The 72089-nt window shown below is 36.0% G+C and overlaps 1 pseudogene; it reads right to left on the bottom strand.

Moving 5' to 3' along the window:
• Positions 1–22287: 22287 nt before the first annotated feature.
• On the bottom strand, positions 22288–62226 carry LOC101553102 (non-POU domain-containing octamer-binding protein-like; annotated as a pseudogene).
• Positions 62227–72089: the final 9863 nt, after the last annotated feature.

Here is a 72089-nt window from a genome sequence, read left to right as displayed (position 1 = left end):
ATTATGCCATAAGAGGAAAGAGGGAGGGTGAAAACAGAGACTTTGGAGACTTTGGGACTTGGGGACTAGAAAGGAGGACTAGATGACGATAAAACTGGAAGTAGAGGACTATGAAAAGACGAGGGGGAAGACATAACAAAGTAGACGACTTAGAGGTCTATAAGGAGGCTGAGATGATAGAACTATGATGACTACAACCCAAATGACAACTCCGATTGTGCCATAAGGGGACAGATTGGACTACTCGGGGAAGAAGAAGAAATAAAACAACTACTGACCAGCGTGGGGCCCAGTTGCCCTGTTTTTCCATTCCCTGATCCTCTGTCTGTCCATCATTATAGGTCAGCCTGGGGCAGCAGTTTTCAGCTACCAAATGCTTGCACCCCACACATATACCCATGCCTTTTCTTTGAAAATCACATACATATATATCTACATAAAAATATGTAGACATATATATATATGCATGTGTTAGTACTAATTTTGTTTGTAATAAACTCAACATGAATTCTTGTAGTTGGAGAGATATTGACAGAAACATAAGCTTAGTCATTTTAACAATGTAATCTTGGATAAAATGCTCAGTACTGCTGTACTCAAATCTAGAGGTTTTTCTTAATAAGTAGGTTGAAATGACAAGGCTATTTAATTTATGAACTATTTTTATATTTTGGAATGATAAAAATTATTTAATATACAATGTATGACCAAAGAACTACAAGACACTGTGCATGTGTGGACATGCATACACACATGGACATATAAGTTTCAGTAATAAGAAGAAACTTTTATTTTCCCTTTATCAATCTTAAATAGTTAAAGTTGATAGGTGTGTCTACAAGAGCAGAAAAAATTTAATTAGTAACTTAAGCAGAAAATCATTCCAATTGGCAGATATGAAGATTAATTTTATATGTCATCTGGCTGGGGTAAAGAATTTCAGCTAGAGGGGTTGAATAAATAGTATAATGACTCTGGCTTTTGATTTGTATCTGCAGGACATGCTCTCAATCCCAGGCATCACATAAAGTCTCCTAAACCCTACCACAAATAATCCTTGTGAATAGAGGCAGGAGTTAATCTTGAGAGAAGCAGTTTTTGACCCAAAAAGCAAAAACCAGAGCAAAGCCAAAAATACAGAAAAAAAATAACAAAAGAAAACATTAGCTAGCCAGCAAAAAGTTATCTCATCATATGTCTTTAACAGTATTTCTAGAATAGATTAATATTAGTTCCAGTAGAACTAGTTCTAATTAAAGAGAATCAGTGAAGGTAAACATCATTCAATCTGCTGAGAAACAGATAAAATAAAAAAAAAGGTAAAGAAAGAAAGAATTTGCTTTCTTTACCTGAGCTGCAATATTTATCATCTTGAATTTCCTATCATTCTCCTTGGTTCTCATATCCTTGGACTCAGTCTCAGTCACCAATGGCTTTCCTAAAACTGTCTTACAGATCACAATGTGTTGGCTTTACCTTGCAAAATTGTGTGAGCAAATTATCATAATAAAATACGTTAAAATATGCTATCTGTTTAACAAGTCTCACTATGGAGACATTACTGGTGCCCGCTCAAGCAAATCGATGAACAATGGGGTGACAGTGCAGTGCTACGATGCGTGCTATTTATTATAGGATTTTCTTTACTACAAAAACAGATGGGATTTGCTTTCCTGAAAAAAAAAAAAACAAAACCTATGCAACAGAGAATAATAAGAACAAAAAGCTGTAAACAAAAATGTATACACAGCTATGCATACAATCTTATAGCAAAACACTTAGTAAGGGTAATTGATAGAACTAAAATTTTACAATAAGTAAAACTAAATTATGACATTTTTATTCTAAAAAAGGAGTTATGGAAAATAATAACTTTAGCATGTTACTGTACTAGAATGTAGAAATATATTCTGATAGCTTGCAAATTGAAACAAATGTATTTCTACATACATTTGTGAGTTTTAGGAAGACTATCCAACTTAAGAATTTAAATTTACCTCAAGAAAAATGACTTCACCAAGCATTACTTTTTGATAAACATTAAGGTCTATAACGGTTGCTCTATTTATCTTTCTTTTCATTTCCACAATTCTTCTGTTTCAAGAAAAATCATCATTATCAACATCATCATCATCATCATCACCATCATCATCATCCTCCTCCACCTCCTCCTCATCATCATCATCTTCATCATCATACCGTTGATAGTCGATTTTCTCAAGCGGTCTCAGTAACGTCTCCATTCATACTAGCCCTGAGATTTTAGAAGCCTCTCTTTACTTGTCCTTCCCAACAGTGCTACATTGGAGGGTCTTTCAGGGACAGGGGAATGAGACCCATCATTGTTATTGGTTTTGGCATATGAATATGCCATGGGGAGTTTACCAGGCTCTCCCTTGAGGGCAGGAAACTCTCGGTAGCTTGCCTGGTTCTCCAAGAGGGAGAACTAGGCTAAAAGATGTCTCTCGCTTCTGGAAGCTTGGTCTTATAGTCTCTGGATGTTGGCCATTGGTGGGATTACATGACTCTGGGGGGTGGTTTCTGGATGTGGCCACACAGCTACTGGATAATGGGGGATCTGAAAGAGGCACAGTCCCGATCTGAGAAGGCTTAGAGATCTCAGTTCCGGGTCCCAAACACCTGGGTTCCCCTGCTGGTTCCTTCATGCGTGAGGCTCATCTGAACATGTGGAGAGGGTCCTTGAGCATGGCCGTGGCTGCGTTCTGGAGGTCTTCAACTGCCAGGGCTCTGCTTGGGACAGGGAGGGAAAGTCAACCCACCAGCTCTAAGAGGCCCCGGTCAGGACAGCCAGGCATGGGGGTAAGAGACTCTAAAGTAAAATAATGTTTTTATTTTTCTTTTCTTTCTCTCTCAAGAAAAAGAGAAAGATTATTTTTAATGTCTACTATAATGCAGGACAAGGCATTCTTGCTTTACTGGTGAAAGATAACAACAAAAAATCAAAATAAGATGGGGCTGGAGTGATAGCACAGCGGGTAGGGCGTTTGCCTTGCACATGGCCGAGCCAGGTTCAATTCCCAGCATCCCATATGGTCCCTTGAGCATCGCCAGGAGTGATTCCTGAGTGCAGAGCCAGGAGTAACCCCTGAGCATCACCTGGTGTGACCCCAAAAGAAAAAAAAAGTTAGAAAAAAAATCAAAATAAGAAAAGTTATTATTAGCAAGCTAATTATAGGCATTGTTTTAACAGGTAACATTTCACATTTTCAATGATCTTATCTACTAATTGATTTTGAATAACCAATGCTTTTTCAATGCAAACTTTTTTAAATATTTTTATTAATGTATTTGTATAAATTCCTGTAAAGTGAACGTTTATTGACTTTTTTTAATTATGTAGGAACACTGCTATTTATTCAGCCATTGACTAAGCTGATTGAATTGGGCATGAATTCCACATTACTTTTTTAAAAAAATTATTTAATTTTATAAGTTTGTTCACAATGTTTGATTGCATTCAATATTTAAACAGCAATCCCACCACTATTACACCTTCCCACCACCAAATTCAGGATGTTTACATCCCAAACCCCAATCCCTGTCCCAAAATACAACCAAAATTATATATTTTGTATTGTCTGTTATGAAGAACTGCTGAACATGCTCATAAAAAAAAGTGTTCATATAGGAAACAGTGTGAAGTTTTTTTCTATTTTGGCAGGAGCCATTAAGACATTCTACATAATATCAGTAATATGTTGTTAAAGTGTGGGTGATGTGAGCTTTGGTATATATATCTGAAAAAAAAATATATGCATATATATATTTCCCTCTATTATTTGTTATCTACTATCTGAACCTCATCAAATGTGGTGTGTGATCTTTTGAGATTTATGGGTCTCTGAAATAAGGCCAATAAATGAGCTTATATAGCTGAAACATGAGACAGAGGTGATTTATGGGTCTGTCTTCCACATACCTAACTTCTTGGTAAACTTGGCCCCAAGTTGTTGGGGTCTGGCCAAAGGCACAGCAGCAATTTTGGGGTATCTGGAAGTCTGATCACCCCATCAGGCTGCTGATGCAACGCGCCCCAAAGGTACAGGTTGACCTGCTGGCGGCACCATACCCACTGTTTATTGACTTTTAACTGTAAAAATTTAACCTAATGCATGGTTGTACATCTTGATGTTTTAGATTCTTCTCTGCATATTAAATGAAGATTGACTTGTAATATAAGATATTTGGTGAACTTTGACATTTCTACCACAATTTCTATAAATTTGTTTTACATTTAAATTAAGAATAAAGTATCACTGACTTATTTTTTTGAAATTTGTCAGTAACTGTATTGATTCAGAAACTATATCTGGGCCAGAGAGCTAGGGAAGCAGATAAGAAACTTGTCTTGCATTTGGATTACTTTGGCTGGATCCAGCCTTGAGTTGGTTCTCAGCACTACAAGTCCCCTTGACCCGGTACCACTCAGTATAGACCTGGCGGTCCCCAGTGGGACTGGGCTTGAGTAGTGCTGCAGCATCAGAATCTAGCAATGAACTGAATGGCCTAGTTTACAGAGTATTGTTGGGAGTGTCCTCAAGGGTCTCTAAGCTCTGCTTGGGAATTATCTCTCAAATATATATACATATATGTATATATAAGTATATATATATATAGAGAGAGAGAGAGAGAGAGTAAGGATATAATAAATGTCCTTATTTCTCTTTTTCAAAAACACACCAACCTAATTTTACACACCAACCTAATTTTGACTTTCCATTCTCTACATATTTAAAAAAAATTGAGATTTTCTCCGCGCCCGCACCCCCAGAATGACTGACGAAGAGGATGGAGCTGCTTGGGACACCGGCAGCCCACCAGCAACCTGCAGTATGTGACTTGAGAGTTTCCGCCAGGCCCCCCGTGCGGAAATCTCTCTCTCTCTCCTTCAACTTTTTCCCTGGACTTTAGACAGAAACCCAGAACCGCGCGGCCGCGACCTAATGTCATCTTAGTATCAGCAGTATGTAATGGTTCCTTCTTAATGGGTCGGACTTTTGTGGGTGATCCTAACAAGAATAGTAAGTATTTTGTTGAAATATTGAAGGCAATCAAAATGGTAGCCATCTCTCTAGACTGAACTAAGCTATATCCCCACGCCGGCTGAGAAGAAATATCCTTCTTTCTCGGGAAGAAACGTGGCGTGGTGTCAAACATAGTGTGATGTCCATTAAGCAAACAGACCTGGTGGCGTGGGAATGGGAAATAAGGGGAAAAATTAGGTGCATGGACCAGCGGGACGCTGGTGGTATCTCGAACCGGAGTCGATATCAGCGCAAGACCTTTGGTTCCAGAAACGGCTTGCAGACACTCTACTAGACTATCAACTAAGCCAGAGCCCCACGCCGGCTGATGACGGGAAATAACCATCCTCTTCGGTTTTTTTCCCTTTGTCAGACAGCGTGGCGATTACTAAACAGGCGTGAACTCGGTGGCGCGGGGCAAGGGGGAAAAAGAAAAGTTATGTAACAAACAGCAGGACTTAATATCTCTATATGCTTAGTAATGGAGAATTATCATTGGCAATAGGACTGTCTTTTTCTTTTTGGGGGGAAACCCCAGCAACGGTAGTGAGTTGTGTGTTGAAACATGGAATGTAATCGAGATAAGCGCAAATGAAGTGAAACTTATCACGTACAAGGGTGGGGACTAGGGAGGTGGGAGGGGGCGGCAGATATACTGGGGGGGTTGGGGGTGGAAGATGGGCACTGGTGAAGGGAGGGGTGTTTGAATATTGTATAACTGACATAATCCTGAGAACTTTGTAACCCTCCACTTGGTGATTCAATAAAAAAAAAAAATTGAGATGCAGAATATATATTCAATATAAAATTCTTCAGTTATCAAACTTTTTATCATTAATCTTCTCTCTATGTATATTTATATGTGCCTCTCATTACATAAGGATATTCATACTTATTTTTGTCCCCTCTATATACTACATCCCCTTATCTTTTTTCCCAAATCTGTTTCTAGAAAAAAAAAATTCTATTCGTAGTTTAAACTTTTTAACATTCTATAGCTTCTTAATGTGAAAATGAGGGATAGCCCCATTATTTTAATAAAAGTTTTGTTACTAATATCATCAAAAAATATTTACCTTAAAAATAAAAGGAAAATATAATTGCAATCTCACTTGTGTCCTTAGTGTTATGTGATAGAGTACACCATCAATGTTTTGACATTCCTCCTGTATCTCTTCTATTATATCTGTGATGGTTTTAATTTAAACTACTATACAATTGTATGTTTCTATTTGAAATTACTTATATCTTTTACTATTTATATGCAGAAATCCTATTTTTCTTAAAACAAAAATCAAATAATTTATATAGCTTTAAAATTCTTCCAGATTATCTCTGTATCATGAAGGCATAAAATAATACTTCAGAAACTGAACCATGTCTATCATTCCAGATACATCTCTTACATTTGTCTATGCTTAGGTCTTGTTATATTATCTGTCACAGTCAAATTCATCGAGCTCTATAAATAATTTGATTTTTTTCACTGGGGAGTTTTAATTTATTTTAATTTTCTTATTAGTATACTCAATTGAACTTCATTAGATTCTTAACATCTCAGAGGTAGAAAATATTCTCTTTTGTTTTTTATCTCTATTCTTATTATGTGCTATAAAGTCCATTTAAAGCACATCTATCCATATATCTTATACAAATATAAAATTTGTCCATATTTATTGACATACATTTTGGAAATATCTCAAGCAGGACACAGGGCTCAGAACATGTAGGACATTCCTTCCAGTCCTATGAGCTCTCCCAAGTTTCTCTATATAATTTATTTCATTTAGCTTCTTATTTAATTTAATTTAGGGAGTTCTCCCAGTGGTACTGAGAGGTTCTGAGAGCCATTTTAGAAATACTCCCAGACTAGTAATAGATACAAGTTTGACTTAAGCAGTTCTTTCTTATTGTGTTGCTATTGGCTGTGTTTTATTTTTGATATTTTACACACACACAAACACACACAAGTAACTTTAAGTCAATTGATGTATAATGAGGACAAGTCCATGACTAATGTTCTTTTTCTACATCAAGTGACAGTATTTTTCTCATTCGTACCACTATGTCAAAAACAATGAAAAGTAAAAAGCTATTTAAGAATCACCTGTGTGTATGATATATTAATTTTGTTTCCTCTTATTCTCTTAATATGTAACATAATACATTGAATTTATATCTTAATTTCTGGATTAATTTTTTATGATAGCAAATTATTTAAGCTTAAATGTAATACATCCGCATATTTAAAATATGAAATCTCAAGATGACTGTTTCATTAACATAGAGGAATTAGTTTTTATTTGTTGGCAGGAGGTTGTGTCATATTAGTCAGGGTTACATCCTTATTTTTATGTAGATTACTAAAAAAGATATATTTGAGTGTCAAATTGGTAAGAGGTACACATTTGATAGTTGATATTATGTGTCAAATTTGACATTACACATCATTATTTTGGGGTGTGCTGAAGTTGCTTATGGAAGAACTTAATTTTCAAATTAATGGATTTTGTAAGGTTAGCGTAAATTTGCTGAGTATCATAAAATTATTTGAGAACAGATTATGACATAAATAATAAACATACAAGCTTTTATAACCATCTTTATCCAACTACACCAAAGATAAAATTAGTAAAATTGAACTCAAAAAATTTAATGAATCTGAATAGGGTGAACCCTCGGAGGAAGGAGAGCACTCTATCTGAGGACATTAGTAATTGCTCTGTTGAAATTTACACATTCATACTAGAGATTTCAAAACCAATCAGTTAACATCTCTGTATCACCAGCTTGCAGTGAACAAATCAAGGGAAGCATTATTCTCCACACTTTTGTGGGTCAGTGCATTCTGATATGTCTTTTCAATAGTAGATATGTCTTGGTTTTCTTTAATGTACTTTTTTATGTCTATGATATAATTATACAATTATATTTACATATTTTATATATTGACATTTATAATTTAAAAATTTGTATATTTATGAAATATACTTATAATGCTGAAGTTTGGACTCTAGAAATTGTTGAATATATCATAAAATTTATTATAGTGGTTGTAATAGATATATAAAAATATTTTGTTTGAAGCATATTACAACTTTCTGTAACTGAAATTTTTTCAAACTACATTTTAAAAATTAAATAAATTATTTGAGTTTTATTATAATTGAAAATTGATACAAGAATCAAACATGATTCTCCTGAAATGTGTTTTGTATTACTTTTTTCTACAGCAAAATTCTTTATTATATTACAATTAAAAGAAATATAATTTAAATATTAAGTGAACAATGTTCTTATATATAGTAAATTTAGTAACCTCAAATTAAGTAATAATATTTTATAGGAGTGTAAGGAAAAAAATCATTAGCTAGAATTCTACAAAATATAATCAATGTGTATTTATATAGTCAATCCTTAAAAAATAAGATATGTAGTCGGTTAATAAAGAAAGTTCATGATGCTATTATATTTGGCAAGCAACAATGTTAAGAGCCATGTTTAAATAAATTTTCTGCATTGAAAATATGTATTTCATTTAGAAATTGCAATGTAAATGAATAATTATTTGCCCAATTCATTTTAAGACGATATCTTTCATTTTACTTTATTTTTGTTCTTTCAGCTGACATTGTATTTCTGACATAACCATTTATTTAGCTTAATGTTTGATGCAGTAGATTAACAAGATGCCTAGGGTCATAAAATCCATAATGTCTCTTTGATCTAGCAAACACATTGTTCACTCATCTTACTCCAGTGTGGTTTAGTAAAAAGAGCAACAGATGGGGCATCAAGGGATCTGAATTCTATTCCCAACACAGCTGCTTCTATCTATGGGACCTATAACCATTCAGATATTTATTTGAGATTTTGCTTGTTTGTAAATAAGATGGTAGGACTAAAATATGTTTAGTGTAAGTTTCATTTCTTCTTCCAATTCTTTTTTGTTGTTGCTTATGATCTCACAATTATACAAGCAAAAATGGAGCTCAGATACTAACTGTGTAATCTTTCAGATAAAATATAGTATATTTTCAGGGTTGTTGCTTACTTAAGTCAAGCCTCAGTGAGAGATTGTTGTTGGTATTTTGATATAATTCTTGAATAGACTTCTTTTAGATAATAGGATAAAACTGAATCTTTGGCAGTGTATTTGTGAATCTTATATTAGGAAACAAATGAGTGTTAACATAGGGAAAGAAACAGTTGCATGCAGTACTGGAAATCTACTTTATTTTTGATGTCAAGGAAATATTTCTATGAGTATGTACCTTTTAATTTGAGAAACAATGTATTAGAAACAATAAAAATTCTGGGCAATTAAATTGGCAAAAGGAAAGAAAATGTTCTTTGAAGAACATGCTAAGGTTTTGACCGTATTACTTAGAAAAATAACAGCATTTAATGATAAATAGTTTCAAGTCAAGGAAACAGACATGAACACATAGGGAACTCACTTTAGAGGATTATAAAAGTTAAATAGTATGAATATACTGTGACTTGTTTGAAAGATAATAGGACAAAACCAGGTAAAATCATAAAACTTTTATCTTCCTTCCTTCCTTCCTTCCTTCCTTCCTTCCTTCCTTCCTTCCTTCCTTCCTTCCTTCCTTCCTTCCTTCCTTCCTTCCTTCCTTCCTTCCTTCCTTCCTACCCCCTCTCCCTCCCTCCCTCCATTTTTTTCTTCCTTCCTCCCTCCCTCCCTTCCACTCTCCCTTCCTCCCTTCCTTTTCCTCCTACCTTCTTTTGTTTATGGCTGTTATTAATTTTCTGCCTATTGAGACTGACCCTCGGCTCTAGGAGTAGATCCTGAGAATCCTTGGGGACCATGTGGTGCCTGGATTTGCAGCTTTTTAAAAGCACAGATGAAAAATTTACTTACCAATTTATGTAAAGTGCACAGCATTGCACCTTATTTCTTTTATAGGCCTTAATTCATAAGCATTAACTAACTTATGATATGTTTTCTACATTTTCTTTTTAAGCTTTTTCTCACCACTGTCACTGTCACTGTCATCCCATTGCTCATCGATTTGCTCAAGCAGGAACTAGTAACGTCTCCATTGTGAGACTTGTTATTACAGGTTTTAGTATATCAAATAAGCCATGGGGAGCTTGCCAGGCTCTGCCGTGCGGGTGAGATACTCTCGGTAGCTTGCCGGGCTCTCAAAGAGAGGCAGAGGAATCGATCCCGGGTTGGCAGCAGGTAAGGCCCAACCCTCTGTGTTATCGCTCCAGCCAAATATGAAAGTGTTTTCATTCTCTGATTTTTTACATTTGCTCCCAAATGCTTTGAGGGTCAGAATTTTCAATAGATTTAGTTGTTAATTTCAAGTCCTATAGTTTTTAATTAATAAACTTAAGTCAGTAGATTTAAATGAACATATTATGAGCGATAGCACAGTGGTAGGGCATTTGCCTTGCACGTGGCTGACCAGGGTTCGATTCCGCTGCCCCTCTCAGAGTTCGATTCCTCTGCCCTGCAAGCTACCGAGAGTATCTTGCCCGCACAGCAGAGCCTGGCAAGCTACCCGTGGCGTATTCGATATGCCAAAAACAGTAACAATAAGTCTCACAATGAAACATTACTGGTGCCCAATCCAGCAAATCGATGAGCAAGGGGATGACTGTGACTGTGACTGTAACTGTGATATTTACACATACAAGGTTGTCCTACATTACTCATATACAGCCTCTGAGCAACTCGATCTCATTTTGGGGCATGAGTAAACATTATATTTTTGAATATTAGTTTTTGTATAGAGAATGACACTTTGTTAAGGCCAAATCCCCTTTCTGAATGTGAAGGATATTCTGGCTCTTTCAACATTTCTACAAGAACCATTTCATAGTACAATTTGCATGTTGTGAAATTTGTTTTAAAATTATTTATCTAGAGGCTAGAGCGATAGTGCAGCGGGTAGGGTGTTTGCCTTGCTTGTGGCTGACCCTGGTTCTTTGATTCCCAGGACCCCATATGGTCTCCCAACCACCGCCAGGAGCAGTTCCTGAGTGCAAAGCCAGGAGTAACCCCTGTGCATCGCCAGGTGTGACCCAAAAAGGAAAAAAAAAAGAATCATTTATCTAAAAAAAAAATAGCTCTTTTTACTCAGAGATATATTAGTTGTTCAGAACTGAAAAAACTATTCTAGATTCTGAGATCAGGGTGGGTCACCTACCACTTTATATCTATAGTGTAGACACAGTGTCTATACTGCAATCTTATCTATATTCTTAGGAGCTTTAAAACCTTGTCCATCCTCTTCTCTTCCTCAAATTGCTTCTTTTTTCCTCAGGTATTGACTATTTTTAGATTAATTACACATGTTCCGGAACCCAAGTTACAAAGCACTAATGAAGTTTATACAGTAGCAATTTATTTAAATGAGTTTTGCTTTATAAGCATCTCTATGTAAAGCTTCACATGAAGCCAGAAGGACTATAAAACAGTTCCTAAATTTTAAACCGAAATGGTGACTCCCCCAAATTAGCTGTAATTTTGTGTAAAAGCCATCTGTCAAGGCAGAAGGCCCAGAATATTTAGGTTTAATAAAAAGAAACCAATATCCTGAGGGTCTGTACAGTAACCCCCACTCTTTCCGTTCTGGTCTCTCTCTTACATAGGGCCCTGTGGGCTTGATCACTGTATGACTTTGGTCTGCATGTTTGCTTTCCATTCTCCCAGAAGGATGGAAATATTGAGAAAGTAAATTCTGTGCTTGCCTGAGACCACAACAGTCCTCCTATCATTTGATCCCTTAGAAATGGATAAAGAAATTCCAGGGGGATATAGTGAATTTTCTTTCCCTGTAACAAAGTTTTTCTTTTACCTTTTTTCTTATGCTTCAATTTTTTGGCGCTTTTTTTTTAAAAAACAAATTCCTCACAAACAAAATAATTATTATTTAACCATTTACACATTACTCCAATATGTGTGTTCAGGAAGCAGACCAACTGAATATGGCTTTTCTTGATTTTTAAAAAATTCTTTATCAGGTGTATACATTTCACAATGTTTAACATTAAGCTATGTCATGAAATTTCTCTTAAGAACTGTGAATCTAAATATCAGACAAAATATCTGCGCTTAAAGGTTTATTTTTTTATGTGGATAAATCTAGCAAAATCAATAATATGGGTGGGGAAATATGTATCTGGGATGTGATTGGACATAAACTCAAAGTGAATTCATTGCTCTACACTTTAAAAATTAGTTGTTGGTGCTGGTCTTGCTCCTATTTTAGACATTATCATTCTTGCCCTAAGTACTCCTTATGAAAAAAGTATGTAAAAAAGTAAGTTGTAGATGAAAAATAAAATTGGTGATACCTAAAATATTTAGTGAGCTTTTATAGTCCATGGTAATCAAAGTTTAGCAGTAACAAAGTTTGCAAAAAATATTTGAAAAGTGTCCTTGAAAAAATTTCAGTTAAACAGACACTTTTTTAAAAAAAATAATTTACCAAATAATAGTCAAGGACTAGGATGCAAAGTGCAGTGCATTTTTTCCCATATACACTGAAATGAATGGGTCTTCCATATCTTCTTTTAAAATTCAAAGTTTGAGCTAGACAAGAAAAATAACATGAATAGCTCATTTTTTAATTTAGAAATAACAGTGCTCAGAGCAAAATGTGAAGGGAAACTTTTACTTATTATAGATGGTTTTAGAATTTAAGAACAGGTTCTTTTTAGTTTCTTGTTTCATTCACCAATTTTATGTACTAAATTTGAGTTCTCTGATCATTTCTATGTGACTGATCACTCAATCACTTAGGATTTGAGATCTGAGTACAGGATAAGTTTATGAAATGGGCAATTTGAGTCAGAAGGGTAATCAAAATAACTGGACTGTAAATGATTGGTCTGGTTATTAGGTCATTCTAGCAACTAGCTTGGGTAACCCAATCAGCAATCAAATTTCTCTGCTCAACCACCCAAGCAATTGGGCAAAGCTAATCAAGGATCTCAATGACCAATTGCTTTATAGATACCCACTGTTTTTCTAATCATATATAGCAGGATTGCTTGTATTTCTCTCTCTGTTCCTTGTTTTTAATGTGTTCCATTTTCTACACTATTTATTTTATTGTACTGTGATTATTTTGGCATAACATGTAAGTAAATGAATTAAAGAATAATATCTTTTGCTTGCATGCCTTAAAAATAGGCATTCCTTTTAGAACACTATAGGAGACATTAGGCATTCAGTATAATAAAGAGGACACTTGTATCTTGTTGGCATTTGCCTATTTAAATAAGAAGCTCACTAAGTTTGCTGTCAGAACAAACATTCTGCTTGCTCAAGGGAATTCCTTGATGGCTATGTAGCAGGTTGGGAATCTTAGACAACTTGATCTTTCTTCTTCATTCCCAGAAGCAAACACATTGACAATCTGAAGTGATAAACTGTTACCATTTCCACGCCAGGGATTGTTAATGTGATTTATCCTGCAAAGGTTTTCCTCACTGCAACTTTTGACATTGACAGGAGGGTAGAAATGCATCACATGTGCAAAGCAATCCCAGCCTACAGAAAATATATTCTTTCACTTTGCCATTTTATTATAATAAAGCACAAGAAAAAAATGGTGAAAATAAAATTGGAAAAGGTATGTGCAATATATGTATATATGCACATATATTTTATTTATATATGCAAACACAGACATAGACAATATATGCACAAAATAATAATAATAAAATATATGTAACCTCTATTATATTTTCTGTTATTCTCAAAGAGACACAGTTGTCACTTAAAGTTATTATAAAGTTGCTTTATTTATATAAGAAATATCATATTCATCAAAACCATGCTGAGAAGCATCATTTTTTATCATTAGATTCTTAAATTCCAAGAGATAGTGTACTGTTTAAGATACCTGCCCTGTACATGGTTCACTGACCTGGATTTGATCTCTGGCATCACGTATGCTCCTCCGAGCACTGCCAAGAGCTGTGTCTGAGCAGAGAGCCAAGTGCTTGAGAATTTCCATTATAGTCATTCCTGCAAGCAAACAGCAAAGTGAATGTCTTAAAGTCTACTTCCTTGAATTGTGTGGATATATATTTCAGTAGACACATATTATTTCAGCTTATACATATTATATCAGTATATACATACTTATGTATGTATAAGTATGTTTGTTTATATGTATGTGTGCACATACTCTTACCACTCTTATAGTAGAAACATTTACTCAAATGCATTTTCTCATATGCATCTTTGTCCGTCTCTTCCACTGAGGCAGAGTTCAGAAAAAAATAGCACATGGTCAGAGCATGAAGAAAAGCAAAGGGACTGCGAGAAGCAAGCAGCAGCAAGGAGAAGCAGAGGACAAAGCAACAACGACAGAGGAGCAGCCCACGGAGAGCAATAACCATTGCAATGAGAGGGATCTGTGGAAAATGACTGAAAACCTAGCAAAGGATGGAGAACCAGTAAGCTCCAAGGGACAAAACCAGTAAGAAAGTAGGATGGACACAGGAACCAGTGAGGAAACCAGTCTTTAACTTGGGATGGGGGCTTTATATGCTGAAAGCAGAGCTTAGGTAAGATTTAGTATTATTATGAATTAAAAATCTTAAAGACAATTCTTAAACTTTCAAGTATGTTAGCATGTAGCACTGTAACACTGTCCTCCTGTTGTTCACGATTTGCTCGAGCAGACAGTAATGTCTCCATTGTGAGACTTGTTGTTACTGTTTTTGGCATATGATATATGCCACGCCTAGCTTGCCAGGCTCTGCTGTGCAGGCGGAATACTCCTGGAGGCTTGCAGGGCTATCGGAGAGGGATGGAGGAATCGAACCCGGGTTGGCCGAATGCAAGACAAACGGCTACCCGATGTGCTATTGCTCCAGTCCATGCATTTTTCTTTACTTCTACCTCTTAATTCATTCACAGATTAAAAGATCTTTCTTCTTTTTAATAGTTTTATCTTTCCATAACTTACCTCAAACTCCAGAACAGCTTTTCAATTTCTCAGTTATCTTGCATCATTTGTTTCTCCAACAAGCACTGTAGCACTGTAGTCCTGTTGTTCATAAATTTGCTCGAGCGGGCACCAGTAACGTCTCCATTATGAAACTGGTTGTTACTGTTTTTAGTATATCAAACACGCCACAGGTAGCTTGCCAGGCTCTGCTGTACATGCGGGATACTCTCGGTAGCTTGCCGGGCTCTCCAAAAGGGATGGAGAGATCAAACCCGGGTTGGCCACATGCAAGGCAAATGCCCTACCCACTGTGCTATGGCTCCATAAAGAGCCAATGTCACCTCCTAATTGTGATATCATTTCATAAACAAAAAAAATTGAATCTTAAATTTATAAGAAAATCTTTTATAAAAGCCCTTCAAATTACCATGTGGTAAGCTAATTTCATTTCAGAATTGGATATTCTTAGGTGTGGTCGATTAAAACAATAGTAAATCTGCCATAAACAAAGAATTATGTATTTGTGAGGTTGAAGAAATAGCACAGGGGGGTAGGGTGTTTGCCTTGCACGCGGCTGACCCAGGTTCGATTCCCAGCATCCCATATGGTCCCCTGAGCACTGCCAGGAGTAATTCCTGAGTGCAGAGCCAGGAGTAACCCCTGTGTATCACCAGGTGTGACCCAAAAAGCAAAAAAAATATGTATTTATGAAAAAAATTCAAATGTAATTTAGTATATCTTCATTTAATGATTTAGAATTGTGGTCAGTGAACATGAGTTTTCAAAAGGTTGACTGCTGGTTTGAGGAGAGATAGTTGACAAATCATGATTCTCAAGTAGTTTAAAATCTTGATTTACACAGTTTAAGCTGACCTATTCTAGAATACCCAATCAGAATAGGAGGTCAGACCTTGGAAGAAGTAAAAGTGAGATTAAAGAAAACGCTGTACTTTATGCCATGCAGAGACTGGGAACATCATTTATACTTCTGGCCTTTTTCACCCCTACAGAAATAATGTTCCAGCCTACCTAGAGTGGAGGTTATGCCCTGAGAAATACAGAACATTTGCTGAATAAAAGCATTGCGTTTATTGTTTTCATCTGCAAATGCAACTCCAGAGATGATCACATCCCTGTAGATATTAAATCATTTTTTATAAAATCATATCTTGTATGAGTTAAATAAAGCATAAGATTGTATAAGGTTTGAGAATGTTCCCAAAGGAATACACTGCAGTTATTTGTTAGAGAATTACAGTGGAATTATGCTCTCCGGATAGTAAGGCTAACCTCCAGATTGTTTTAAAACAATCCTATCAATTATAATGAAAACCAAATGCGTTTCTGGGGAAAATAATGATTGCCGTGATGATGGCTCATTTTGTCTGTCTTACCATCACATGTTGACTTCTTTTATTGATTATGATTAATTTGGATATGGATATTGTAAAGAATGATAGAATCATTATGCTTTTAATTTTGTTTTGCATAGTCTAGACATTCCACAATAGACCTTTTATTTCCAAGAGAAAGTTTACATCTTATGATGTCACTGCTTTCAATCAGCAAAAGATCACTGAATATTTTACTTCTTTATGAAAAAGAACTTTGTGCAAGTAGATTCAATATTTATCTATTTATCATCTATCAATCATCCTAATTTACTACCGATTTGAATATAATGGACTTAAAATGTAGAATATAATGGACTTAAAAATATGGATAGATAGATAGATAGATAACTATTCTCTTTCCATTACAGTTTGGGTAAATATAGAGCCTCAAGTGGCACGTAAAAACTCACTCATACCTATAACAAATGTAACTCATCCTTATACAACTACAAATATTGTACTAAATTGGGACAATGCAATTAAGTATCCTGAACCATTAGGATGTTGGTGTGCCATTGATTAAAATATAACTCTTAATGAAGTGATTATTTTGATAAAACTGAGCAAAATCCTAAAGGTAAATCATGTTTCTTGGCCAATGATTACATGGTTATCATTTTCTGTTTTCCCAATTAATTCCATTACTCAATGAAATTAGTCACCAAAAATAAAATGCACTTTCTCCAAATTTCTTACTCTGGTAAGCAGTTTTACCAGAGTAATAAATTTGCATTTTGGTAAAAAATATTTGCATATATGTTGCCTTGAAATAGACAATTCAAAAAAGTTCATCATTAACTTCTAAAAGTAACATTAGCATTAACATTAGCAAGGTGATAGTGTGTAATCCATTTGTACACTTATTTTAGTTTTCTATTTTCCTTACAACAAATGAACTTAGACTTGGGAATGTATGGCTCATTAGTAAAGCAGGTGCCTGTAATACATGAGATGACAGTTCAATTCCCGGTATTGTAAGAAAAAAATCTATGAAGAAAAAGGAAAGCTATTTGATCTTGGGATGACTGATACATACCTTCCAGAACCTGTAACAGGAGTTCAACATTATTCCTTCTAATTTTCCATATCATACACATATTTTATCATAATATTTGACATCTATTCAGTGATTTATTTTTATATATTTTTCTAGAAATCTGTCATGATCTTTTAGTAAAAGTTAAGTCGAGATCTATTGAATATTGGTGTCACTCAGTTTACTTGATAAAAATCTGCGGCAAATGCAATTTTTAGCAACTGAAATACTAAAGTACATAAGACATATTCAGGATCCTTCAAAACTTCACCGTTTACTTGTAATAGTGAAAGAACATGAGAAGCACTCTGCTGATATTCAGGACAAGATTTAAAGATAGTAAAAGGAAGGTACTCTGTAATCTGCCCACCATGAGGTGACAGTTGCTTTATTTTGAAGGATCCAGAATTAACTACACTAACAAGGTTGAAGACCTCTGGAACCCAGCCACAGCCATGCTCAGGGCCACTCTCCCCACAAATGGATGAGCCTCACAAATGAAGGGACCGGCAGAGGAACCCAGGTGTGCGGGACCTGGGGCTGAGATCTCCAAGCGTGCCTCGGATTGGGACTGGGTCTTCTCCAGCCAGATCCCCCATTTTTCAGTAGCTTGGCAGCCACACCCACAAACTGCCCCTGGCACCATGTAAGTCCCCCAATGGCCGACATCCAGAGACTATAAGACCAAGCTCCCAGAAGCTTCCTCAAACCAGAAGCTACATATAATAACTTTGTTCTCCCCCTTGAGAACCTGACAAGCTACCAAGAGTTTATTGCCTTCATGGGAGAGCCTTGCAAGCTTCCCATGGTGTATTCATATCCCCAAATACAGTAAGAGATATATGCATACCTCTCAGAGAGCCCAGCAAGCTACCGAGAGTATCCCGCCTGCATGGCAGAGCCTGGCAAGCTACCTGTGGTGTATTCAATATGCCAAAACCAGTAACGATAAGTCTCATTCCCCTGATCCTGAAAGTGCCTCCAATCGTTGGGAAAGACAAGTAAGGAGAGACTGCTAAAATCTCAGGACTGAGTGTAATAGAGACATTACTGGTGCCTGCTCAAGTAAATCGATGAACAACGGGATGACAGTGATACATATTTGCTTGTTGTAATGAGCATGGTCAATTTGACTGTGGATTTCCATGTTTAGATCATATAATCACGACCTTGATGGGCAAAAAGTTAAAAATGGGTGTGCTCTCTTTAGCTCTCCACTTATTCCTGCCCAAATTTACCACTGTCTCTGAGTCATTCTGTTTTATGTTTTATGAAAATTTCAGGTGAAACTTCACATAATTATAAATTTGTGGAATTTACTCTTTATAAATACCACTCTTATACCTTAGATTGCCACTACTCTATCTTCTTGAATTGTGTTTAACTCTACTCCCGATTAATACTTAGCTACAATCAAAAAAGTCTGTTTTACTTTAAGTTTCTCAAGAATAAGACTGATGATATATAGCACTGCAGGACTGTAGTCTTGTTATTTATCGATTTGCTCGAGCAGGCACCAGTAACATATCCATTGTGAGACTTGTTACTGTTTTTGGCATATTGAATAGACCATGAGTAGCTTCTCAGGCTCTGCCGTGCGGGTGGGATACTCTCAGTAGCTTGCCAGGATCTCTGAGAGGGACAGAGGAATCAAACCCGGGTCAGCCACATGAAAGGCAAATTTCCTACCATTGTGCTATCACTCCAGTCGAAGACTGATGGCATATAAATTTGAATTTGTTTTAGCACATATTGCTACTGCAAAACTGTCTACAAAGTTGTGTTACTTTGTGGAAATTCAAATAGATATAATCTTATATTTTTCCTAGTTGATATTATCTACATAATTAAGGAACTGGATAGATAGTAGAGGTTTGTAAAATGCTTGACTTTCACAAGACTGATCTGATTTCTATTCCTGGTAATCCATATGGTATCTGGAGCTCAATCAGGAGTGAGCCCTGTTTTCAAAGCCAGGAATAGACCCTGAGCACAGTCAAATTTGGCCCTAAACTTGTATTCTCACACTGCACACACAACACACACACACACACACAAAGGCACACATACACATACACACACACACACTCCATATTCTCCTAATACACAATGATCAGTTTTATGCAATGCTTAAAGATTTTATCTTAACCCACCTCCACATACCACCCTTTGTGAATTATTTTTCATTTCTTACCAATTTAATCTATATTTCAAAAATGGTCTAATTTATTCACTAAATGATTTTTCATTTACTCTCAAAAATGTTTTGAATAAAATATACTTACAAAAAGAGGAGAACTTATCCCATTATTTGTACAGGTTAAAGTGGGCAAAAAAAGAAGAGGGGGATTAAAAATAAGGAAACAGTTGTGTTGCGTGAAAATTTGCGAGGTCGGAGGTGTTGAGACAAGGAACAAGGAAGAAATGTATGTCATGGAGGGTCCAGGTTCTCTCTGACTCTGAGACAAAGGTAGAGAGCCCTGTGATCTCCTTTTATTGATCATGGTACCTGTAAAGGGTGTAATACAGTGATGTCATCAAAGGCATCAAAAGAAGTTACAGAAAGAACTTTGAGATAGCAAAATATGTATTGTTTCCTTGCATCTGCAGGGCAGTAATTTTGGTCTCCTGAAAGAAGATACAAAACCACAACCAAAACCTTTCTTGGGTGACAAGCACCTGGATTTACATCCCAAAGACAAGGCTGGGCTGGCACCTGAAATCTACATCCAAAGACAACTGGGGCCAGCACCTGAAATCTACATCCCCAAAACTAGGCTGGGCCAGAGCCTAGAATCTACAATGTCAAAGATCAGGCCTGGCTGGCACCTGAGATCTGCATGTCAAAGACCATCCAGGCTTCTGTGAGAAAAGGAAAACTGGCCCTTTCAATATACTGAAATTATTTTCTGAAGGCAGCTTGAAGGGGGAAAATGTTCAGCTTCATCCAAGTCAGTCAGGACACACAAGAAATCTCGCCCATTTTCATGGGTCCCTACGTTCCTGTCTGTTGTACGGTACAGTCTACATGGGCTCGCCCTGATAGCTCAGTCCAGCCCCAACACATTTGCTTTTGATATTACATATGCTACATTCCCCAGGAATATATGCTCTGAATCTGATACATGTGTATAATATTTTAGATTTATGCTGTAAAACCATATATAATTTTGTTTGTTTGGGGGCCACCTTGGGTGGTGCAGTGCACCAAAACCTAGCTCTATGCTCAGGTGTCACTGCAGGATATGCTTAGGGACTGATACCTGGAGGTGGGAACTAACCATGTCAGCCTTGAGCAAGGCAAGTGCCTTATGCACTTTACTATGTCATCAACCCATTCCAACTGTATTAGAATAAAAGAAGTAATAGAAAGACAATGTTTCTTAAGGTAGATTGCTCCAACCAGCTTGTTTATGAAATTCCTGATATGCTATTTTCTGATGTCTGCTTTAAATTTACTGCAATAAACCTCCATATTTTCGTTTATGTCAGATATAGCAAATACTTTCTAATATATATATTTTATAACATTCTAAATACAAGTTATTAATAAGTGCATGTAATATTGTCATTGTGATGTGCCAGGCCAATTATTTTAGTGCTAGATGTGATCTGACTTGTCTCCATCAACTCTCCCACCCAATAAAGGTAAATCTTATATAATTTTTTAATAGGCTTACATGTATTTTAATTAGTTTAGGTTGCTTTACATCCCCATATCTCAGAAAACTCCAAAGAATATCAGGAACAAATCAAACATGGTCCACTACTGAAAATGAACAGGGTAACTACATAAGATAGACAAAGAGCTACTGTCTGACCTTTAGCATACAGGTCCCCTATTTCCAAGATTGTACTGGGCCTAGAAAGGCTGTGAGCAGCAACATCATAGATAAAATGGGTAAATGGGTGATCTCTATTTACCCATTTTATCTATGGTTTTACCTTACCCAAGGTAAAATGTAAGGGTAAGGTTTTACCTTACCCAAGAAAATAATGAAGGCAAGTTAACACGAGATTATTTTAAAGATATACTAAGAGAAACTCCAAACAATAATATGAGTTTTTTGTTGAAATATTGAATGTAATAAAAGTGAAAGTAAAGTGAAATTTACCAGTTACACAGGTGGGGTGGGGGGCTGGGATGGTGGGGGCGTAGGAGGAGGTATACTGTGATTCTTGGTGGTGGAATATGTGCACTGGTGAAGGGATGGGTATTTGAGCATTGTATAAATGAGGCTTAAACCTGAGAGCTTTGTAACTTTACACATGGTGATTCAATAAAAGAATAAAATTTTTTTTTAAAAAGAAAAAATGTCTTCCTTAAGATATGAAAAGGTAACAGAACCATTACATATGTTGTCTGTGACCCCTATGGACATTTGTTGGGATTCCCATTTTGGGGAGTGAGTGGATCAGTGAGGCTAAAGTCAGGGGGGATGTTTGGTTTTAGTGTTATACGTGATAGTGTCTTTGTGTTGCAGGGTATAAATAAGAAAACAGGACAAGATGGACAAATGGAATAATCAGAGTAATGGGGTTCCAACTGGATCCATTGTATCATGGTTCTCTTAGGCTAAACAGTCACATGAGACTTCAGGAATACACCACACAGAAACAATATACCACACAGCATTTATCTGTAATGATCTCCCTCCATCGTCCTCTACCTCCAGCATACTCCCTAGATAGATGGCTATAGGCATGGAAGACCTAATAATTGGGACATATCCCTAACACTTTTCCAGAGTTAGTGGAAATTTATTCTGGCTCATCCAAAAAGAGTCGTCTTCTTTCAGGGTTTTAGGAAAACCTGATAACGCAATTTTGTGAGTACTGGTGTACTCATTTGCTTTGAGCAAACAAATTCATTCTTTTTGAGCAAATTCAGCCCCAGGAGCTGCACAGTTGATTGCAGAAGGGATTTCGCCAGTTGCCCCAGTTCCTTCCATTGCAGCAGCTTCACCAAAGTGTTCAGTCAGTTGGTGAGGTCAATTCCGAGGTTCCACCTTGAGTCACAGTAACAGGTCCTGGAAGAGCTGGTACAGGAACAGGAAGCTTCACACCCTCTGTTGTTTATGCCCATCAGCACCTACCACAGTCACTCGACCTATCCATAGCTCCAGCTCTCTATTATGGGCACATGGGAGATAGACCGGGGGGCTGGAAGGTTCTCTTAAATCCTTCTTGCTATAGCCATATCTTCTCTTCCTGTTGTCTCCGCAACTCTTCCCAGAGGCGCTGATGCTCCTCCTCCCGACTGAGCTCCAGTTGCTTTCATTTTTGCACTCATTGATTATGGAGTCCTTCAATTCTCAAAGTTTTTCTTTCATTTTTTTTTTGTAGGGGGTCACACCTGTCAATTTACAGGGGTTATTCCTGGCTTTGCACTCAGGAATTACTCCTGGCAGTGCTCAGGGGATCATATGGGATGCTGGGAATCGAACCCGGGTCAGCCTCATGCAAGGCAAACGCCCTACCTGCTGTGCTATTGCTCCAGCTCCCTCGAAGTTTTTCTTGATGCCTCATCAAATCCTGCCTCATGAACGTGACCTGGTGGTCTTGACAAGCAGCCTCCACCTCCATTTCCAGCTTTCTTGTGCCCGAGTTTCAGATGCCCAGTCATGGAGAGACCAAGTCCACACACAATAAAGCTAAAGCAAAGGAACTTTATTGCTAGCTCGAACTAGGGTCCAAGTCTCATCCAATGCAGTGGAGTCTTGACAAGGACCTCGACTCCGGGTCACAAATGGCTTATAGAGGGTTCAGTGTTAAGAAGCAGTTTGTATGCTGGGTTATTTTTAGCATCGGCCCTATTACAGCAATGGTCAGTAATTAGACAATGGTTCCTCAGTAACAGTTTGTGATATTTCCAAGGAGGCCACAGTGTCCCCTCATGACCGGCCAGACCCAATTGCCCAGTTCCTCATCTCAGCAAATGACTCAACTGGGAATTTACCAGAAAATCCAAGTCCTGCTTGGGGAAAACAGAAACTGCGGTCTAGTTGAGACCTAATGCTAGCTGCAGTTTGTCATGGCATCAGTTTCACCCTCACAGTTTCTCTCCGTCTTCCTTGATGTTGCGGTCCATCCACCTGGTTCTGCTGCTGCTCTCCATGAGCGCCTTGCAGCGCCCAACATACTCATACTCACATGTGCCAGGCTGGGCAAATCCGGGTGGTGGTTGTAGTTCCTTGTGAAAATGCTGAGTCTTAATAAGCAGTTTTTCTGGTCGCCCCTCTTCTTCATCCAACTGGTCCTCGGGCTCCACAGTCCCAGGCCTTGAAAAATGTGGTTTGCAGGAAGAGGCTTTCACTGCATCCGTCAGCACTTTTGAGCACCCAGTTTCCCTGAGAATTCAGCAGTGCCTTTCTCTGTCCTCCACAATGACCGCAGTCCTCTCTACCTGACCACACACGGAAAAGACCTCCTCCAGCGGTTCACTGGACACACGCTGAGGAAGGGTTCGGACTGCGAGGGCTGCGCTATGACCAGCGAGGCGCACACAGAGCTGCTCTCCACCGACTGACGCACTGTCCCGTCCCACACCGGCAATCTCAGAGTTCTTGTTTCCAAACAAAGGCAGGCAAAGCCCTTCTTCTTACGAATAGATGAATGGAGATGTCACCAACCTGCCCATATTTCTCAAGTCGTTTCCTCCTTTCCTCCTCGGTGATGTCAGGAGTAAGATTGCTCACAAAGAGCCGTGTGCGCGGGTAACGGTCTTCTCTCCTGGTTTTCTAGAATTCTTCAGGTCATTAGTCAAGCCTTCATGTAGGCGGCTGGCTCGTTGCCCATTTTCAGGTATTGGTGGCAGCGGCTGCTGGTGATGCTCTTGCTGGTGATGCTTCCTTGGAACGTGGTTTTGCTTCTCCGAGTAGAAGGTTTTATTGCTCTGAGGTTTTGCACTCCTCTACTGGCGGTATCTCCTTGAAATAACACATACACACACACACACACACACACACACACATCCAAAGGGGGGGGAAATATTTTAAACATGACTTTAAAAGATTAATAAATCTGTCTTGCTTAGAAGATTTATATTCTATTCTTAATATTATATGCTTTACTATAGGACATCGTTGGTATATTAAGAAGTATTTTCATAAGTAATTAAGAAATATAAATGAGATAAAATCTATTTTATAATGATGTTTTCTGCCTTCCTATTATTTCTTTTATATTCATTCTAGGAATTTAATATGTTTCCATAAATCCACCAGGCAGTAAGGAAAAGTATTCAGATTATATCGAATACTTGATTGCCTGATTTCAGCTCTCATTTTTGTCACTTAAATTTCTACTCTGTCTGCTATTAAGTTTGCTAGCTCCTTGAAATGGGCCAGTTCTGACAGTTTCTTTCAAAATTATCTCACTGCTTATTTTCACTTTGGAGCAGTCTATAAGCATATGTGACTGACTTTATGACTATATAATAAATTGCACTTATACCAGAGTTTTCCAAGCAGCAAGTTCTTAATGAACACGTTCTATAATAAACATCACTATTCATTTTACAATAGTAAGCTAGAAAGAAAAATAATCTTGAAAGCTGGAGATTAAATTAAGTTTTGAATCTTTTTAAAAAGGCATTTTTAACAAATACATAAATAAAATTGAGGGTGAATATACATGGGTCATTAATTTACAAACTATGTATACGATTTTATCTACCATTTATAGCTTGTCCTGTCACAAAATATTCAGATGAGAATCTAGCAATTACTCGATTGACCTAACTAATCCACACTTCTAATAATATTATATGTATGATTCTTCCTCAACTTATCCAATTGAACTATTAACTCCACATGAGAAAATTTTCAGAGATGGTCTGGATAATTTAAAAGAAAATGCTAGAATTGTCATGAGCAATGTGATAATCATATATCAAACAATTGACATGTTCCAAATATTGGTTAATAGTTTTTAGGTTAGTGGTTTATTGACACATTATTCCCTATTTTCCCATTTTTTTAAATAGAGTGTTCAGGGTCAGGGTGATAATACAAGGTTTGTGCGTGGACCAACTAGTATCCCATACTGTCCTCTAAACACAATCAGAAGTTATCCTTGGACACAAAGACAGAAGTAATTCCACAGCATTCCTTGGAGTGGCCACGAAACTGTCACTGTCACTGTCATCTCGTTGCTCATCGATTTGCTCGAGCGGGAACTAGTAACATCTCCATTGTGAGACTTGTTGTTACTGTTTTTGGCATATCGAATACACCACGGGTAGCTTGCCAGGCTCTGCCATATGCATGAGATAATCTCGGTAGCTTGCCGGGCTCCCCGAGAGGGGTGGAGGAATCGAACATTGGTCGGCCGCGTGCACAGCAAATGCCCTACCTGCTGCACTATTGCTGCAGCCCTGCCATAAAACAAATTAGATAAATATAAAGATATATTAAATTAATATTTTCCAGTGTGCCTACCAACTCCTTCATCTCCAAAAAGTTTAAATTTGACATATAACTGTGTTATATAATTTTAAGGTTTTAAGAACATACACTTATATAGTCCACCAAATATACAAAGAGATGTAGATATAATAAAAATATATTTCAAAACTACATATTTATACATATTTCAGTTTAATTTAGTTCAATTTAAGTTTGTAAAACATGAAAAATTATAAAACATAGGTCCATCACCTCTTTGGTTAAGCTGATTCCAAGGTACTTGATTTTCTGAGGTACTATTGTGAACGGGATTGTTTTTAAATGTCTCTTTACACTACTTTAAGAAATAAAGGAGGACACTAGGAAATAGAGACACATCCCCTGCTTATGGATAAGGAGAATTGACATTATCAAAATGGCAATACTGCCCAAAGCACTATGTAAATTTAATGCAGTCTCTATCAGGGTACCCATGACATTTTTTAAAGAAATGGATATAACACTCCTGAAATTTATATGGAACAATAAACCCCCATGAATAGCTAAAGCAATCCTTGGAAAAAAGAAGATGGGTGGCGACACCTTCCCCAACTTCAAACTCTACTACAAAGCAATAGTAATTAAAACAGCATGGTATTGGGATAAAAACAGACCTGCAGACCAATGGAACAGAGTTGAATATCCTGTCACAGACCCCCAAATATATGGCCACTTAATTTTTGACAAAGGAGCAAGAAATGCAAAGTGGAACAAGGAAAGAAACTTTGGTACATCTACACAATGGAATACAATGCAGCTGTTAGGAGAGATGAAGTCATGAAATTTGCTTATAAATGGATAAACATGGAAAGTATCATGCTAAGTGAAATGAGTCAGAAAGAAAGGGACAGGCATAGAAGGACTGCACTCATTTGTGGAGTTAAAAATAAAATCACATGAGGCTGACACCCAAAGACAGTAGATACAAGGGCCTAGAAGGTTGCCCCATAGCTGGAAGACTGCTTCATGAGCACAGGGGAGAAGGCAGATGGAATAGAGAAGGGAACACTAAGAAAATGATGGCTGGAGGAACCAGTTGGGAGGGGAGATGCATGCCGAAAGTAGAAAATGGACCAAACACGATGATCTCTCAGTGTCTGTATTGCAAGCTATAATGCCTAAAAGGAGGGAGAGAGTATGGGGAATATCATCTGCCATAGAGGCAGGGAGATGGTGGGAAAGGGGGGTTATACCGGGGATATTGGTTGTGGGGAATGTGCACTGGTGGAGGGATGGGTGTTTGATCATTGTGAGATTGTAACCCAAACATGAAAGCTTGCAACTATCTCACGCTGATTCAATAAAATTAATAAATATATATAAAACATGCCACAAAAATGTGTACTTGGAAACTTTATGAATAGTGTTCTGGGTAAGCTTCTGGCACATCACTTTTATTACATAAACCTCATTTTTTTCTAGAATTTTCCTATAATTTTTCCTGAATTTTTTCTAGAATTACTTAAATTCTGACTTCTGAGGAAAAATTATTTTGTGGCTGCTACTGAATTATTTCTACTAGTAACATATAACTAGAATTTTATTAAATAATTTTTCGTCAGTTTTTATAGAACAGCCAAAATTCTACTTCAATTTTCTCCTATCATGAATATCTATTGTTATTCCAATGTGTAGCACATTACTTTTAAAACTGGTTTGCTAGTTAAAGTTCTACTATAGTTGGGTAATTAGTCGTTGACTTCCCTGATAGAGTTGCATACCCGAATGCTTCTAGAAATCCAGAAGATGCAGTTTCTTGACTTAACTTAGCAACACTAAATGATAATTTAGTTTGTAGCTTGTTTTCCAAATAATGTGTAGATGTTAGTTTTCAAGGGATCTCACTTTGTTGTTTTAATTCCTGGCACTTTTTATGCATTAATTCCATAGAATAACTTTTGTCTCAATAAAAATGAACAATTTATGATGATCTCTGGTACGCCAACCTGATATTTAAAAAACAACATTTACTAAGCACTTATTTGTTTGTGTTTCAATAGGACTTGCCTATTTCTCTTTTGTGCAATAAATACAGGAAATGTATTCAATTATTTTTAATTTCATGTTCACCTGATAAAATATTGACCATTTAATCTGATAGAATATTAAATAGCAAACAACTGTCAAACAACAAAATGTGTTTTGAACTTGGATACTAATATAGACACTCTAACATCAAAGTCCTTTCTTTTGACCATTTTATCATAAGACTACAAGTAATTCAAATAGGTCTTAGCTGCATTCCAAGATGTAATAATGATCATATAATAGAATAGAATAGAATAGAATAATTATTGTATAATAGAATAGAATTAACACTAAGGCTTTGCTTGGGTACCATATTGGTGGTGTATATGTGAAGTTTCATAGATATTAAAGAACTAGACCAAACACTGCTGCAAGCATGGGACCAAATTTAAAAGATAAAATTGTGTTTTTCAAGGAGAGAGGTTGGCAGAGTTTTAAGAGGAAACTTGGAGTCATTGGCAGAGGGAAGTGGTCATTGTTGCTAGAATTTGAGTTCTGATATTATACATCTGAAACCTCATTGTCAACAACTCTATGAACCATGGTGTCAAATAACAATATTATATATACATATATAGAAAACAAAACATCACTAAGACTGTGGTCTATGCAAGATTATTTTCACTACATAAATTAGTCAGAACTATATGATTTTATAACATGCTCTACATGGATCAAGTAATACAAAATTTCATAAATGGATAAAATTAAATTTGTGAGAACCTTATATTGGATAAAGTCTTGTTATTTAGTGGAACAAAATGTTCCTTTTTTCATATAGTTCTTCATGGAGACATTACTGCTTAGTTGAAGGAGAAACTTTTGAGAGCTATTTTAGAATTGTTAAATGTCATTACAACTATTTTACTACCATTAGATTTGAGCACATAGAAGAAAAATAAAAGCCACTTAAATCTTATAAACTGAAAAAAGAAAAATTGTGCATAAGAAACATTGTAAAATACTGAGTAACTAAAAGTAATAAATATCAAATACTTAGACCTACATGCTAGGCAGAGGTTAATAAAAATGTTTTAAGTTTGAAAGTGATGAGTAAATAATACCATGAATTAGTCATCTTTAGATATCTAATAGAAAAATTAAAATTCAAGATAAAGTACCAAATAATCAGGATTAGTTCTCAAGTGATAATCAGATTTACTGGACTAGAGAGAGAGAATGTGAATTTCTAGAAATGAAAGGAAGAAAACAGAATTTATTAACAGTATTTTTTTAAAAAGTAATAAAAACAAAATTCTGAGAAAAATTAAGAAAAAATAATTTCAAGAGATCAAATAAATCATTTTTGAAATGAAAATTTGAGAAATAAAATACACAATAAAATCATGGGAAAAGCATCTACTGCACTTGTCAGTTAGTCAAGCTTGTGTATTGCCAGTTTAGACCTGGAATTATGAAGATCACTGTCATCACTGTCATCCCGTTTTTCACTGATTTACTTGAGCAGGGTCCAGTAACGTCTTCATTTGTCCCAGCCCTGAAATTTTAGCAGTGTGTCCTTACTCATTCTTCCCAACGATTGGAGACTTCCCAACGAATGGAGACAGAATTATATTGTGGATTTATGCATTGATTATTCTGTAACATAGGTTGATAATCATTGCTTTGATTTTTGTGAAAGTAACTCCAATTAGTTGTTTTGTCCAAATGGAAATAATATATTTATATTGAAAATAAAACACAAAAATCCACTTTCAAACATTTTGTAAAATAGATTAATAGCAGTGAAATGATTTTACTAATTATGGAAGCTATATAGTATTTAGATAATTTTTCAATTTGTCCTCATTTTTTAAATGATCAGGCAGTCATGGCATCTGCTTGTCTTTATTTCTAAGAGTGAAATAAATGAGGATATTTTCAAATCACAACATGATTTTGAGAGGGCTTGTGAAAAACAACTAAAATTATTTGGAACCTCAAAACAATAATTTTTGAAAGGTAAACAGAGGAAGTTGATACAAATATCTTATTAACTCATTTGCCTTTAAGCAATAGGGTATATTCTAGATTATGATATTATAAACAGTGCTACCATGAGTTTAAGTGCACATATGTCCTTTGAATTAGTATTTTTGTGTTATTTTTATGATATATCTTTAAAAGAAAAGTTTGTGGATTATCTGATAGTTTCATTTATTTTTGTTTTGTAATTTCATAACTTTTCTAATAAAGAATAAATTTTTCACATTTACAACAGGTTTGAGAGTTTCTTTTTCTCCACATTCCTGCTGACACTTGCTGTGCTGGCCTTTTATTTAATAGGCAATTTTCAACCTGTCTGAGATTATCTCTCATATACTTTGATTTGCATTTTCTAGATATTCAGTGATGATGAATAGTTTTGTCTGTGTGGGATGAACACCTGGCTGTCTTCTTTGAAGAAATGTTGAGCTCTTGGTCCCATCTTCTGATGGTGTTGTTATTCTTGTTGAATTCTATGTTTACATCTTAGACATCAATCTTTGCTCAAATATCTAGCAAGCTTGTCTTTCTTGCTGTTTAGTAAGTTTTCTCTTTATTTTAGTAAGAGTCCACCATAAAGAAGCTTTTTAATTTACTGTAATCTGTTTTTTTTTAATTCTGATTTTGTTTCTTCCCTACAGTCAAATCAATGAATACACCATTGTATCTTAGATTATGGAGTGTTTTGCTTAGGTATCCTTCAATGTATTTTGTGTTCTTAGGTATAACGATTTATAAATCGTCAATTTTGTGTTATCGTTGTGAATATTGTGAGGCAATAGTCCAATTCCGTTATTTTTGCTTATGGCTATCTGTTGGATAGTAACCCTAAGTGTTTTTTAGGTTTTGTTGCTGAATTGCCCCTTTTCCTCTCCCCGAGAAACTTACAATGCTCTTATCTTACAAGCACCCCTAATTCTCTGATTGTACCTTTAACTTTTCCATCGTGCTTTATCTTTCATTGCTACATTCCTACAGTCAGTCTTGGTTACTTATAAATCAAAACTTCTGGTGATTCTGGACTTGTAGTGAATAACTTGCTTTTCCATTTCCCCTATAGCCTTTTCGTGTTTTACTATAGAGCAATGTTCTTTCCTTAAACACAAATAGACCACTAATAATATGCTCCTAATATTGGGAGTTGACTGACTCCTTGGCATCCATCATAAACACTTGACTCGGTTTCAGTTCCCACAGTTCTTAACACCCCAAAAGGTGAGGTGAGGGGTTCCACCACCAGGCCCGAATAAGCCTGGGGCAAGTGGAAACTCTACCCTGGCATCAAATAAAAAGATAAATACTTATTCTAGAAAGCATAAAAGCCTGGTATTGATGCCAGCCATCATAACTTAAGAGGGAGGACCCCTACAAGCAAGAACAAGCTGAGCTGGTTTAGTCTGGGATTTACGGTACAGCACAGCAGGTTTGCTGTCCAGTCCAGAGAACTAAGTTTTTGAATCTCTATCTCTTACTTTGTTTATCTCAATAACTGCAATTATTAATTAAAGTAAACTTAATTGTTTAATATGTACAATAAAACAGAAAGATAAAAGCAATATAGAGTGTCTCCTTGAGTTAAACCCCCAAGAGAATTGCTTCTCCGCCGAAACACTTTACCTCTGTAAATGATGAAACACACCTACGTGCAGTCATATACCTCGACCCCCCTCAGATATTCTATAAGTATGCTAACAGCTCTGCATTAAACTGGTCATTTTTACCATCCATCCATGAGTCCCCATCTCTTGGTTCCTCTGCTGAGGCTGGGGAGGTGACTTCAGCCACAGAATGTTTCACAGACCCACATTTTGAACTCATAGGTATACAGGTTTTATAGTTTCATGTTCTAACGTCTTCCTGCATGCTGTGCTGTTGACTCTTCCACACATTCACTGTCTATTTGTTTGAGTGTTTATTTCAGCACAGTCAATTCATTTCATTGGTCTCAGTATGTGCTTTTCATGACTAACCTCACCATCAAAAGATGAGTGGTCAATTCGATCAAAAGAAAAGTAAAAATTTATCTACTGTTCACAGGAGTCTCACTTGAACTAAAATAGTAAATATAGGCCAAAACAAAATACTGAAAAATTATTAGGTAGGCAACAAATCATCCTAAAATATAAGAAGTAAAACATAGGGACCTCCACATTCAGATCAGACAAAATAGAGTTTGCTGTGAAAAAAGTTTAAAAGAGACAAGAGTAGGTATTTACAATGATCGTTGTCCTCCGAGAGCTAAATCATGTTCTTCCATATACACAGGTCACATTCACAATTTATTATTATTTTTTTCCCCTAAAGCAAGGTTTCCACAGAGATATTTTACAGGGATGCCATAGCAAGTGACATGCGAATGCACATCATATGAATTTAGAAAAGCTTATAAGCATTCAAAAGACTAAGTTACATCCATATAAAAATATTCACATACACACATTCATTATTTATTTTTATTTTTACTACAGCCAAGTTTACTTTTTATTAAATTTTTGGCATGTAACATGATCATTCTCTGACTTATTTATTTACTAATTTAATAGTGACTGAGCATGCAAACTCTGAATAAACTCTATATTTTCTGCTTTTATACAATAGATTCACTGATGTCAGCCATGTTCTACTAATGATCTTAAGGGGAAAGAGATATTAGGCTTATTTAATTGGAAAGTCATGAACTAAACAGGAGACTATAACACTTCACTCTATTTAATTTCCTCTCTTTCACAAGAACATTTTACACACCTGTGTCAGTCATATGACCCTATAATTCTTACTCTAGAATTTCTTCTTCTAAAGCCTTAGAATACAATGTTGTCAGCATTATCTTCCAAAGTTTCAGGACCAATCATATCATTCACCTATTCTATCCAAATTGTTTATGACACATTTTTGCCTACAGAATAAAATTCTCTAACTTCTGCTTCTGACATTGAAGAATGTTCTCTATCTTGCTTTGTACTTCCCTATATAGCATTTTTTTTATGGTTTCTCTTTTTCATTTCGCTATATTTAAGGTAAATGCACATCTTAACCATGATTTTCTGGATTACTTCTTTTGTTCACTGTTTTTCTCCTCTGTTTAGAAATCACTGAGCTTTCTTTGACTATTTAAAATTTGTCCTAACTTATTTTATGATGAGTTTAGATTATTGATATAAGTCAGGTTTAGAATCTTAATTTAAGTAAAAAAAAAAAAAGAAAATTGAACTTTGCAATTGGAAGCATGCGATCAAATGACTGAAGGGAAAACTGTTATTCCAAGAGAATTTTCAAATTATGACCATTTTCAAAATATGTCACATGTAAATTCCAGCTGTGCATACTTAAAACTCAACATCTCCATATGTTAACTTAAATTCAACTCTAAATGTTTAATTGCATACTTAATCATAGAGTTGACCCTTTACCCTTATTTATCTTATTTGTTTCCCTTTCCTTTCAATAACTATTGTTTGTCTAGTAGTTTGAATACTATTTAGGTTAAATTTAGTTTGTCCTGCTACATACCAAAAAAGACTCAAGTAATAAATGTTTTCCAGCTTCTGACTTATTTTTCTAAACATTACATTAAATGGACTATTGCAAATGGATTTCATCTTAGTTTATAGCTGGATAGTATTCCATTTTTTCTTCATCATGTGTGAATTTCTCATAGGGAATTAATCGTATCCTAATATTAAAATATATACAAAATACATAGTTTTATTCACTCTTGTGAAAATCTTACCCTTTAAAAATGTATGGCATGGGGCTGGAGTGATAGCACAGCAGGTAGGGCGTTTGCCTTGCACGCGGCCAACCCGGGTTCGATTCCCAGCATCCCAGATGGTCCCCTGAGCACCGCCAGGAGTGATTCCTGAGTGCATGAGCCAGGAGTAACCCCTGTGCATCGCGGGTGTGACCCAAAAAGAAAATAAAATGTATGGCTTTTAAAAAATAATTGTTCATAGCTATGACTGTGAAATTATTCAATGTATCAGTAGGTACATTATTGGATAGTATTTTATCAAATTAATTTTATTTGATAATTTTGTTTATTAATGATGAAAAACTGATAACCATTGTAAGTAAGAATTAAAATTACTATTGTAAAGATAGAATAGCATAAGTATTGCTCTTTACATATTTTGTGCTAAGAAGTCTAACTGATCCTTGAGTTGTTTTATTTTTTCACCAAAAGATAGTTTCTTCTGAGGACAGATATACATAGTATGTGTGTATATACATATACATAGCATGTATGTATATACATATACATACATACAGAAGCAGGGTGCTTGCATATTTGCACACCAACCTTGCTGATCCAGGCTGGATCCTCACACCCAATATGGTACCCCAAGTCACACCAGGACTGAGCCTTTAGTGAAGAGAGCCAGGAGTACACCCTGAGCACTGCCTGCTCTGGTCTCAAAACAACAGTATAAAATGGAGTTACTTCTAAGCTCCAAGGAAAAACCAAAGAGTAATAGTATGCAAAGTGAATGAGAGATAAATCAATAATGCCTGATCAGATAGTATATGTTCCAGGTGGAATTTTCTTTAATTTACAGCTATGTAAAAGGGCAATGAGTTGTGAAATGATGAGGTGCTCATAGAACTTCATGCTAACCGTTTAATCAATATGTGCCCTTGTAATTTGTTCAGGAAATTTGGGTTACTAGATGAGATTGTGCCTGCAATATTCTTCTATTTCCATTAGAAATTATGCACAGTGATACTCTTTTTCCTTAAAAATGTCATCCTTTGTCAAATAATTAAGCAATATTCCATAATCCACTAAACTTTTGTTTCAATCAAATCAGGTTGAGAGGCATGGCAACAAAGTTATTCATGCTTGGGTTTCAGTCCTATAATGTTACAACATCCATCCCTTCACCAGTATATGTTTCCCACCACCAATATCCCTATTTCCCTCTAGCAGCCCTTACCTAAAACCCCACTCAGTCGCTATGGCAGGCACTTTTCCTCTCTCTCTCTCTCTCTCTCTCTCTCTCTCTCTCTCTCTCTCTGTCTCTCTCTCTCTCTCTGTCTCTATCAGTCTGTCTTTTCTTTGGGGAACTATGGTTTTCAATACAGATACTGAAAGATTATCATGTATATCCCTTTACCTACTTTCAACACTCAGTTGTTGTCACAGTGATCATTTCCAATTATTATTCCTATGTTGGTGCTTTAGCTACCCTAACTGCCCTTCTCCCCCAAAACACTTGTGGCAAGCTCCCGATCATTGACTAATCCACCTAGTCTCAGTTTTCCTGACTTTGGATATTAATCTCAAATGATATATCTTGCATCTCACAAATGAATGCAGCCATTCAATGTCTGTCTCTCTACTTCTTTTTTTTTTCACAAGACATGGAATCTTTATTTTTTTGGAGGGGGTCACTATTTATCTTTTATTTTTTATTTTTTTATTTTTTAATAGTTTGTTTTTAATGAGTGAGTCAATGTGAGGGTACAGTTACAGATTTATACATTTCTGTGCTTATGTTTCCCCCATACAAAGTTCGAGAACCCATCCCTTCACCAGTGCCTATTCTCCACCACCAGTAAACCCTACATCCCTCCCACCCTCCACAGTCCCGTCTCTCCTCACCCCACACTGCCACTATGGCAGGGTATTCCCTTTTGTTCTCTCTCTCTGATTAGGTGTTGTGGTTTGCAATAAAGGTGTTGAGTGGCCATTGTGTTCAGTCTCTAGTCTATATTCGGCCCGCATCACCCTTCCCCCACATGACCTCCAACCACATTTTACTTGGTGTTCCCTTCCCTGAGTTGCCCAGAATGAGAGACCAGCCTCCAAGCCATGGAGACAACCTCCTGGTACTTATTTCTACTATTCTTGGGTGTTAGTCTTATAGTCTATTATTTTATATTCCACAGATGAGTGCAATCTTTCTATGTCTGTCTCTCTCTTTCTGACTCATTTCACTTAGCATGATACTTTCCATGTTGATCCACTTATATGCAAATGTCATGACCTCATTTTTTCTAACAGCTGCATAGTATTCCATTGTATAGATGTACCAGAGTTTCTTCAACCAGTCATCTGTTCTAGGGAACTCTGGTTTTTACCAGATTCTGGCTATTGTAAACAGTGCTGCGAGGAATATATAAGTGCAGATGTCATTTCGACTATACTTTTTGGCTTTTCTGGGATATATTCCCAGCAGTGGTATTGCTGGGTCAAATGGGAGCTCAACCTCTAGTTTTTTGAGAATCTTAACTAAAGAAATAAAGGACCTCTACAAAGAAAACTATAAAACGCTACTCCATGAAATAAAAGAGGACATGAGGAAATAGAAACATATCCCCTGCTCATGGATAGGGAGAATAAACATTGTCAAAGTGGCAATACTCCCAAAAACATTATACAGATTTAATGTGATCCCTATAGGGATACCCATGGCATTCTTCAAAGAAACGGAGCAAGCAATCCTGAAATTTATATGGAACAATAAATGCCCACGGATATCTAAAACAATTCTTGGGAAAAAGATGATAAGAGGCATCACCCTCCCCAACCTTAAACTCTACTACAAAGCGGTAACAATTAAAACAGCATGGTACTGGAACAAAAGCAGAACTGCAGACCAATGGAACAGGGTGGAATATCCCCACACACAACCTCAAGAGTATGATCATCTAATCTTTGATATAGGAGCAAGAGATGTGAAGTGGAGCAAGGAAAGCCTCTTTAACAAATGGTGCTGGCACAACTGGACAACCACATGCAAAAATATGGGCTTAGAACTCGATCTGACACCATGCGCAAAAGTCAGATCAAAATGGATTAAAGACCTCAACATCAGACCACAAACCATAAGTTACATTGAAGACAAGGTCGGCAAAACCCTCCACGATATTGAAGATAAACTTATCTTCAAAGATGACACGGAACTAAGCAATCTAGTAAAAACAGAGATCAACAAATGGGACTACATTAAACTAAAAAGCTTCTGCACCGCAAAAGATACAGTGACCAGAATACAAAGACTATCTACAGAATGAGAAAGGATATTTACACAATACCCATCAGATAAGGGGTTGATATCAGTGGTATATAAAGCACTGGTTGAACTCTACAAGAAGAAAACATCCAACCCCATCAAAAAATGGGGCAAAGAAATGAACAGAAACTTTACCAAGGAAGAGATACAAATGGCCAAAAGGCACATGAAAAAGTGCTCTACATCACTAATCATCAGAGAGATGCAGATCAAAACAACCACGAGATACCACCTCACACCCCAGAGACTAGCACACATCCAAAAGAACAAAAGCAACCGCTGTTGGAGAGGATGTTGGGAGAAAGGGACCCTTCTACACTGCTGGTGGGAATGCCGGCTAGTTCAGCCCTTTTGGAAAACAATATGTCTCTCTACTTCTGACTCATTTCACCCAGCATGATATTCTCCATATCCATCCACTTATAAGCAAATTTCATAACTGTTTTTTCCTTGTGCCTGCATAGTATTCTATTGTGTAGATATACCATAATTTCTTCATTTAATCATTTGTTCTTGATCACCGAAGTTGTTTCCAGATTCTAGCTATTGTCAATATTGCTTCAATGAACTTCAAATGATTCCATTTCCGTTATGTGTATTTTGGACCCCAGGGTAAATTTACAGAAGTAGTATTGCTGGTTTAAATGGGAGCTCAATTTCTAGTTTTTTGAGTAATGACCGACCAAGACACAAAGACAACCCTGGGATTAGGGAAAAAATATTTGCTAATGCCCATTTGATAAGGGGTTACTATCAAAGATATATAAGCCACTGGTGTAACTTAAAAAGAAAGAAATAATTAACCCCATTGAAAAATGGGGGGAATAAATGAATAGAAACTTCCCCCATAGAAGAAATTCAAATGGCCAAAAGGCACATGAAAATTACTGTAACTGCTTATCATCAGGGGAATGGGAATGCAAATAAAAATCAGAATGTGATATAATCTCAGACCAGAGGCTGACACACAAAAGAATAAGAACAACCAGTGCTAACACAGATATGGGGAGAAAGGAACTTTCATCCATTGTTGGTGAGAAGGTAGATGGTCCAGCCTTTTAAAAAACAATATAGACAATCCAGAAAACTGGAAATCAGTCTCCTATTTGACACAGCAACACAATTTCTTGAAATATATGTTGGAGCCCCCCCAAAAAAACCAGCAAAAAATGCCATTTGCTCTTCCATCTTCATTGCAGCACTATTCACAATAGCCAGAGTCTGAATTCAACCTGAGTGCTTGAGAACAGATAACTGGATAAAGAAACCATGGTACATATACACTTAATGGAATACTAGGAGCTGTTAGAAAAAAATGATTCATGAAATTTTATTATAAATAGAATCCTCTAGTCACTATAGCATCCATTACTCTAACTCAAAGTAATGAGGTAATATTTGACTTATACAAATATGAGCCAATTACATTTTTCATTCATGAAAACACCAAGAATCTTTGTGAAACTATGGATTTTCACTTAGTTTTACTTCAAAATTTTGAGTATTTTGATGAATAATTTTGTTAATACTCAATAATGATGAAAATAAACACTTATATCTGCTAATATAAATTTAATTCTTAAAAATATTCCTTTTAGGAGCTGGAGAGATATTACAGTGGATAGGGCATTTGTCTTGTACACGGCCGACCCAGGCCGACCCGGGTTTGATCCCTGGCATCCCATACGGTACTGCAAGCACTGCCAGGAGTAATTCCTGAGTGTAGAACCAGGAGTAACACCTGAGCAAGGCCGGATATAGCCCCCCCAAAAAATTCCTTGTAAATAACTATATATAACTATATATATAACTATATATCTTTATAGAATTATATTATTAATTAATCAGTCTTCCTTCAATATATCTTTTTTTAAATTTTGGTGTTTGTGACATAGCAATTACTCTGAGAAAAGTGCTCATTGCCAGTAGTGCTCTGGAAAGTATTTTTGCTGCACGTTGAACCTGGGGATCTTGCATACAAAGCAGAAACTATAGACTGTCCATTAATCTTCTCAGTCATCCTGTAATTGTCAAGTGAATTACTGGGTATCTAAGCTACTCTTAAAAAATGAGTGTACTGATATCCTATTCCTAAAAGTCAACTGCAAGTTTCAAGGAAGATAGAGGAAACATATCAATTCTTATATGCCAATTTTGGTCCAGATGTTTCATGAGAAAATTATTATTAGACATATAAAATGATTTGTAATTGACCATCCTAGCTGACTGTCTTTAGGGGAATTGAGGATACAGAAAAGGCCAGGAGATCACTGATGACGCATCCCTCAAGCTGATCTTATCTCTTTCAGAACTAAAAGGGTACATTCAGACTCAGAATCAAATCTATTCTCCTATTTTTAAATAATTCAGAACAAAAACAAATTGTCATAGCATTTTCTGTATGTTCCATTATGAGATTGTGACATATAGAATATAGTCTGCACCTGACTGAGAAATAAATATTCAACTAGGAATTGTTTTCAAAATTTGAGTGAAAGTACATAAATCTTGAAGGCCTGAGTATTAATCTTTAATATACATGATTTGGTAACATCTTATTAACCTTGTATATCAAGGTGCAAAATGTAATAATCTATCAAAGTATTATATTAAATAATAGTAAAGTGATCTGTACTTGAGGATTTTTGGTTATTAATGACTATAGATAGCAAATAAAAATGAATTGGATCACTGATGTCTACATGGAGTTTTATTCCAGTGTGACATACTAAGATATTGAGTACAAAATAAATATTGGGCTATCTTAAACTGGTATCATAAATCACGGTGTTATACTTTAGAATGGGTCTTTTGAAAGAGAAAAATTGTCAGATGTTATTTAACTTCTAAATTATTCGGCAAAGTCGCTAATAATTGTCCAAGAGAAATTTAAACTGAGGGTTTGAAATGATGGTAAAATTTTTTTTAAAGTCTTCTAAATTTTGAACTTCAAGAACTAGTTTGGCCCAGTCTGGAAAGTCAGAGAAAGAAGTTTCTCCTTGACAACCCACGGGGTTTCCCTGCTCCTGGGACTTTGAAAAGTATGAACATTAGAGAAAAGTCTGTGGTGCCTTTTAGATAGGATTATGTCCTGTGGTGATGAGTCTTCACTGTTCCTTAATATCAGCAAAATTCATTGTTAATGTGATATCCCTGTTGCGCCGTAGGAAATTAAATTGAAGGGCCTGTCTCATGTCAGATTTGAAGACAGGGGATGTTCTTTTTCACTAGATTGTGCTGTGAACAATTTCTCCAGTGAGACTGTCCCTGCCAAGGGCAGCCACTGCCTCCCACAGAGCCAGATACGACAAGTGTCCAAGAGCAAAATCAAAAGCAGAAGAATAGCTCGTTCTAGGTTTTCTGTGCATCAAATTATGTGGTTCTTTCAGAAATGATGGTGAAAGTTCCAAAGGAGTGTTTTATCTTGAAAAAAAAAAACTGACGGGAACTTGTCCTTGAAATAAAATAGAGAAAGTCTCATTTCAATGATAAATGATAAAATATGGAATGTTAATAATTTGTTTTCCCACACATGTTGACTTTTTTTCATTTTATAGCATCATTCTTGCTGTATCTGGAAACATGCTCTCTAATCAGTGTCATGTAGCATTTTTTAAAAAGCAGTTAAAATGTAGCTGCATGATAAAAATGAAGTTCTTTCATCTCATTCATAATATCAGCACAAAGTCAGTATATGGTGGTCTCCCATTAGGAAGATAAAAATGTGAGCTCTTCCTGTCAATATTCGATCCTCTGACACGGAATAGCTTAAAAAAAATTCCTTGATCACTCTGTGACTATTAGGATTAATTCTCAGTGTGCAGCTTTTAAAGGACATTATTTAGCTCAGGTTTCAGAAAAGTTTATGCATTGTTAAGTGAACATTGGTATTAAAAGATTAAAGAAATGTTGAAGAAAAAGGAAATTAAATGTCTGCCATGAAAATTTTGAGATTATAATGACTCTATTTTATCTATGTTTAATATTTTTCAGATACATTTTTCTCGAGTTTATTTCATTTGACATTGTATATATAACACTTCTATGGCTACGTATGAGCATGGAGTTTTAATTTTATTCTGATCATGTTTGATATTTAGTGTTCTAACTTTCTATGTTGTGCGATAGATACGTATTTTCAATGAATAAACTAACTTAACTTCAAAAAAGTTAATATGGGGAATGGAGCAAGAGTATAGATAGTAGGGCACTGGCGTTGCATGCTGCCAACCCAGTTTTTAATCCCTGGAATCTCATATGATCCCTTGAGCTCATCCAAGAGTGATTCCTAAGTGCAGAGCCTGGAGTAAGTTCTGAGCACTGCTGTGTGTTACCTAGAAACAAACGAAAAAAATGCTAATATGGTAAAATAAAAATGTTATTTGCACAAGAGTAAAAATAAAGATATAAGTAAGTATAAAGAGATAATAGTAGACAACAAAAAATATGAAAACCCAGATATCGCATGGGTGAGATCCCCTCAGAGGTTGGGAAAAATGCAAAAACAATTTAAAATAGGATGATTCAAAAGGAAACTGGATGAGATGATGTCGGTCTGGTAGGAGGAAGAACAAATTATTTTATAGTTGGTGAATATGGTATCTCTGAGTAGAAATGAATTTGGAGGCAAAAAGATAAAATTTATATATTGGAGCTAAAGCCTGGACATTGGTGTTTTGAGTGAATATGAATTTCAAATGCTAAGCATGGAAGAATAAAACTTGCATTATTGGAGAGCATACATATGTTAATGTTTATAGAGCATTGAAAACCATAGGAAAATGAGTAAGATGAGATTTGAGACTTTGTCATAGAGCAAACTATGTAGCAATTAAATATTCAGAAGAAACTTATGTCAATAAATGCACTAATTAACACAGAAGATGTTTTATGAAAGGGCATTAATATCTGATACATTAATTAAATATCATATAGTCATTCTGGTTGAAATGTAGGTAATTAGATTTTGTCTTTTATATGATACATAAAAATAGCAATTGCATTCTTATGAATGCCCCGTGTGTTCCTTTGTTCTATATCTCTAGTTGTTTATTTGTTGCTGTTGTTTGGAATCTTTATTATAATACAAGAAGGATCTTGTAGGCCCATAATAGGTTATGGACTGTGTCCTTAAAGTTTTTTCAACAACAAAGTATAAGCCTTAGGATAATGGAATATGTAGCACCATAGCACGGTCATCCCATTGTTCACAGATTTTTTTGCTCAAGTGGGCACCAGTAACATCTCCATTGTGAGACTTGTTGTTAATGTTTTCAGCATATCGAATACACGCAGGTAGCTTGCCAGGCTCTGCCGTGCGAGTGGGATAGTCTTGGTAGGTATCTTGCTAGGATCTCCAAGAGAAATGAGGAGGAATCGAACCCAGGTTGGCCACATGCAAGGCAAATGCACTACCCACTGTGCTATCACTCCAGTCCAAATTTAAAAATAGCTAAGAATAAATCTTAAAAGTTTTTAAATGGCATATAGTTTTATGTTTAACAGACATAATGGTGATGTTAAGAAAAAGAAACAATTTTTTTTTTGGCTTGCTGGGTCACATCCGGCAATGTTCAGGGCTGACTCCTGGCTCTGCACTCAGGAATCACTCCTGGTGGTGCTCTGGGGACCATATGGGATGCTGAGAATCGAAACCGGGTCGGTCCCGTCCAAGGCAAATGCCCTACCCACTGTACTATCGCTCCAGCCCCCAGGAAAGAAATTGTAAACAAGCGTTGCTGAGTCAATTTTACCTCACTGAAAAAACATTGCATCAACTCCTTTCCTTGTATTGAGCGTGAAAATATTTCTTAATTTAAATTTAAGATGCTGTTTATAAGATTATTTATTAAATAATATAAAAATATCTTAATGCAAAGATATGTCCTTTAGACAAATTGGAAACAGCACAAAATAATCTTAGATAAACTTAAATGAAACATACAATATCAAAACAATATAAATAAACAGATATATTTCATAGCACTAAAGCACTGTGGTCCTGTTGTTCATTGATTTGCTCCAGGAGCACCATTAAAGTCTCCATTGTGAGACTTGTTACTGTTTTTGGCATACTGAATACACCACGAGTAGCTTGCCAGGTTCTGCCATTCGGGCGGGATATACTTGGTAGCTTGCTGGGCTCTCCAAGAGGGATGGAGGAATAGAACCCAGGTCAGCCTTGTGCAAAGCAAATGCCTTACCTGCTGTGCTATCACTTCAGTCCTATATATTTCATATTCAATGGAAAATAACTTTTCTTTTGAAAATTATTTTCAGAATATGTGCATATTTTCTATGAATTAGAGAAAAATGTTTTTCAATAAGATGTTTTTAATCAGTAAAATATGACACTAGAAAATTGAGGACAGATGTCAAACATAATAAAATAAAATATAAATCATTATTGCTAGTAAAATGCAAGTATCACTTTTTTTTTTAATTGAAACACCGTGAGATACTTACAAGTTTTCATGTTTGGGTTACAATCTCACAATGATCAAACACCCATCCTTCCACCAGTGCACATTCCCCACAACCAATATCCCCGGTATAACCCCCCTTTCCCACCCTCCCTCTGCCTTCATGACAGACAATATTCCCCATACTCTCTACTTTTAGACATCATGACCTGCAACACAGACATTGAGAGGTCATCATGTTTTGTCCATTATCTACTTTCAGCATGCATCTCCCATCCCGACTGATTCTTTCAGCCATCATTTTCTTAGTGATCCCTTCTCTATTCCATCTGCCTTCTCCCCTCCACTCATGAAGCAGTTTCCAGCTATGGGGCAATCCCCCTGGCCCTTGTATCTACTGTCCTTGGGTGTCAACCTCATATGATGTTATTCTATACACCACAAGTATCACACTTTCATTTGCTCTATAATTAACTAGAAATTAAAATAAGTTAACATTGTGACACCAAATATTGATGTGTATGTAAACAATCACTTTATTAATATTTGGGTGTTAAGTATGCCAAAACTTTGTAACACTGGTAATTCCTTTTACCAATTTAATTCAATACTTATTGAAGTCACACAAGTTTATTCAACTTAATGTTCAATAGAAAACAGTAAGGGTATTTAAAATAAGGGTTTCACATTTGTGATAGACATAACTTAAAATTTCTGAAAATGATAGGGTCAGAATGATAGTACAGTGGGTAGGGAATTTGCCTTGCATGTGTCTCACTCAAATTTACTTCCTAGCACCCCATCTGGCCTTCTGAGTACCACCACAATTGATCCCTGCAATCTGAGCCAAGAGTAAGATCTGTGCCCAGCTAGGTATGACCCCAAATCAAACAAGTAAAATTCCTTAAGATGCAAAAATAAGGGCATAAATAAAATAAACAGGGAGTAAATAGAATATAGCACATTATATGGAACTATAGTTAGAAATAAAATAATGATTCACCGATAGACACTAGAGGAATAGTGATACTAGATGCATTTTTGGAAGAAGTCAAACAATTATTGATCTAATTTTAAGCATTTGAATATTTTAAAAGTTATAATAATTGATGGTAGTGAAATTCATACTTGATGTTACTTTTGGAGTAATATTAGTGTAGTGTTAAAGAGAACTTAAAGGCTGCAGTGTGCCTTGAGATGATTCATTAAAGGTTATATGTTTGCATGATTGAGCAAAATTTTATTAATATTATAAACTTGATTTGATTAATTTTATGTATCTGATACTTTACTACATGTATTTTAAATTTATTTAAATTTTTACTTTCCCCAATGGCAAGTTACTAGATCTTTTTGAATAACCACAGTGGGTCCCAAAGGCAAGTAACAGTAATCACTTATGGCTGAAAATAAATTTAACAATACAATTTCTGTTTGAAATTCATAATGATCTAACTTATTATCATAAAAGCATAACTAGAAAATAATAATATAACAACCCTAAAAGACAAAAGTGCAAATTCTTTAAGGTGTTACCAGAAGTATTAAAACTGTTACTGTTGGATAAAATTAAATTTTAAGACCTATGTTGGAATTCTGCATTATTGAGCTGTAGAGAGTAGGAAAGCCAAGATGAGGAAAAGACAGGGTAGTAGAGAAGTTTCATTATAAAAAATATACAGAAAAGATGCAAAAATAATGTTAGAGAAATATTAGAGGTTACTTTATATCATTAGGACTGGAGCAATAGCACAACAGGTAGGGTGTTTGCCTTGCACAGGGCCGCCCGGGTTTGATTTCTCCATCCCTCTAGGAGACCCTGGCAAGCTAACAAGAGTATCCCGCCCACACGGCAGAGCCTGGCAAGCTACCTGTGGCACATTTGATATGCCCAAGACAGTAACAAGTCTCACAGTGGAGATGTTACTGGTGCCCACTCAAGCAAATTGATGAAAAATGGGACAACAGTGCTACAGTGCTACTTTAAATCATTGCTTAATACAGGCAGAATATATTGCATTCTTGATCTGATGTTCTATACATTTTTTACATTTATTTTCTAGGTAATAAATTATTAATCTTCTGTTCTTTAAAACCAGATGCAACCATTAAGTCTATAATTCTCACTCCTTTTTCTCCCTCAGTGCTAGTTCCTTATTTCCTTCAGAGATCTCGATATATGTACCATATGGTCCTGGTGATTTATTGAACTTGAATTACACTACTTCCTCTATAACTTTCTCATTTTAGATGTCAATCTTTGTCAAGGGCACCATCTGATGCTCAGTGAAAACTGCCTTAGGAATAAAAAATTTCCCAGAGTTACCTCAAGTTTTCTAATATGCAAACCATTTTCTTTATTCACCTATCCATTAGGAACTTTGAAAATTCTCCTGAAGGACTAAAAGCTCTCTCATTATAGAATCTCATTTTTGTTCCCTTGATACTTTCTTTCCAACTTTTCTTAGATTTTTCTGTTTCTAACTGCAGCTCATCTGATTTGACAAACATTATAATGAATGTTTATTATTTTTAAATATTGTGCAATGCTTATATAATACAATGTAATTTTTAGAAAATTTGAAACACAAATATAGTTTTAGGAATTTGAAACAAAATATAATAAAAATACTTTAATTATAATTGAACAACTGTTGATATTCTCTAAAATAAACTGATTTTAATCTAAGGAAAACATTTCTTTTGTAAAATTCTGAATTTTTGATTTTTATTAATACACGGTCATTTACAAAGTTGTTTACAATAGAGTTGTTTCAGGTACTTGAAAATTTGTTTCAAAGCTATTAATTACCTAAGCTTTAGCCTGTGCGTGAAACCCTATATCATCCTTCAAATTTAGTGATAAAATAGCTGGATAGAGTATATTTTTTAAAATTGAATCACCATGTGATACACAGTTATAAAGTTGTTCATGATTGTTTTCATCATAGAATGATCCAATAACCATTCTTTCACCAATGAACATTTCCCACCACCAATATCCGAAGTTTACCTCCAGCCACCATCTCCACTGTCCACAGCCACTGCTGCCTGCTTCTATGGCAGGAACTTTTCTTCTCTCTCTTTCATTCTCTCTCTCTCTCATCTCTCTCTCTCTCTCTCTCTCTCTCTCTCTCTCTCTCTCTCTCTCTCTCTCTTTCCTTCTGGGCATTATGGTTAGCAAATAGTTACTGAGAGGTTATCATGTGTATCCCCTTATGTACTTTCAGCACTCAGTTCTTGTCTAGTCTGATCATTTCCAACCATCATTGTCAAAGTGGTCCCTTCCCTAACCGCCCTCTCCCATGCCCTTCCACTTGTGGCAAGATTCCATCCTTGGACCAGTTCTCCTGGACCTTATTCTTACTGTTTGTGGGTATTAGTCTCATATTATGATTCTTTATGTCCCACAGATAAGTGCAATCATTCTATGTCTGTCTCTCTCCTGTTGACTCATTTAGCTCAACATGATACGTTCCAAGTCTATTTATTTATAAGCAAGTTTCATGACTTTGTTTTTCTTGGTGACAGCATAGTATTCCATGATACATTCCAAATCCTTTTATTTATAAGAAAATATCATGATATTATTTTTCCTGGTGACTGAATAATATTTCATTGTATAGATGTACCATGGTTTCTTTAACAAGTTGTCTGTTCTTGGGGTTAAATGAGAGTACAATTTCTAGTTTTTTAAGAAATTACTGACCAAGATACAGAGACAGCCCACAGAATGTGAAAAAAAAATATTTACCCAGTACCCATCTGGTAAGGGGTTAATATCAAAGATATAAAGGCACTAGTAGAACTTAACATGAAAAAATATATATATATATCCAACTCCCTAAAAAAATGGAGAGAAGAAATGAACAGAAACTTCCTGATTGAAGAAATTTAAATAGCCAAAAGGCACATGAAAAAATACTCTAATCACTAATCATCAGGGAGATACAAATCAAAATCACAATGAGATATCTCACAACACACACCATAAAGAACATCAACCAGTGCTAGCTCAGATGTGAGAAATGGGGACTCTCATTCATTGTTGGTGGGGATTCCAACTAGTCCAGCCTCTTTGGGAAACAATAAGTAAAGCATTTTGAATTCTTACACTTTAGCATTGTTTCTTCAAACCGTGGATGAGTCACTAGTTGAATATATAAACCAATAGATAAAACTAGCACCCATATTATTTCAGCAAATTTAACTAAACAGTTAACTTCAATGATTATTTTAGCAATTATTTCCTGAAAATTTTATATAGCACTTTAAAGGTAATAAGTTAATTAATTATAAATGGTAGAGGCCTTCTATTTATAAATACATATATATGTTACTCAGATAGTAATTGTTGAGCATCAGAAAATCTTTTTTTTTAATAATTTATTTATTTTTAATTAGAGAATCACCGTGAGGGTACAGTTACAGATTTATACACTTTTGTGCTTATACTTCCCTCATACAAAGTTCGGGAACCCATCCCTTCACCAGTGCCCATTCTCCACCACCCGTAAACCCGGCGTCCCTCCCACCCTCCCCAATCCCATCTCCCCCCCACCCCACCCTGCCACTGTGGCAGGGCATTCCCTTCTGTTCTCTCTCTCTAATTAGCAGTTGTGGTTTGCAATAAAGGTGTTGAGTGGCCGCTGTGCTCAGTCTCTAGCCCTCATTCAGCCCGCAACTCCTTTCCCCCACATGGCCTTCGACTACAATGTAGTTGGTGATCGCTTCTCTGAGTTGACCTTTCCCTGGAACGTGAAGCCAGCCTCGAAGCCATGGGGTCAACCTCCTGGTACTTATTTCTACAGTTCTTGGGTATTAGTCTCCCACTCTGATATTCTATATACCATAGATGAGTGCAGTCTTTCTATGTCTGTCTCTCTCTTTCTGACTCATTTCACTTAGCATGAAACTTATCATGCCCATCCACTTAACTACATAATTCTTGACTTCCTTTTTTCTAACAGCTGCATAGTATTCCATTGTATAGATGTACCAAAGTTTCCTCAACCAGTCATCCGTTTTGGGGCATTCGGGTTTTTTTCCAGATTCTGGCTATTGTAAACAGTGCTGTGATGAACATACATGTGCAGATGTTGTTTCGATTGTACTTTTTTGCCTCTCTGGGATATATTCCCAGCAGTGGTATTGCTGGGTCAAATGGGAATTCAATATCTAATTTTTTGAGAATCGTCCAAATTGTTTTCCAGAAGGGCTGAACCAGTCGGCATTCCCACCAGCAGTGAAGAAGGGTCCCTTTCTCCCCACATCCTCTCCAACAGCGGTTGCTTTTGTTCTTTTGGATGTGTGCTAGTCTCTGTGGTGTGAGGTGGTATCTCATGGTTGTTTTGATCTGCATCTCTCTGATGATTAGTGATGCAGAGCACTTTTTCATGTGCCTTTTGGCCATTCGTATTTCTTCCTTGGTAAAGTTTCGGTTCATTTCTTTGCCCCATTTTTTGATGGGGTTGGATGTTTTCTTCTTGTAGAGTTCAACCAGTGCTTTATATACCATTGATATCAACCCCTTATCTGATGGGTATTGTGTAAGTATCCTTTCCCATTCTGTGGATAGTCTTTGGATTCTGGTCACTGTATCTTTTGCGGTGCAGAAGCTTTTGAGTTTAATGTAGTCCCATTTGTTGATCTCTGTTTTTACTAGATTGCTTAGTTCCGTGTCACCTTTGAAGATACCTTTATCTTCAATATCGTGGAGGGTTTTGCCGACCTTGTCTTCAATGTACCTTATGGTTTGTGGTCGAATGTTGAGGTCTTTAATCCATTTTGATCTGACTTTTGTGCATGGTGTCAGGTCAAGGTCTAAACCCATTTTTTTTGCATGTGGTTGTCCAGTTGTGCCAGCACCATTTGTTAAAGAGGCTTTCCTTGCTCCACTTCACATCTCTTGCTCCCTTATCAAAGATTAGATGATCATACATTTGGGGTTGTGTGTAGGGATATTCCACCCTGTTCCATTGGTCTACGGCTCTGCCTTTGTTCCAGTACCATGCTGTTTTAATTGTTACTGCTTTGTAGTAAAGTTTGAGGTTGGGGAGGGTGATGCCTCCCATCATCTTTTTCCCAAGAATTGTTTTAGCTATCCTTGGACGTTTGTTATTCCATATGAATTTTAGGATTGCTTGATCCATTTCTTTGAAGAATGTCATGAGCATCAGAAAATCTTTTAAAATTACTTTAAATATTTATCATGGTTTCAAGTCCGTGCTCCCCCTTGAACACATATCTTGCTTGCTTGTCTCTTTCTTTGCTTGCTTCTTTCTACTCTGAAGCAACTTGTGTTCTCTCTTGAACACATTTCTCCTTTTTTCTCTTTTCATCTCTTTCTAAGAAAGTTTCATTCAATAAAAACAATCTTGCTTTAAAAATAGAATACATTTATATATGTTTGTCATGGCTTGGGGAGATCCAAGCCATACCCAAGAGATTCTGGGGACATTCTTAATGATATTTCAACTAGCCCAGATATTTTAATGGTAGTCCTTGAACATTTGACATGCTAATACCCTAACATTGTTGGGAACCTTCAGAACCACCCCATTTGTCACTAAGGATCTCCTGGTCATGCTGAGAGGACCAGGAGGTCCTGGTACATATATCTATGACTCCTGTACCATTTCCTAAGCCTATTTTAAAAGTCAAAGTTACACGTATATATTTTGTGGCAATGTGGACACAAAAATTATAATCTTGATTTAATTCCTAGTCTGTCCAGATAGTCTACAAATTGCTTCCTTTCACTTTCATTCTCCTTTCAAAAAAATAAACACATAGCTCCTTTTTGAAATGCTTGTAGTTTCTAGAAAATGCTTGTCTTGTCAATTTTTGTGTTAGATAACTATTTTCAGGAATATGGATGAAATCTAAAAGTGACCTTTACTTGTAACAAGAAAGTTTTTTAAATATCAAAATGATTTTCCTTTTTTCTTTTCTCTTTCAATGCCAGCCTAGAATAGAATTTCAAGATTTGTGCTAAAACGTTTTCTGCATTAACAGAATTTCTTCAAAATGTAAGGGAAAATATGTTTGGAACTTGTGTAGGTGCCAGATGAATAACACAAAAGAGAATGGGCACGTGTCTTTTCCCGAAAAGTCTAGACACTTTCCAGTCCCTGGACAAATGAGATCAGTGAAGAAAGTCAAATTTTGATGACCATTATTAGCAATTCATGTGACAAATACTACAGACCTCTACAATATGAAATATTAAAAATATAAGGGCATAAAAGCAGAGAATAACTGGTGGATTTTTATGATGATTTCTATATCTATGGCTCAATGATAGGTATATCTTTTCCTTTATATGAATAAAATTGGTGAGATACTGAATGATTTGTGGGAGGAAGCAGAGTTCATCTCCTTGGAAAATAGCAGTATTTTACTAGAGTGGAAATAAGAGACTCCTATTATGATGGTTGCAGTCTCTATGATGGTTAGGGCTGGAGAGATAGCACAGTGGTAGGGTTTGATTCCTCTGCCCCTCTCAGAGAGCCCAGCAAACTATCGAGAGTATCTCGACCACACGGCAGAGCTTGGCAAGCTTCCCATGGTGTATTCAATATGCCAAAAACAGTAACAACGTCTCACAATGGAGACATTACTGGTGCCCGCTCGAACAAATCGATGAGCAACGGGATGACAGTGATACAGTGACTATGATGGTTAGGAGGACACACTAAAATTGATACACAAAATAAATTGTGTATAAATTTATGAAATAATGCTGTAAATAGTGCTAAGGATGAGTATTTAAGAAAATTAATTTGGGAGCCCATAGATATAATACAAGGCACTTGATTTGTTGCTACCAATCTCAGTATAGTTCTCAGTGTCCAATTCCTGACTCTGCACATGTTCTCCTGAGCATGCCAGGAGTGATTCCGGAGAATAATGCTAGGGCTAAGCCCTTTGCATGGTCAGATGTAACTCACTCACCCCTTCTAAAAGAGAAAATCTATATTTGGAGATAATAGGGAGAAAAATCATTAATATTTTGTGATAGATGGGTCATGCTGGTTTGTATAGGATGGATTTTGTTTTTTATGATACGATTCACAGTGAGAGCACCAAATCATATTAGAAAAGCCTTGTTCATCTAATGTACTGAAATAAACATCACACTGTAGTATATTCATATTTTCCATCATCAGCTGATCCTTAGCTCACTGTCTAAAGCTAATTGATATAAGATTGCTACTATAAAAAAATTCCATCTGTCATGTTACTTTTATTCATACTTGTTTAATTACTCCACTAAAGTGAATATTTTTTATATTCACTTGTATCACTTGTCATCCTGTTGATCTTCGATTTGCTAGAGCGGCAGTAATGTCTCCATTCATCCCTGTTACGTGCTAGTGTAGCTCAATGGTATCTGCTCACTCCAGGAATACGAAGAGCCTCAAAGCGTTCGTTCAGGGTTTTGACGAAGAAGTCTAACCATCTCATTGGTGGGCGGCCATGCAGTTTTTTGATGTCCTGTGGATTTTTTATATCATTTGAAAAAACTTGTATGGATAGAATTTTTATTTGTAAAATTACACCAATAATTAGGAGTATACATGTAATAGAAATACTGTAATACTATAGTTCTCAGTGTCCAGCTGGAAAAGAAGTAGAAATAGAATTTCTTCTCTATTTTTAGATAATGGAGTAGGCAGAGTCTGAGTCTAATGGGGAAGAGAGCTTCACATGAATGTAAACTGGTTTATTCATCAAACTGAAGTTTTGGATGAGAGCAATAAATAAATCTATTCACCCCTCATCTTCAGAGGATACCTGCAGTGCACTGGGAAATGACTGTAATAATTGTATCCAGACTTTCTTGCTTCAACTAGCACACAGAATATTAGTCCCTGAGGAACTTCTGCAATTACTAACTGTCATGAGAAAATTTCTTCCGTTTTTCATGAGAAGAGAAAAAAAATATATATATATAGCTGACTTGCTTAAATTGACAATTGACAGGCAGGTTGAAGTATAATGAGTAGGATTCAGGCTTAGATTATAAAATCATTTTGGTGGAAGCAATTGAATAAGGCAATGCATAAATTTTATAAAGTGTCCTATCACCTCCTTCTTATCTACATTTATCATTTAAAAATAAGAATAATCACAAATTGTAATGTCAATGCATTTCTTAGTAATGTTTACTGTGCCCTTTAATCTAAGAGAGATAATTGCTAAAATTAAAACCTTTAAACTACTATTTCCCCCCCAAGGATAAATATTCTAAAAAATATTAGCAAATAGGAGATAAAGTTTATTTTCATTTGGAGATCAAAATTAAATAGTTTAATTTGGCATAGTAGAATTTCAATAAGGTAAACTAATCTCATCTCTGATAAGATGCATGATATATTCTGGTGAAAGTTTCTGTTTCAACTCGCATATCGATGGAGCTTGAGCCAAAGTCCTTCTGTGCAGCTTGGTAAGTATTACCAGAAAGCCAGTCTCCTCCCACAGTTTCTAATTATCTGAAATAAATTTTATGCCTGGTTTATTTTTTTCACAAGCTTTCTCTCATAACTAATGTACTAAATAAACATAATGATATAGAAGTATCATGTGATAGTTATGAAATACTGAGTTTTATTTATGAGGATAAAACATTCATTGAGAGGGGCTGGAGCAATTAGCACAACAGATAGGGCGTTTGCCTTGCACGTGGCCGGCCCCGGGTTAGATTCCCAGCATCCCATATGGTTCCCTGAGCACCGCCAGGAGTAATTCCTGAGTGCAGAGCCAGGAGTAACCCCTGTGTATTGTCAGGTGTGACCCCCCCAAAAAAAATATACAAGCAAAACTTTCATTGAGAGATAACATATTCATGGCATATAGACAAAATTGCAACCAGTATTAATTGGTATATAGGTATATATGCATAAATTATGGGAAATTATTTTTAAATCAATTAAGTCGCATTCTTTCTTTTTTTTAGGTTAACTTGTTCTCTTGAAGTCTAAATTACCTACTTGCAGAATTTAGAGCAAGGTAGTATTATCACCACGATTAGTTCTTGGAACCATATTAATTGTATGGCAATTTGGTCCATTAACACTGGTTTTATATTCATAGTAATATTATTTAATTTCCTCCTGTTTTTTATTCCACATATGTAAAAACTATATCAAATGCGTTAAGATAAAGAAGGTTTTCTTTTTGTAATTGGATAGATGGTATTCAGGAAAAACTCAGCTGATTGAGTGCCTGTTTCATTGGCATGAGCCATGAATGTAGTCCTTTGCACACTTCCTCATGTTAAGGATGACACTGTTACAAAATTCTCCTTTATTGAGCAGTATAAGAAAAGGTGTGGCAATCAAGAGTCTAATCCTGGTTCTATTATGCAACACTTAGCCTGTTGTGTAACAATAGCAAAGGAAACGGAATAATATATTTCAAAGATAAAGGACATTTTGTATTTCCAGTTCTAACACATGCTCAAGATTACAAGAAATGTTTTAAATGATATTCCTTTTAATAACATAATAATCTACAAATTTAAAAATAAAATTTATCACAACTTTGTCATGAGCAAGTTACCTTAAAAATCAGAGATAAATACTACTTTCAAAGATCTCTTGATTTAAAGTTAGGCCTTATATATTGTGAATTACAGAATTATCACTAAGTGAATCAAAAATAACACATAAATGCTAATATTTTTTCATTATTACACACAAATTAAAATGAATTACTCAAGTATATGCCCTTTGTCATAAATTACTAATAACCATTGTTAAATCCTTTATATTTTTCATGTTTATTAATGACCTTGGACTGGAGAAATAGCACAGCAGGTAGGGCATTTGCGTTGCATGTGGCCGACCTGGGTTCGATTCTTTCATCCTTCTCAGAGAGCCCGGCAAGCTACTGAGAGTATACCAACCGCACAATAGAGCCTGAAAAGCTAGCTTGAGGCTCATCCGAGAGTCTCTTGCGCACGTCTGGCTGTTTTCCCCAGGGTCTCCTCGGAGGGGGTGGGGTCCAGCTTCCCTCCCTTCCCCTAGCAGATCTCCTGAGGTCAAAGACCTGCGGAGCCTAGCCACAGCCATGCTCAACGCCCCTCTCCACACGTTCGGACAGCCTTATGCATGAAGGTACCGGCAGAGGAGTCCAGGTGTGTGGGACCCGCGGCTGAGACCTCCAAGTCTGCTCAGATGGGGACTGGGCCTCTTCGGCCCAGATTTCCCATTTTCCAGTAGCTAGGCGGTCACATCCAGGAACTGCCCCCGGCACTGTGTAATCCCACCAACAGCCAACATCCAGAGACTATAAAACTAAGCTCCTGGACATTTTATAGCCTAGTTCTCCCACTTGGAGAACCTGGCAAGCTACTGAGAGTTTCCTGCCTGCATGGGAGAGCCTGGCAAACTCTCCGTGGCATATTCATATGCCAAAACCAATAACAATGATGGGTCTCATTCCCTTGATCCTGAAAGAGCCTCCAATGTGGCATCATTGGAAAGGACGAGTAGAGAGAGGCTTCTAAAATCGCAGGGCTAGGATGAATGGAGACGTTACTGAGACTGCTCGAGCAAATTGACGATCAATGGGATGATGATGATGATGATGATGATGATGATGATGATGATGTATGGAACTGGAGGATAGCGTATTAAGTGAAGTAGGACAAATATTGCATAACTTTACCTCTCTGTAAAGAATAGAATGACAAAAGAAGGAAATACAAGGTATTAAACAGAATATGTCTAGATTATCCTAGTCTCTAAATACAGAAATAAGGACAAAGAAGGGAAGAGATAGAGGTGGTGAATAAGAAGAGGCTTATGCATCCCATAAGAGGCTTATGGGATGCAACAGGAGGTGTCATGGACTCTGTCAAATTGATGATGTAGAGGGTAGAGGTGTGGCATATGTATGTGTATTAGCCATAGAGCCAACCCTGAAAGTATGAGATTCAAACTACAAACACAAAGTGATTTAATAAAAAAAAAACATTAATTAAAAAGCATTTTGTTAGGCCAGGAAGATAGTTCAAAGGTCTTGGACAAACTTTATTCATGAATGAGCTTAATCTTCTACAGATCCCTGATATCACATAGCTACCGAATTACTACTAGACATCACCTGAGCCCAAGTTAGATAAAATGCTTGAGTTCTGAGGAATTTGGCTCTCTCAAAAAAAAAAAAAAGTTCAAGTTTAGCATAGTTCTTGTCGTATTAGACACTCAACATATGTTGACTAGAATTTTAATCATTTTCAGATCAAGCAAAATATGCTGTATTTTGTGAACAGAATTTGTAAAAGCTATTTCTTTTCAAAGTAATATCTTATGACTAAAAGCTCACTGGGAAACAATAAAAGAGTGGATATTTTATTGTTTTAATTCCACAAAGTTGGCTTTTACTACAGTAGCAACTTCACAGAATTTTTGTCAAAATTATTGGGACATTTATGCAAAATATTAATAACATGCAACATAAAATATTCAATGCATACTAGCTATTATTGTAATGATATTATTTCATTATTTGATCTTTCTTTACAACAAAATATTGTCTCCTTGCCTTGAAGACTTCTTTTTATTTTGTTACTCAACCATTTTATTCTTTATTTTCTTTAGAACCCCTATTTTTTTGTATTTTATCAGGTTTGCTTATTTTGTGCTTATTATTGGTTATATGTTTCAATTTGTGCTGTATATCATTAATATTAAAATTAAGAAAATATCCGAATTTTCACAAGTCGTGTCCTAAGCTTTAGTTTTAATTTTCCAAATTCTAAAATCTATTCTTGGAGCTGGATAGCTACTACAGCAAGTAGGGTGTGTGCCCAGCACAAATTGGTCCCTTTGGCCAACCATGATTGGTCCCAGAGTGCAGATTCTGGGATTATTCCTGGGCACAAGCATATGTGACCTTAAAATAAAATAAAATAAATGGAACAGAATTTGTATTTCTTTGCTGTTATACTTCATATTCCAGTGTTAAAAAATTTTTGAGGACAACATTAGATAAATATTTAATTAGGCATCTTTTTATCTTTAGTATTAGTGTGATGACTACTAGTTCATGGAGAAATAAGTATTTCTATTATTCAGGATGTATTTTTTGAAATCTATTTACATTTATATTCCTCATCATTTTTTTGTGTGTGTGCATTTAAGAATTGAATTTTAGGGACTGGAGCAATAGCACAGATGGTAGGGCATTTGCCTTGCATGACCCGGGTTCAATTCCCAGCATCCTTTATGGTCCTCTGAGCACCGCCAGGGGTGATTGCTGAGTGAAAAGCCAGGAGTAACCTCTGTGTATTGTCAGGTATGACCCCAAAAAGCAAACAAAAAAAGAGTTTTATTTGATTATTTGTTTAAGTTGGGGGGGTCTCCCAACAGTGGTGGGAGAGTGATTCCAAATGATAGTCTTTCACCCATGCTAGGCAGTTCGGCGTTTGCATCTTGACTGTGGTTACACACTGTTGGCCATCTGTTATTAAGGACAATCACTGAGGGTGTCCTTTCCCTGAAGGGCGTGACTCCTGTCACCAACAGTGCAGGGTTGTTCTTAGCACAGACATGGAATGTTCTCCAAGTCTTGGCCTTTTCTTCTCCCTCCCCAGGAGAGTAAAACAAAACAAAACAAAACAAAACAAAACAAAACAAAACAAAACAAAAAGACTCCTTGAGATGTAACATTTTCTTAAGTTTGCCTTCTAAGGATAAACTGAGATCTGGGGTCATAGTCAGTAACCCAACCCGGAACCTGGGCTCAAAAATCCCGCTACAGAAATACGAATTGCTTATTAAAATTGCTTTTTATTTAATGAATGAACTTTAATCTACAAAGTTACTGATATACAATACGTCATACCATACTCAACACCAATCTGACCTCATTGTCCACTTCCCTCTACCAGTGTTCCCATATCCCTCCCTCCCCACCCCCTACCCCCTTGCCCATGCCTGCCTGTTAACTTGACAGGCACTTTGCAAAGCTCTGGTGGTTGCAGCTTAGATCTCATTTTGTCAGTGTTGTTGAGTCCGGGTTTAGGTATATGACTACACCACTCACAGCATAGTTCCAGTCATATCAGTGTAACTGAATCCCTGCTGTCTCTTCACCCTTCTAGTTCTCCTCCCCCTTGATTTCTTTCCTTCTCCATCCTTCTACTCTCTAAATACTGGGGTCATAGGTGATCCTATGATCCATAGATGTATCCACCTTACTAAAATACATTTCCTTATCCATTACTCTACATATCACAGATAGTAAGATCATCATATGTTGGCCCTTTTCTGAGTTTACTTCATTCAATATGATATATGCCATTTCCAACCAGGTTGTAGCAAACTGCTGCCAAGGATCAAACCTTGTTGACTGCATGCAAAGCAACTTCCCTACCCATTAAAACAGCGTTTCAGGAGGCCCATTATTGCCTGTTGTTATTTTTTTTCTTTTACATCTAAGAGTTATTTCTCTGTTAACACAGGAGCTGGTAATATGGTCATGTTTGGGCTCACTGTAGCTGGGGCCACAGGGTTATTCCCTGATGGAACTGGCTGGGAATGAGGGGTGATGCAGTGATGGGAACTGGACATGCAAGGAGCCTTGCACATTCTAAGCATGCACCCATGACCTCTGGGCTATTGCCCTTTCACCAATAATAGTTTTAATATGAATATGTCAGAAAATTAGTTTGACTTTCCCCCATTTTGTATTTATATGCTTCAAAAGAAAATGGGAAAAATGAGGACACACAGTCAATATTACTGACCAGCACTAGGATGCGTACTAATTAGTGAATATTTGATTTAGATGCAGAAGTTTTATTGATTGTTGCATCAATAATTCAAAATAATTAGATTTTGTAATTCCACAACCTATGTTATTGATTATAAAGTAATGGTGTCATCATGAAGTAAACATTATTCTATGACTTTTTACCTGCATTTTAATGAAAAAAAAACCTTTTTCATATCTAATTTTTACTGATAAAAATAACCCGAAGACTGAATTGCTAATGGATCAAATCTTTTTTATTTCTTATGATTCTGGAAATTCGAAAGTCCAACATCAGATTCCAATTAAATTAGTATTCAATGAGTATTTGTCTTTACATATTTACATCTTTATAGAAGAGAGGGTTTATACCTTTAATTTTTTTTCACCAAAATTTTTTAAGCTTTTTTTTTTTTGGGCTTTTTTTGTCACCCAGCGAAGCTGAGGGGTAATTCCTGTCTTTGCACTCAGGAATTACTCCTGGAAGTTTTGGGGGAACCATATGGGATGCCGGGAATTCAAACTCGGGTCAGCCTTGTGTAAGACAAACACCAGACCCACTATCACTCTGCCCCCCACTTTAATTTTTTCTAAAAGGTTATAAGACATGATTATTTTATTTTTATTTTATGTTTTTGTTGAATCACCATGAGTTACAGTTGCAAAGATTTCATGATTGAGTTTCAGTCATAAGATGTTCAGACACCCATCCCTCTACTAGTGTTTACTCAGTCTGTGTAAAGAAGACTCTAGAATGTATGCTTTACTTCACACTTGTCTCTGGAGGCCCTTCCAACCCCAGACCCATAGTTGGAACTGATAGAAAAGTGGTATTCAACATGGCATCCAGTGCACGGATTGTTGGTAGATGACAATCAATTTATTTTATCACAGACTTGTAGGCAAGTTTATTCATAAAAACTGAAAGCACTAATTATTTGTTTATCTATAGATACAATTACTTGCTTATGTCAAAATGAAAACAAAATCACTTAATGGGATTTTTTAATAGACAAATGACTCAAAGGAGGGCCCTTATCCCAAATAACATTTGGTAATATCTGGAGCCTGTTCTGTTCATTACCACTGATAATAAAGGTATCTACATACTTTGAAATGCTACTTAAGATGGGAACCTCCTAAAAATAACTATCCAATCCAAAGAAAGTGCCAGTAGTACACTTTGGGATCCCTTAACAACAAATCCAAATAAGCTGTGAGTTGAAGTAACATTTTGTCCAAACTATTTTCTTGAACATTGTATAGAAACTTGGGATTGGGTGAATCATTTTTTTCATTTCTTGGGTAGCGTTTTAAGTTTATTTTTTACTTACTACCTTACTACTATTGTAAGTATAAGGAAGACTCAAACAGGCATAATTCAATGAATGAATGCATTTGTAAAACTATTTAAATTTTTTCAACAAAGTTATACCTGTTATGCTTTTAAGACATGCTGTGTCTCAGACTCCTCTTGGCCCTCCATTTGGCTCTGTACCTCATCTGTAAAGTAGTTGTCACACATAAGTACACAATTGCTGATTTCTGCCTTCAATTACTTCTATTACCTTGTGTGAGGAAAATTTTACACTTTCACATAATATTTTATGTCTGTGTTTCACTCAAGTAGAATTTCAAGGTTGAAAAGAATTGTACAAGAAACACTGAATTTTATTTAAAAGGGAGTCGGAGAAGTAACTGAGGTTTGGGAGCTTTCAAGAGGTATAGGTATTTTTATTGAGAGAGGTGACTATTTGCATTATATTTTACAAACAGATTATTAAGTGTTCAAATGGCAGAACCCCAGATTCTACATTATGTTTCATCTGGGAGAGTAGCTGTGCTTATCTAAGTGCATTTAAAGACACTAACTGTATACTCTGGCAGGGAGTACATAGAAATAATGTAAATTGTATGTGAGTAATGTTTTACTCACAATTTTAAGAATTGGTATAAAAATTGATTATAACATCACCTATACATTTTTGTTATAAAATTTTACTGTCAAAATTAAATTAGGCACTATTTTAACCTTTTCAATAACAAAAAGATTACTATTATTTGTCAAGTTTAGATTTCTAACTTTAAGGTTTGTTATTTTTTACGCTTGTAAAAATAAAGGCATACGTTAAAAAAAAAAGAAAATTTCATGCTAACGAATTCTCTTATATAGTGAGTAGTCCCAAGACATAAATTTTTTAATGCCTTATTATATTGTCACTGACTTTAGTACTACAGAGTTAGTACAGGGATAATGTGCATGTTTTGCATATGAATGACCCTAGTTGAATCTCAAGAACAACATATGGTACCCTGAGCATTGCCAGAAGGGATCCCTGAGCAAAGAACCCTTTGTAAAGAAGAAATAAACTCTGAGGGGGTGTGGGGGAATCAGACCACATAGTTTATGTACCTATGATTCATTAACAAGCAAACTCTGATTAAAAAAATATAACTCATTATTTTGAATTAAAAAACAAAAGTAATATTTAGGAAAATCCCAGAGTTTATTAAACTTCACATATAGTAAAACTACTATGCTTTGGCCGAAGAGATAGTGAGTAATACACTTGGTTTGCATGCAGCTGACCCAAGCTCCATCCCTGCCACCACAGATAGAAACCTAGGCACCGAGTATAGAACCAGCACTATGGCAAAAATATGCTTTGATCTTTGTTACAGGGATAGACCTTGAAGTGATGATGCTAAGCATAATAAATCATAAAGTAAATAACAAGATTTTGATAGTATTTTTCATGTTTTAACTAAATAAAATGAACTAATAAGAATACAAATAAATCTTAAAGGCCAGAAAAATGTTACACAGCTGGGGGCTTCCTTTGCATTTCCACCAGTACCTGGGTCCGTACTGGCACCACTTATAGTCTCCTGAGAACAACCAGGAATGATACCTGACCATAGATAGGCGTTATAGCTGAGTGCTGCTGGGTGTGGCCAATCACACACCCCTATAATAGATAAATCTCAAATTCTGTCAAAATGTTATGGTTACCAGATCATCATAGGTGAGGGGTCAGAGGCAATGTTAGAGGGGGGATGTCAATGTGATAATTGGAATGGCTCAGAGGTGTGCACAGGGATGCATTTAAGAGATTTGATGCTACCACTCCCAAAGTGTATATAGTATTGTAACAATGGCCAATTTATATAATTTCAATACAGTTACTAATTATTTAAACCAATCAGCACATAATATTTTAATTTGCAATAAGAGATTTAGCTGGCACAAAAGCAAAGAGAAAAACACCTTTTCACCTCATAATTTTAATGTGGAGCTATATTTGTGTACATATGTGTCAATGTGAGAGATAGGACAGGGACTAGTTTAGAAATTAATGCCTTTCTATTTATCTTTAAATTAATTATTTCTAGTAAATTTAAATAAAATTCGCCATAAAAATTCTCCATTTTTGGTAAATTCTATCCCCAGATATTTTTATTTAATTTTACATGGTAACTTATTTTATGAGAACTTTTCCTGATTTTTACTGGTAAATAGATATACAAAAGCCTATAATGTAGTGGTTGTCTTTCAACACTTTTCTGTTTTGTAAATTTACTGGTATTAAAATTCTAATGAGAGATCTAATTAGATATACTTAGGGGGGTTCTAGAGAGTTACCTACTTGACAGTCAACCACTTTGCCTCCCGATGGGCTAATGTAAATTATCTACCTTGACATTCACAAAATCATTCATATTATTTTAATTTATAACACTGGGTGCTATGTTCTTTATTTACTCAATAAGTTCTCTTTTCTGTTTAATTTGTATTTTTTTCTTTCTACATTTTTTATTAAAGCACTATCATTTAAAAAGTTATTCATACTTGAGTTTTAGACACATATATAGTATTGCAGCACCAATCCTACCATTGTCAACTTCCCTCTGTCAATGTCTCCAGATTCCCTCCAATATATCCCCCTGCCTTCCACCCTCCTGGCCTGACCTCTTGCAGGCACCTTTTTAAGTTTGATTATAAAAAAGTCTGGATCTCTTAATTTCATACGTGTTGACTGTAGTTTGGAATTTGGCTCTGTCATGTCTTAACACCACCTTTGTATTTGACTCACCTTACTTGGACCCTGTTGCTTCTGGTCTGTCTCTTCCTCCTCCGCCATCCACACATTCTTCCCTTCTCCTGTAGGCCCAAGATTGATCAGGGTATCCCTCCTTTAAAACATTGCATTCCCTCATTCAGTTATTCTAAATACCACATATAAGTGATATCATTTTATTTTTTCTTCTTCTTCTGGCTTACTTTGTCTAGTATGATATCTTCCAGTTCTATACATGTTGCTGCTAATTGAATGATTTCATTATTCTTAACAGTGTAGTATTCAATTGTTCAATTCAACCACATCTTCATCACTTAATGTCGTTAAGATCCACTTAAATGTTGTTGAACATAGATTTATCCCAAATCTTAGTTTTCATACTTGAGTGCTGAAATAAATAATGGTGTTCATGCATTCTTCTGAATAAATGTTTTTCTGTTCTGGAAATAGATACCCAAGAGTGGAATTGCTGGATCATATAGGAACAGAATTCTATGTTTAGTGACTTCAAGTTAGTAACATTTTTCAAATTATTAAGTTATTTTGAACATAGGGTGGAACGATAGCACAGCGGGTTGGGCGTTTGTCTTGCACGCAGCCGACCCAGATTATATTCCTTCTTTTCTCTCAGAAAGCTGGACAAGATACCAAGAGTATCCTCCCCACAGGGCAGAGCCTGGCAAGCTCCTCATGGCATATTCGATATGCCAAAAACAGTAACAACAAGTCTCACAAGAGAGACGTTATTGGTGCCTGCTTGAGCAAATCGATGAGCAACGGGAAGACAGTGACAGTGATACAGTATATAATAAAAGCAGTAGAGCCTTGGATTTGAAATTTTGAAATCATCCAGACTCTTCCAGAATCTTTCTCTTTTGGAATACATAGTACTATAACACTGGAGCGATAGTATAGCAGGTAGGTCATTTGCCTTTCATGCAGTCAACTTGGGTTCAATCCCCAGCATTCCATATGGTCCTCCAAGCACCACCAAGAGCAATTGCTGAGTGCAGAGCCAGGAGTAACCTTTGAGCATTGCTGGATGTGACCAAAAAATGCAAAAAAGAAAAGAAAAGAAAACAATTAGTAAAGAATTGAACAGCTCCCTGCAGAGTTTTCTCCATACCCTAATTTGGAATACATAAAATGATTAATTAAAAATTTACATGTTTTAAATTTCAATCTTTTACAAGCTTCTTTTTACTTTTTGTTGTGAGTTTTATTGCTTAAATTTTTTTTTCTGATTTTCAAGCTCATTTTTTGTCATAAATCTTAGGATCTAATTTTTGTAGCAATGAAAGGTATACTTGTAGCAAAGATAATAAAATTAATTATTATTAATATTTAAGGTATATATTCCCAGGGAAGGAAGGAGGTTTGTCCTCTCTTTGCTCTCGGCTCCTCCAGGTCTTTGTTTGGAGTCTACTGCTGATCGTTGGGATTAACAGGTGAGATAAGATGATGCTGAGGCACAATTCTGGAGGTTGTTTGCATGGAATCTTTGTGAATTTTGTTCTTTGCATGAAAACATAAAGATTTCTGTGAATATGCCATTCAGTCCCTCACTCTCCATTTATCCTGGACCTGGTAATCCCTAGATGTCCTGGTCATCTGAGTGAAGACAAGAAACAGAAAAAAATAATTTACATTCCTTATCAGAAAATTAGCCTAGTTCTCCCTCTTGGAGAGCCTGGCAAACTACCAAGAGTTTCCTACACACACAGGAGAGCCTGGCAAGCTCCCCATGGCATATTCATATGCCAAACTCATATGCCAAACAGTAACAATGATGAGTCCCATTCCCCTGACCCTGAAGAACGTCTAATGCGGCATCTTTGAGAAGGACGAATAAAGAGAGGCTGCTAAAATCTCAGGGCTAGGATGTATGGAGACATTTCTGGGCCTGCTTGAGCAAATTGTTGATGAACAGGTTGTATATATGCTATCCTAATCAAAGGATTTAAGTGGATTTTTTCAGACATAACAATTAAATGTTTTTCTGCATGTTTTCTGACATTCCTCCAGTTAAGGAACACAATAATTTAATTATTTCCATGAGAATTTTTAGAACATATAGGTAGTTAACTGCTAAATAGGAACTTAACTTCTAAATTAACATGATTATAGGCTTAAAGTTGAGATTTAAAAAAAATTGTTTTCTTTTAATACTTTTTATACTAACGTCAATATAGATGACTTTGTTGTTTTCTGACAGATACTACAGATAAAGATGGTATCAATTGGTCATGTTTTTATATCATTCTTCCCTTATAATTTAATTGCAATATAGTAGCATAGTTTATCAGGGATAAAAAGTGATCTTTTTTTTCTTTTTTTTCCTTTTATTGAATCACCATGTGGAAAGTTACAAAGGTTTCAGGTTTAAGTCTCAGTTATACAATGCTCGAACACCCATCCCTTCACCAGTGCACATATTACACCACCAAGAATCACAGTATAGCTCCACCCCAACCCCCACATCCCCAGCCCCCCACCCTATGAAACTGATAAATTTCACTTTACTTTCTCTTTACTTTGATTATATTCAATATTACAACACAAAACTCACTATTATTCTTTGGAGTTTCTCCCCCTTAAAGTTGAACCTGCTGAAAAGGAAACATTTGATAATTTGTTTTCCATTGCTGAGAGTGAAGCGCTATGAGGTCGAGAGGCTGCACTAGCAGCCACACGATTTTGGATTTCTGTATTTTAGTATTTTAGTAACTAAGTCCAGAGAAATATCTGCCAGAAATTGCATCATTGCAAACTTGTACTTCTTAGCTATATTATATTCCAAATATGAGTGCAATCTTTCTATGTCCGTCTCTTTCTTTCTGACTCATTTCACTCAGCATGATACTTTCCATGTTGATCCACTTATATGCAAATTTCATGACTTCATGTTTTCTGACAGCTACATAGTATTCCGTTGTGCAGATATACCAGTTTCTTTAGCCAGTCATCTGTTTTGGGGCACTCTGTTTTTTTCCAGATTTTGGCTATTGTAAACAGTGCTGCAATGAACATAGAAATGAAGATGTCATATCTACTATACCTTTTGCCTCTCCGCAATATATTCCCAAGAGTGGTATTGCTGGGTCAAATGGAAGCTCAATTTCTAACTTTTTGAGAATCGTCCATATTGTTTTCCAAAAGGACTGAACCAGTCAGCATTCCCACCAGCAGTGAAGGAGAGTTCCTTTCTCCCCACATCCATGCCAACAGCAGTTGCTTTTGTTTTTTGGGATGTGGGCCAGTCTCTGTGGTGTGAGATGATATCTCATTGTTGTTTTGATCTGCATCTCCCTGATGATTAGTGATGTTGAACATTTTCTCATGTGCTTCTCAGCCATTCGGATATCTTCTTTGGGAAAGTTTTTGTTCATTTCATCACCCCATTTTTTGGCAGTTTTCTTCTTGTGGAGTTCAACCAGTGCATTGTATATCCTTGATATCAACCCTTTATCCTATGGGTACTGAGTAAATATCCTTTCCCATTCTGTAGATTGTCTTTGTACTTTGGTCACTGTTTCTCTTGAGGTGCAGAAGCTTCTTAGTGTGAGATAGTCCCATTTATTTATCTCTGTTTTCACTTGTTTGCCTAGTGGCGTGTCATCTTTGAAGTTACCATTGGTTTCAATGTCGTGGAGGGTTTTGCTGACCTTGTCTTCAATGTACCTTAGGGATTCTGGTCTGATGTTGAGGTCTTTAATCCATTTTGATCTGACTTTTGTACATGGTAATAGGTGGAGGTCTAAGCCCATTTTTTTGCATGTAGCTGTCCAGTTTTGCCAGCACAATTTGTTAAACATGTTTTCCTTGATGCACTTCAAATTTCTTGCTCCCTTATCAAAGATTAGATGATCATATATTTGGGGATGTGTGTCGGAGTATTCAACCCTGATCCATTGGTCTGCAGCTCTGCTTTTGTTCCAGTACAATGCTGTTTTAATGACTACCGCTTTGTAGTAGAGTTGGAAGTTGGGGAGGTTAATTCCTCCCATTTTCTTTTTCCCAAGAATTGCTTTAGCTATTCGTGGGGGCTTATTGTTCCATATGAATTTCAGGATTGCTTGCTCCATTTCTTTGAAGAATGACAAGGGTATCCCTATAGAGATTGCATTGAATTTGTACAATGCTTTGGGGAGAATTGCCATTTTGACAATATTAATTCTTCCAAACCATGAGCTGGGGATATCTTTCCATTTCCTCATGTCCTCTATTATTTCCTAAAGTAGCATTTTGTAGTTTTCATTATACAAGTCCTTTACCTCCTTAGTTAAGCTGATTCCAAGGTACTTGATTTTTTGAGGCACAATTGTGAATGGGATTGCTTTTATCATGTCACTTCCTTCTCTCTCATTATTTGCATAAAGGAAAGCCATGGACTTTTGGGTATTGATTGTATAGCCTGCAACTTTACCATATAAGTATATTGTTTCGAGGAGTTTCTTGGTCGAGGTTTTAGGGTTCTCTAAGTATAGTATCATATCATCTGCGAATAGTGAGAGCTTGATTTCTTCCTTTTTTTACCTGAATGCCCTTAATGTCTTTGTCTTGCCTAATCGCTATTGCAAGTACTTCCAGTACTATATTGAACAGAAGTGGAGAGAGTGGACATCCTTGTCTCATCCTTGTTCTCAGAGGGAAGTCTCTTAGTTTTTCCCCATTTAGGATGATGCTTGCTGTAGGCTTGTAATAAACAGCTTTGACTATATTGAGGAAGGTCCCTTCTATACCCATTTTGGAGAGAGTTTTTATCATAATTGGGTGCTGTATCTTGTCAAATGCTTTCTCTGCATTTATTGATATGATTATATAAATTTTATCTTTTCTGTTGTTGATATGATGGATTATGTTGATTGATTTCCATATGTTAAAGCATCCTTGGATCCCCAGGATGAATCATACTTGGTCCTGGTGTATGATCTTTTTGATGAGTTGTTGAATTCTATTTGCTAATATTTTGTTGAGAATCTTCGTATCTGTGTTCATCAGGGATATTGGCCTGTAGTTTTCTTTTTTTGTGGTGTCTTTGTTTGCTTTTGGTATTAGGGAGATATGAGCCTCATAGAAACTGTTTGGGAGGGTTTCTGTTTCTTCAATTTCCTGGAAAAGCTTGAGAAGAACTGGCAATAGGTTCTCTTTAAATGTTTGGAAGAATTCACTAGTGAATCTGTCCGGACCTGGGCTTTTGTTTTGGGGAAGACTTTTGATTACCATGTCAATTTTCTTGATATTAATAGGACTATTCAGATACTCCAGGTCTTCTTGGTTCAGCCTTGGGTGATTATAGGAATCCAGGTATTTATCCATTTCTTCTAGGTTCTCTTGTTTAGTGGCATACAGATTTTCAAAGTAGTCTCTGATGATCTTTTGAATTTCTTTGGTTTCTGTTGTTATGTCCCCCTTTTCATCTCTAATTCGGCATATAAGGGTTCTCTCTCTCTTTCTTTGTGAGTCTTGCTAGTGGTTTATCAATCTTGTTTATTTTCTCAAAGAACCAGCTCTTGGTTTCATTGATCTTCCGGATTGTCTTTTGGGTTTCTGTGTCGTTAATTTCTGCTCTAGGTTTTATTATCTCTTTCCTTCTGCCTGGTTTGGGCTCCTTTTGTTGGTCCTTTTCTAAGGTCTTGAGCTGTGAAGTCAAGTTATTTATGCAGGCCCTTTCTTCCTCCCAGAGATATGCTTGGAGAGCTATACATTTTCCCCTTAATATGGCTTTAGCTGCATCCCATAGGTTCTGGTAGCTCGTGTCTTCATTCTCATTTATTTACAGGTACCTTTTGATTTCTTCCTTGATTTCCTTCCTGGCCCATTCAGTGTTCAACATCGAGCTATTTAATTTCCAGGTGTTTGATTTAGTTTTCTGCATCTGTCCATGATTGACTTCTATATTCAGTGCTTCATGGTCTGAAAAGATAGCTGGTACAATGTCTATCTTGTTGATTCTGTTGAGGTATGCTGTGTGGCCCAGCCCATGGTCTATTCTGGAAAATGTTCAATGTGCACTGGATAAGAATGTGTATTCCCTTTTTTTTGGATTTAGAGCCCTCTATAGATCTATTAGCTCTCTCTCTTCTATTTATTTTTTCAAAGCCAGTATTTCCTTGGTGAGTTTTAATCATCTTGATCTGTCCAGAGGTGATAGGGCAGTGTTGAAGTCTCCAACTACTATTGTGTTGCCCACAATGTCCTTCTTAAGGTCTGTTAGCAGCTGTTGTAGATATTTAGCTGGTCCCTCATTGGGTGCATACACATTTAGGAGTGTGATTTCTTCCTGCTGTACATATACCTTAATTAATAAAAAGTGGCCTTCACTATCCCTTCTAATCTTTTTCAACCTGAAGTCTATGTTGTCCGATACTAGTAAAGCCACCCCAGCTTTTTTGAGGAAGTTGTTTGCTTGCAGGATTGTTTTCCGTCCTTTGACTTTGAGTCTATGTTTGTTCTGGCTATTCAGATGTGTTTCTTGCAGGCAGCAGAATGTTGGCTTCAGTCTTTGAATCCATTTTGCCAGTCTGTGTCTCTTAATTGGTGAATTAAGACCATGGACATTGAGAGAGATTATTGTTATAGGGTTTTGTGCCATCTTTCTGTAAGTGTCTGTTGTGCTTGTAGGGGTTTTCCTTTTCTTATAGTAGCCCCTTTAAGATCTTATTTTAGGTTTGGTTTAGAGTCTATGAATTTCCTGAGTTGTTATTTATCCGCAAAATAGTGTGTCATTCCTTTGAGTTTGAATGAGAGTTTAGCCAGATAAAGTGTTCTTGGTGAAGCATTCATTTCATTGATTTTTTTTTTTTTTTTACTATATCCCACCACTGCCTTCGAGCTTGAAGGGTTTCCTCCAAGAGGTCTACTGTGAACCTAAGGCATGCTACTTTGTATGTGATTTCCTTCCTCGACCTTGTGGCTTGAAGTAATGTCTCTCTATCTGTTACGTCCATCATCCTAACTATGATATGTCTTGGAGTTTTTCTGTTAGGGTCTCTTTTAGCTGGCACCCTTCTGGCTCCTTGAATCTGGATGTCTGCATTGTCCAGCTCTGGGAGCTTTTCAACAATGGTTTTTTTGACTGTGGCTTTTTCACTGGGGTTGATTCCCTGTCCTTTTGGTACTCCAATGATTCTAATGTTGTTTCTCTTGAAATAATCTCCTAGGGCTCTAATTCTCCCTAGGACTATTTTGAGGTCTCTCCCCATTGATTGTTGTTGCCTGTAGGCTGCCTGCAGCTCATCTTCAAGATCACTGATTCTGTCTTCTGCTACAGTCATTCTATTGTTGAGGGCACCCACTGAGGCTTTTAATTCATCAACCTAATTCTTTATTTGTGACATTTCCTTTTGTAGGTTTTTTATTTCTGCTCTCATTTCTTCCCGTAATTTCTCGGCTGTCTGTTGTATCGTTTCTGTCAGGTCCTCCTTTAATGTAACGAATACCTTGCCAATCTTTCCATTGAGTTCATTGAACATCTTGAGGATTTCAACTCTGAGTTCTTTATCGGAGAGCTCAAGTTTGTAGGAAGCATCTATTGAGGCATCTGGACTCCTTTCTTCGTCCTCTCCTTGTGGCGGGGATTTGCGCTGTTTCTTCATATTGTTTTGGTGGTATGGAAGAGGGACCTTCAAGTTCACCTCTGCAAGAGGGAGCAGAATGGCATGGCGGTGCTGGAGGGTGGCGAGGGGCTAGGTAGGCGGTGTCTAAAAGGTGATCTTTGAAGTCTGTTTTATTCTTCATTTCAATTTCCACTTGTGTTTTGAGAAATCATTTTCCTCGAAACCACTCAATATTTTAAAACATCATTTTTGCTCTTTTTACTGGCCTTAGCTATTTGATTGTGCAAGTCAATAAAGATTTATCTTCCATATGTGCTCCTGAAGCAAATGCCGTGTCTCCTTTCATTTCTATTGACTTCTAGCTATGCTTATGTAATCCCATGGAAAGGTGGTGACTTTCAGATTTCTGACTCAGTCTAACATTTGTATATTAGTTTAAATTGTTTCTTAGAATTGAATGTCTAATAATTCCTCAGTTTTGCCTTCTGTTTCTGTACAAATGAGTAGCTAAGTAATGGTGTAAGATTAATTGGGAAAGACAAAATGAAGAATTCCACTTAGTATTATTACTTTCTAATTGACATAATTGATTAATTAAGATCCAAAACTAATTTGAAATTATAATATTCATATGTAAATTTAGAAAAAAGTATAAGTTGAAATAATTTGCTATGGCTAATAATTAAGGATAAGATTTGAAAGTCATGCCATTAGACACAATATTGCAAATCAAGTATGGATAGAGAAAAAGAAAGATTGGGTTTTGAAGTACTACAATGTTTATAAGTTAGTTAGACAAGGGATAGTTTCTGGAGTTCTATTTATAGAATTAAGAGCAATAGAACTAATTTTAATCAAATCAGCATGAAGCATTTTATTATTCAAAATAAATGACTGAATGCAATGATATTTAGTTTCAGAGATCTTATGTAATTTAGGAAGTTAAAATAAAATTGGCCAAGTTGCCTTTAGATAGGTTAAATGATTAGTGAAATTAACCTTGTTATATTTATATGTGTGCAGGTTATTAATAGAAATGGTATTAATAATACTCACAATGACATTAAATAGACTGCAATTATCAAGTCAGAAACCATGATATTAATGTAGGTAACAAACCTGTTATTTCACATCACCATGAAAACTTAATTAAGAATGCTCTCAACTGTCAGTTGATTAGAGCAAAAGAAATCAACGGAATAAGTTTCGAGATTGCTGCAAAACTTAGAAGAGATCCTGAAACTGTAGATGCTAATTTGACTATTCTTTGCCTCTCATGACCTATTAGCCTAGTGAATATTAAGTGATATTAATGACAATACAGTAATATTTAAATATATATTATCAATTTTGGGTGTATAATATATTCCATTAGCACTGTCCTCCTGTTGTTCATCGATTTGCTAGAGTGGGCACCAGTAATGTCTCCATTGTGAGACTTGTTAACATATGTTAAACTACATATGTTATTGTATTAGTGAATAGCAACGTATACAATAATATATTTATCAAATATATTAATATAAGTATATTAAGATGCCATTTAGTTTCATGTTAACCTAGTACCTGAACAAAGTTCTTATTAACATAAGTAACAGTTGTCAAATATTTGAGTAAAGAGATAAACAAGCTCATGTTGCTTTTGCTAGTGAATGTTACTGAAAAATTCCTCATTATGAGAAATTGTTTATTTATATGATTTGTGAATACTGGCTTTGCTTTATGGAAGTTGCTATTGTTATTTTTAGGTTCCCGCATTTGCTATTTCTTAAGGTTGACTTAACAGATCTGTGGCATTTCAGCAATATTATTCCAAAGAACTTGTATTTTGAGCATGTTGCTGCTTGTTCAATGTACTGTATCTTTTACTCTGACTTAGTCGTCACAAGGTAAATCTTCCTGCTGCATTGCTTATGAATTGCTGAGATTTATTCGCCCAATAAAACTGTAAGTTTAACATTCTGAGCACTGAAAAGAGTGAATTCTGGCATATTTTTATCCTTTTTAATCCTTATCTGTAACTTTCCTTGGAGACAATAATATTGAATAGTTGTATGTCACATAAGGAGCTAACTCCCCCCAAGGAATTAAAATCCTTATGACATTACAAAATCAGATCAAAATGGTAATTTTTTTTATAAAATTTTTGTCTAATTTTCACTTATGTAGCTGGAACTTTTTTATGGATCAAAGTAAAAATTAAATCATTATGCATACTAACAATTTCAAAACTTGTTGTAAAGTAGAATTGCGACAACATTTATTAGTTAATACAGAAATAGTAGGCTTGATTTATTAGCTTATACCAAAAAAGTGAAAATTTTAGTTGTATTTTAAGATAAAATGGGTTATAATTTTATTTCACTT

The sequence above is a fragment of the Sorex araneus genome, chromosome 5 (assembly GCF_027595985.1).
Source record: "Sorex araneus isolate mSorAra2 chromosome 5, mSorAra2.pri, whole genome shotgun sequence".
Lineage (NCBI taxonomy): Eukaryota > Metazoa > Chordata > Mammalia > Eulipotyphla > Soricidae > Sorex > Sorex araneus.
Note: the sequence above shows the minus strand (reverse complement) of the source record. Positions and strands in the feature narration are given on the sequence as shown.